The sequence below is a fragment of the Anas acuta genome, chromosome 3 (assembly GCF_963932015.1).
Source record: "Anas acuta chromosome 3, bAnaAcu1.1, whole genome shotgun sequence".
In the NCBI taxonomy this organism is placed as follows: Eukaryota; Metazoa; Chordata; class Aves; order Anseriformes; family Anatidae; genus Anas; species Anas acuta.
The window spans coordinates 101,994,120-102,066,208 of record NC_088981.1 but is presented as its reverse complement, the minus strand read 5'-3'; the positions used below and the strand labels follow the sequence as shown (position 1 = coordinate 102,066,208).

At 40.0% G+C, this 72,089-nt stretch overlaps 1 long non-coding RNA gene across 1 annotated transcript; it reads left to right on the top strand.

Moving 5' to 3' along the window:
• The first annotated feature begins 20,617 nt into the window (after positions 1–20,617).
• Positions 20,618–53,119, top strand: LOC137853087 (uncharacterized). The gene is made up of 8 exons (XR_011094229.1): positions 20,618–20,937; positions 25,474–25,535; positions 31,011–31,128; positions 43,447–43,576; positions 44,369–44,529; positions 44,848–44,953; positions 51,678–51,738; positions 52,454–53,119. It is a non-coding gene; the product is annotated as an uncharacterized lncRNA (long non-coding RNA).
• The last annotated feature ends 18,970 nt before the right edge of the window (positions 53,120–72,089 follow it).

The window sequence follows — 72,089 nt, the reverse complement described above, 5'->3', positions numbered from 1 at the left end:
ATGCAGGAGGGAGGCTGTGTGCTCACACACCGTCTAAATCTGGAGCAAGAGGTGCTGCTCGCTCGGGTAGGATGCAGGTGGCGGGAGTGGGAGTGTGCAGCCGCTGGCGGTGGTGCTGGGTGACAGCTAACCAAGACGACTTCCTCCTCCCACGCGCGGGGCCCAGCTGAGCCGCACTGCGAGCCTCGCACCGCTGGGATCGCTTTTCTGTTCTCACTCGCTGCCGAGACGTGCGGCAGGCTGTCGGTCGGAGCGGGTGGAATGGGGTCACGTCATCCTCTCTACCATGACAGGATGGGGGTGATGGGCAGGGTGTCTCCTGCACACCCAGTTTGCTCAGTAGGTGAGGAGTGTTTGGTGGCACTTGGTGTGTTGTCATCCTATGAGAAGCTGGTTCTCTTCGTTTAGATCCATTTCGTACACTGAACACTGACCAAAGTTACACGCTGCTCTACAGGAGCAGCAAATTTGTCCCCGAGCTTTTTATCTTCCTGTTGTTCAAGCCGTACTCCTATGAATGCTCAATGTGAAGTGGACCATGAAGAAGAAAATTAATTCTATCCCAGTTCAATGTAAGGTATTCTGCATACTTTAAACCATCTGTATATAAAATGTTCAGCCTCTTTCTTCTTCCATGGCAGGCAGGACTTTAGGGCAATTTAAAGCAGTTGATATCAGTCAGTCTGCTCTGTCAGATACCCGGGTACACCGCGGTGAGGAGCAAGATTCAGACTGACACTGCACTCTTCAGATTGCTCATATATCTACAGTTTCTTCTTGACTAGATATGGTCTCTGGCTTAATGCGCGCTGAGGTGGATGAGCAGACCTGGTTATTGTATTTACTTGTGTAGTAATTGGGCTTGATACCCACTGAAATCTCAGCAAGAGCTGAATGAAATTTAATTCCATTGCACTCAGAGGTGCTGCTTTATGGTCCATCACTGGGACTCCTTATTTCACTAGTGATAAAAATAATAAGTAATACAGCTACTCTCAATAATAGTTTAGTGCAGGTGTGTTTGAATTGGGTTGTACAAGAACAGGTACTCACCTCATCTCTTGCATATCTTTTCAAGGAAATCTTTAGGAGCTTTTTTTTAATCCTAATTCTGTGTTTCTATGTTCTTTTTATACCCATGATTCTGTGTGCATAGTGTGTTATGAACATCAAGTATACACCTCCTTTCTGTGCTGCAAGCTTCTACTATGGAGAGAGTACCAGTAGGGATAATAAATAGGAACTAAATTTACATTCTTTTTTTTTTTTTTCCTTTTTTTTTTTTTTTTTGGAAGTAATTTACATGTTATGCTTCTGGATCCTAAAGCAAAAGGAAATGTGCTTGACGCTAAAATTGGCTTCGTGGCTCCAGTTTTCTTAGCTCTGCACCACCTGCCTCTAATCAAACTGTCCAATTACAGGAAACAATTGTTTTCTTGCTTTCTGTTAAGTGCAGAAATTCATCCACTAAAGGACTTTTTACCAAATGTTGCTTTTAACAAAACCACTTTCACAAATTGTTTGAAAAAAAAAGTGTGCTGATGTTTATGTCCAGGATGCATGTTAGAACTCAAACATATGGTCACAAAGATCCACACAAGGTCATTCGCAAAACAGTAATATTTATCTTAACTGATTGTAGGGTTTGGAAATCTCTATTATAGTGGGAGCAACTTAGTGGACATTAATAGAGTTTCATTATTGTGGTGGTAAGCTGAGAATCAGGCCCTGACCTATAATTATCACGTACATGAAGAGTACTGATAATACAGAAGGGAAATTGGTCTCCCTAGATATGCTTCCTTATTGTGAGACAATGACTTCAGGCTGTTTCTGAGCTGCAAATCTCCCATGTGAAGACTTGCTGAAGGAGAATAAAGTAGAATAAAAAGCATATGAATAGAGTAAGAGGATCCAGCTTTGGTTAACAATGCTTTCCTTGCAAAACTATATCCCAAACCAATTTATAGCCTTAACACAGTCAGTCAACCCTACAGAAATACATGAGATCACTTAGAGAAAGTGAATACACAACCTGTCCTCTGCAATCTCAATAGGGATGTATGCTTGTCTGCACCTAACAACTGCCTTTTATCTGTAAAGGAAAAGACTAATAAGGAAAACAGTAACAATAACCTCTATAAATAAAGGTCTTATCAATTATACTGAAAGTATTTGATTGCTTCACAAACTCTGTATGAAATAAAATAGACCAAGTAGGAGTGTAATGATCCTAGTTAAGAGGCCTGTATAGAAAGAGATTTAGAACACTGTAAAATTTCCTTGAGAAGCATAAGACAGTTATTGGAAACTACTGAGTGGAGGAAACATGAGGAGCTACTATTCGCTGTCTCATAATATGAGAAGGTGGGGGGTATTCTATGAAATTGACAGTTGATAAATGCAAAACAGATAAATGAGTAACTCATAGGCATTAACTAGTAAAGCATCAGCATGTGGAATTAATTTCCATAGGAAATCTATATTAAACTGCAGCACAATTGGCAGCATTGCTACAGCCATGTTGAGAAGGATGATGTACCAGAAACAACTTTTTGTTTCCAAAATGTGTTTAATAAGTGTCTGCGTACTTGCATACAACTTGCAGCTATGCTAACTGGATCAATAGGCTGTGATTTCCTCTGTTAGTTGAATCAGTAAGGAGGTCTTTGGTTTACATTGGGAAAGGCTTTGGAAATTGGATTTAATGCAGCACACGAGAATTTCTCTTTGTCCTCATAACTGTACTTGTACAGTGCCTTTTTTTTTTTTTTTCCCTCCCACATTTTCCAATTTTTCTGCCTGTTAAATCAAGATCAAGAAGGGAACAATACTGAAGATTTCTATGTTGGCTGACATGTACTGTTCAGCAAGTTTTTGTTTGTTTGCTGAAGTGGGGGTTGGGGAATATATCACTTTATCCCTGTTATTTCCAAGATTTCTTTAGTCACACTTGAACGGTTAATCTTGTTGCATTTATATGGATACCACAGTGGTATATATGATAAGAATAAAAAATCAGTAACTACAGAACAAATCTCCATTGCTTTAAAAGAGAATAAAAGGGAAGAGTAACCTAACACAAAGCAAATGTTGCTTGCAGTGCACTAAAACCCAGACAAAATCTGAAATGCTCCATAAAAATGAAACCAGCATATTTACCAATTGTTATTGCTATAGCATGGAAGATTATTCCATTGTATTGTGTAACCTGTTATTTATTACAGTGCCCATCGACATGGTAACATCCGTTCTTCATATGGTGAATACAAACGTATTTTGTATATGTTAGCCCAACTGCATGACCAAATGCAGCCTGACTTGTCCCTGCTTAGCTCCAGAGACTGAGAAGGCAAGCTAATACCCTGAATGATGAGTGCTCAGATCTAGTGGAAAATAGGTATGAAGAGGTACAATTCCCAGCACTCTTAATATCGCATTTGGTACCTACATCTATTTCTAGAAGGAGTTACAAGGTTTGGTTCTAAATCTTGTGCAATGCAGAGAAGAGAATTTGGAGAGCAAAGGAGGTTCAGAGCAGTGAACAGTGGACTACATGTTCTTCATATGGGTGAAAATGGACTACATGTTCTTCATATGGGTGAAAAGGAACACAGATATATATGTTCCATGTATGTGCATGTACGTGGAGTTTTTAGTTATAAGAAGCTGGAGTGAAAGAACCGGGGTAACAATAAAGTTAGTGCAGGGATGTGGGGTGTGGGTATAAGAGATGTCACAGCATAGACGCAAAATGTGGGGAGTTGGCAGGAAAAAAAGTATCATACAGAGAAAAATACTGTTATTAAAACACCTTGTTCCCTGTTATAAATTGACCTCATTTTCTCTGGTGAAACAAGGAACGGTTGTCCTCTGATTTCCAAGGTTCCTTTTGTATATACTGCTTGAATTGTTTAATGTTACTTGTCCATTGTTTGTGTCCTGCTTTCCAGGTTGAAACATGGTCATCCTTCCAGGTACGTGTGTACGTGATGGGCATGCACAGAGACTCACCATCAGCCCAGCCCTGCCTGTAGGGCAGCCTGACCTGATGATCTTTGTGTGTTTGAGTGCATGGTCAGGACAAGGAAAAAAAATAAATTGTAAGCTGAAAGACAGAAATCAGGCCAAGGCTGCCACAGTGAACAGCTTAATGTCTTTACCGTGAAAAGTAGCATGGTATTTTATACACGGTGTTTAAAATTAATTGTTTGGCTACTGAATGTAACGTGGATACAGCAAAGGACCATCAGCTGATGTTGCCATCTGCAAGGAATGATTTTACTGCTGGATAAGGCTAAAAAGCAGAATTCTGAAGCATAGACGGCTCTCTGTGTGTCTCCAGAGTGGCACTTCCCTCCTGGAAACAGTGTGCAAATCCTGCATGCCCAGCGGTGATGCAGCCTTCCCTGCTGCATGATGTGTAGTGGCCAGCAGGCAACAGGAGGGCTCGGACAGAGAACGGCAAAAGCCTCAGCCTGCTGTGAGGCCTCCCTGGGGGCAAGGAAGTCTCTGCACTCTTTCATTAATTTCTTCTATTTCCAGTTGTTTCAGGTGCTGATGCTTAAACCTTACAGAGTGCTACACAAATGTCTACCTATGCAGGAGGAATATAGACATTGCTATAGTTTCCCACCCTTCAACTCACTGTAGGATTATTTCTGGGCAAAGATTATTATTATTATTATTATTATTTTTTTTTTTTTTTTCATGGAAGAAAGAGTTACACATCAATAACCAGATACCTTCTTTGCTTGCTGATGTTCATACTCCATTTTAATGCATTTTTCCCACATTTGTTACCAACTGGGAGTGTGTTTTGGTGTGGGGCTTGCAACTCACTTAGCCCTATAGGAATAAAAAGCTCTGAGTTTAAATATGCATGTTTAACTTTTCTTGGGGGAAAAAAAAAAAAAAAGGTGGTGGTGTGGGAGGGACATTCAACATATACATGCCATGTTAGTTGTGGGGGAATGGCCAGAATCCTGCGAACGCTGAGCCAGGGTCCAGCAAGTCCAACAGCCAGCAGGTGCCCCCAGATGGCTTCAGAAGAAGATGCAAGAAACCTGACCTTCGATGCAGCACAGGAAAAGGGCTGAAGTATCACCCTGTTAACAAAGACCTGCTGTGTGATATTCATCGGGTAATTGACACGCCACCACTGCCAATGACACAACTTTGTAAGAGGCTGTCATAGAAACCGGCGACCCTCCTTTGGAACAGAAAGCAAGAGCTACTGGTCAGCCATCCCTATAGAAATTCCCTTGTGGGTCAGGAAGGTATTTGCTTTTGTGTTTAACTGAATTAGTCAAAACCGTAATGAACAAATTTAGCCTTTTTATTCTGGTCACAGTGTAAAGTAGTTTCTAGAAAGAGACATAGCCTGCAAGATTATGATACTGGTCACGTGGCTTTCTGAGTGGGTAGCTGAAACATTTTAAGTCACCAAAAATAATAGTAGGGAACATACGATAGCTTTTTGTTATGATTTTTATTTCGTAGGACTGTCTTTAGATAGTTATTCATGCTGAAATTCATTACTTGCAGGACTCACAAATATATTTTATGACTATCTAACAGCTTGTCTGCATATTGGAACACAACCTCACAAATAGCAGCACAGAAGCATTCGCAAAATTAATTTAATTAGTATTCTACCAGCTCTGGAGCTTAACTACTGTGAATAGGTGTTGCTTAGGCAGTATAGTTTAATGGTTCCTGGGGTATTTTAACTCAGGACTCCACAATCTAGTTTTTCAGGCTTTATGCTTATGGGAAGAAGGTCACAAAATCACCTAGTCTGCCCAGCTGTAAAATCACATGCACGTATTTAGGTAGCTTAACTAAAATTGGTAGTGTGCATTGAAATACTTGGATGAAAGCTGCTTAACAGTGTAAGTGCAAAGTATTATTATTAGAAACATCGTTACATTATCATCAGCATGGCTTACAATGAAAAACCATGAACTTCTGGCTCCAAGAGCAAATTTTTCTTTGTGTTAACATAAGTATTCAAGAAATCAAAAATAGACAAAATAAGAACATAGTTGTAAAACAAATAACAGTGATGTTAACTTTATTAAAAAGCTTCTTTGTGGTATAAGGCAGGAAGTGAAACTGCTTTCAAACTGCAAATATTTCTCAATCATTTCATGCACCAGCAATCTTTGTAATAGGTTTTCTGTTGGTTTTTGCAAAATGTTCAGATGAGCAGATAAAAGTTCAGACACAAGGGGAAAGGCAGTCATTTTTCTTGGATTTCACTAGCTGTATACTTCATTCCGCGATTCAAAGTGACCTTAGAGTCTGCCTCCAAGAACAGATGTGCATACTGAAAGTTTGAGCCCTAACTATTTTTATGGGGTCATTCCTTTTTATAAACTAGCAGCACTGTACACCAGCAGCCAGCTAACTGGCTTTGGGTGTTGACTCATGTTTGGTGACAGAGTTCAATCAGAGATAGCTGAAGGAGAAACGGCTCCCAGCTATCTTCCCCACCCCTCTGCTGGGGATGCTGCCTTGCCACGGGGCTGGCTGAATGTGATGTGTGCCTGCACCCAAGCCAAAGGAGCTTTTATCCTGCTGTACTCATGAGCTGCTGCCGATTTCAGGCTGTAAACCCTGCTGATTCGGGAGGGGATGCTTGTTCTGCTACGCTGTCCCTGGGATGGTAACATCCAACAGAAGGACAGAGGTGACATCTGGCAATGGTAAATGCTTTGTCCATCCCAGTTAAAGCTGCCAGTGAATGTGAATCGACACTTTCAGGTTTTGTGCTACTTGGAACTACTTTTCTGGCTCTAAGTATCATGTTATGTTGATCCCAGAGGGTCAAGTACAAAAGTATTGAGCACTTAGAGATACTAAATGCCTTTACACAGTGAATTAATGGGGCTTGAGAGCACTTGGCAATGGGACTGCTCAAAAAACCTTCCATTAAAACTGCTGTTTGATAGAAAATAGTTTTTTTTTTTTTTTTTTTCATTAAAAACTGAAAGCTAGAAAACTGAAACTTCAGCTACCATATTCACTGCTGCACCTGGGTCAGACTCGGAAAGCACAAGGACTAAATGTTAATTAGATATCTCTTGACTCAGTAATTCTTGCTAAAAATGCTGCATGTGGGGCATCTAGAAGAGCAGCAGGTGTTGTGGTAGATTTTACTTGTCTAATCTTGTAGTTTCTAGACACCACCACCCCAGTCTCTTCATTTATTCAGCCGGTAAAGGCTTGTTCTTGCTGTACAAAATGGAAAAAAGCAAAAGGTAGAAAAAGCACATACAATTCAAAAATTCCAAGGTAATTCCATTTCACAGTGTTCAAAGGAGATCTAGTCTGAGCATTTATTGGGTTAATATTTTTAGTCAAATTCTTGTCTAAATTTTCACAAATTAATCTTTTAGTAAATTGAGAGAAAATGAACCTTTTGAAGACTTTTGCAAACCTTTTCTGAGGACAGAAGACACTTAATTTTTGTATGAAAAGATACATTAACAGTGTATAGACACCATACTGATTTGAGAAACCTGGATTTGGTTCTCTGTTCATTGTATGATTTTCAACATTATCACCTAATTTTCCAGCACCTCACTTCAGCATCTGTAAAACAGGGTGTCGTGTTTACCTTGCGGAGGTGTGGAGATCAGTATACTGAAAAGTACCGTGTTTTTAATTAACATGGTTGTATGGGACGGTAAAAGTGTACATTTGTTTTTCCATGTACATTTGTTTTTCCCTGGATTCCTACCCTTGACATTTTGCTTTGGCAAACAGGGAAAACCACAAAGTTCTCTGAAATCATAGCAATCTGTTGTTCCCACTCTGTTTGTGTGCTCCAAAGCCTGTAAAGTTTTATTAGAATCTTCACAGAGACTTCATATACTTCGTATTGGATTTTAAGGACCTCAGGATCTGTATGGACCAATATATTTATTGTTGTGTGCTGAGCATCATCACATCTGAAGGCTGATGAAAGCTTTTCAAAGTTTTTCAATAGATATTATGCACTTGTTGATATCCATATTATTATTATTATTTTTTTTTTTTTCAAGCATGATATTAACAGGAAGGAAAACATTTAGGGATAACTTCATTTGCTTCACTTGCTCCTGAAAACTTTTTAGTTGGCTAACAATAGCCAGGTAGATGGCAAACAACAGGAAGGTGAAGCCTACCACTGTAATCTGTCACAGAAGGTCAAACAGAGCCTTCAGTACCACAGACAATATTATTTATAGGACACAACAACTAAAAGAAAGGTTGAAGCCTTTCCAAACTTTGCAGGGAGTTGGCGGCAGGGAGTTGGCGGCTGTAGGCTCTGCTCTGGATGTTTGAGGAACCTTGATTCATTATCAGCTGTGCACTGTTTGTGCACCAATGAAGTAAAAGCTGTAGAAATGTATATAAATAAGTGTCAGATAACACAAGAAGTACTTGATAAGCTCTTTGGTCATGCAGATCAAGAGGCACTGATGATGAGGAGAAGCTGAATAGCTGTATGACATTTGCAGGAGATGGAAGGGGATGGTGTGTTTTGCAATTGAGTGAGTCCATCTCCTCCCAGTGGTTTTGTTCTTAGATCTGTGTTTGGTGGAGATGGTTGGGATCATTTAGGTTAGAAAGGACCTCAGAAGGACTCTGAGTTGTTCAGCTCTGCATCCAGTCAGGTCTTGAAAGTCCCTGAAACATGGACTGCATAGCCTCTTTGGGCAACCTATTCTACTGTGTGATTTCTACTGGTTTCATGGTGAAAAAGCTTTTTCTTCATCCAGTCTGAACCCAAGCCATCTTTTCTTCAGGCTGAACAAGTCTACATCCATTAGTCTCTCCTCACAGGGACAGTGCTCCAACCTCCAACCATCTTGAGGGTCTTCTGCTGAATTCACCCCCAGTTTCTTGATATTTTTTTTCTCTGTCATACAGGTTACCAGCAAGAAACATTAAAAAAAAATCACAGGGGAAATATCAGTTTTCCCTAGAGGAAACTGTTTCCAGTTCAATAGTGGTCCACACAATCAGGCAATGGGCTGCCAGGGTTCTGGCCTCGCTGGCTGTGTAGCATTGCAGCCACAGTTGGGCCAGATTGTCAGCTGGCATTGCCAAGAATCTTGTTCAGTTCCAGGGCTGCTGCAATATTACTCAGGAGTTTCCAAAATGAGGTACTGTGCAATTTCAGGGAGGAGAATTTCCAAAACTACAACATTTTCTTCTCTGAATGGACTTCTCCTTCAGTTCCTCTTTTTTCCTCCTCCAATGTAATTCTCTTCAGAAGTGACTTTGTATAAGGCAAAGTCTGAAGCAACAAATCTACAAATCCTTTTATTGTAATTTACACAGAGGATGGTGACAAACATGCAGGAGACCCTGTGATTACTAAGATGTTTGTTTAACAGAACGAAACTATTTCCCTCTTTACTGTAGACTCCAGATTTTGAACAATTATTAACTTGTAGCCTTCCCTCTTCCTTCCTTCCTTTTCTCTTTATACGTGTACCTAAGGTTTTGCATTTCTATCTTATCTGCTGTTTTCAAAATGTTAATAGTGATTTTTTGTGCATTTGCAGGGGTAGAAAGCAGTGTGTGTTCCAGAATGGATGTTAAAGTAATAATAATATAATTAAAAAATGTTTTTATTAACAATTGTTCCACTGTAGATAACAATCCTCATCTTTCCCCTGCAGGCAAACTTATAGTGTCTTGCTTTAAGTGTAGCAATACCTTCCATGTGTAGCAATATTAGTCCAACTTCAACATTGTACTTTGTAAAACGGTATCATGTATGTGAGGCAAGGGCAAATGTGAGATGGAGGTTTCTCTAGCAAAGAGGAACAGCTGCTCCACCTGGAGCCTTGTCCTAGGGACTCTGTGAGCTATTGATAGGAGTGAAAATGCTATTTGGTTGACATTTTTTCACAGGTTGTTTTGACATTGGTTGGTTACTTATAGACTCTTGCTATGATGACCATGCAAATTAACCAGAGACTCAGCCCACAACAACCTTTTTCCTTTGTTAAGAAGACTTTCATTATAAGTTTCATTAACTGGTGAGAGGATGATAAAAATATGAGTAGGGGAAAAGAAGTATCAAGAGAAGGTTCATGTCATTGTTTTTTTGTGTCACCTTGTTTCTGCGCTAAGGCCCTGTCCCATTCACCAGGCCAACAGCTGTGTGGGCTTGGGGGTGACTAGCTGAGGTAGGTGATGTCACCTGAAAAAACATATATTTCTGGCTGGCATGGCTTTGTGTTAAGAAAATGAGGAAAAAAGGGCCATAAATTTCATTCTTTTGCAGAAGGTGCCTCACAGCATGAAGCTGAGCTGGTAGACTCCTGTGCCACAGGAGGTTGTAAATGTGAATGCCATGCCGGATTGAAAAGGGCCTAGAAAATGTTATGAATAGTTGTAACATTTGAAGTAATAAGACAGGCTTAATTAAATCTCATATTTCAGGACATTGGCTAGTCTCTGTAGGGATCAGGAAGGATTTTCCCTTATTCATATACAGCATTTCATAATTGGCCAGGTGCATTATGGGGTTATTGTCTTTAAATCAGAGGCAGTGATTAAATGCCTCTGCTAGGAGTGGGATACTGGACTTGAGCAGTTGGCCTGATTTGGCATGGCAGATTCTAGGTTCTTTTAGATTGTTGCCTACCCTCCCTTGTGATTTGTATTGTGAGTCTCACAATATTTGACATTTTTCTAGCTTCTGGATGAAGGTGGTGGCATTGAGAATCTCAGCTCCCACCAGAATACATTTTTTTAGCCCTTATATCAATACAGTAAGGTTTGTAAACATGACCAAAACCTCTGAAATAAAAGAAAATCCAGGCCATATTTTATTGCATTGTATGTTACAGTGACTGTTAATACCATCTTTGCATGTCCCAACTCAGAGCTACTATATAATCCATACCTTGTCCTGTAATCAAAATGAATAAATAAAGCGTGATAAGTCTCCTGACCTTTGAAGTACTCTGAGATGGCTAAAATGTCATTTTTTATGCCTGCCTATTCTTAGTGGCTGCACTAGTTGTGACTGTAAAACTATTTCTACCTTAACTTTCTGTGTTTGTGTACCTGGAAGTCTGGAAAACTTTACACTATTGGAATGGTGGAAAGGAGGAATCTAGGCCCAAAGCTAACTGTTTATGTATGCCTGCTTAACTTCTACTTGCTATATGGCTGACCTTCCTTGTGTTGAGACTTATGAGACTTATGTATGAGACTTATGTTGGTGCATAGATCTCCCAGGTTCTTGAACTCCTAACGTAGTCATGCAAAGGGGCAGATGTCTGAAACGGTGGCTCACTCAAGGCAGAGCAGACGTGAGGTGTTGGTTCTTTGCTAGGAGGCAGTTTTAGTTGTGTTGTGTTATCCCAGGGGGAAATGCCAGAGACACCAGTTGGGAGTTTATCTGCCAATGCATCTAAAAGGCTTCCAGCAGGCACACCATGTGTTTCTGACTGCTGTGTAGAGATACACAACCTTTTTGAGTATTGTACTGAGGGCAGCTGCCAGTTATGTCCATCAGCCAGCTGCTCATGGTGCTGCAGAATGGGAAAGGTCATTTTACTGGAGCAGGGAAATGTGGAAGGGGTCAGAGGATGCTTGACTACCTTGTTGTATCTTGCCTGGTTGAATGAGACACATAAAAATCAATCCAATTCCTTCGCCTGTTTCTGCAGAAAGGCCAAGACAGCTTTAATTAAAAGACCTTTTGTTAAAAGACCGCTCTCTAAAATCCTTTGTAAAGGAGCATTTACAGATCATTGAGATTGCTACTAATTGTCACTGATCGTTGTTCGTAGTGAACTATGAGTAAAAATATATACTGGCCATTTCTTGAACAAAGAAGGGCCAGCCCCTGCCCTGAAGGGCTTACAGTGATTGCCCAGCATATCTGTCTTGTGATTCAGGGAACATGAAAGTGGCTCCCAATTAGTGTAGTGTGTAAGCTTCTGATAATTTTTGAATAATATGTACTTTAAGCAAAAAAAATAGCTTTATTCTGAATAATTAATGCTTGTGAAAGGTTTAATGTGTATTCATTGACTTAGTGATACTGGCACGTGAACATAATAGTAAGGTATGGGTACGCATGAAAGGGTTTTCACTTGCATGTTGACTTTTGACATATTTTTCAATGCTGAATAATAAAGTTTATTCAAAATTCCTCCAGAGTGATGGTGGTAAAGAATTGAACGTGTTCTATTAAATTTCCTCTCAACTGTTTGCAGGACAGTGCCATGATGAAATGTTCAGGTTGTGTGGAGAAATCAAACTGACTACTCAGTCAGTACCTGCAGATCTTTATGAAGTGTATTCACAGTACATGGAAAGACTCTTTGCAGAATTTGCAGTCTTGTCTGTTGTATGTATGCATCTGTGTATTAGTCAAATGATCTGCTTTTAAATGAAAGTAAGCAAAGAAAAAATACTAATGACATCTAGAGCCAGTGAAAAGTGGTTTCAGTTTCTTGAACAGGGCACTTAGATGTGAATCACCAAACTTTCACTGTTAGAAAAACCGGAGTGTTTTTTCCTCAGAGTGACGGAGGTACATGTCAACTGCCTGAATGGGAAAGCTCAGTGAAGGTAACACACTATTAGTTTTACCATGAGGTAAACTCCCTCAGGTCAACCCTGGGCAGGGGCACAACAATCATCTTGGCAAGTCACCTCGTGGTAAAACTTGTAGTGCCTCATCTTCACTGTTGTTTTAACCTTAAGATAGCTGACGTGTGTGTTAGATACCCTGAGGTAAAAATGCCGCCTCTTTATCAGCAAGCACCTGCCTTTAGATGCATACGTGCAGATCAACACCATGCTCCTTGACTGTCCCTGGGTGTGACATTCGGCCTGTACTATGGCCTACCCTGTCTTTTTGCCTCTCTAGCACCCTTCAGTACACAGAGTAAGTCCGGCATCCCTCATGACTTCATTTCAACCCACTTCTTTCAACAAACCTGGCTCATAAAAAGTTCAAAGGTTGTCAGAGGGGCTGTTGTTACTACTTTTGGAAAGATATAATATTGGAAATCACCATGTTGTTTGTTTTCTGTAACCATGAATGTACTGTAGGCACCCAGGGTTCATTTCATCATGCTTTTCTCCCCATGGTTTCTTTCCAAGCTACCCTCCCATCTACTGCTTCTTCAGGCATTCCTGCTGGCCACCATTTTGTGCTTTTATGTTTAGAGTATTCCCATTTTAATCTCTACCAAGAAACAGGGTGTTCCCCTGTCCCCATCCCCCATTCCTACCCTCCTTCTCCCATTTGCTGAAGGTCCCTTATTTGTTCCTGTGCTAGGATCTGGAAACATGCTTTTCATTCGCAGCAGTCTTATCTCCCAGGCAGAGCAAAAAGAAGTAAATTATTCAGTTGCCCACATTTTAACTATAATGGGGTGAGAAGCAGATGGTTAATAGCAACTGTTATTTTTCTTTTCCGTGTATAAGCAATTGTAGGGGGAAATAAAGTTATTGGTTTGGCTAGGGAGAGGCGAGGGATTGCATGCATTCTGCACTTTTCTCTTTGGGTGAACGGGTTGTCATCAAAATCATATGGTCTGTGCTTTGATTTGTAGAACTTCTCCTGAACATTGGGCTTGCCTGGATATGACATTCAAAAGTTCCCGTGTTACAGGCAAACAGATGAATGCCCTTGAGCTGAAAGAAAGACCTTGCTTGACTCAGAAAACTAATGTCATTTTCCTGGTGTTGTTACTGAAGGTAGTGTTATACTTCTGTGTATCTGAACATGACAGCAGTTACAGCATGGGTAAGTGCTTATAATCAGCTGTGATAGTGTTTATTTTAGAAGTTGAGTGAATCACTAGAAAGCTTCTTGCTGAATGATTTTATCGGGAAAAACTGTTGCCTTGCAGCTATGTAAACTTTCAGAATACCAGAAAATGATGTGGTATTAAGGCATCATTACGCCTTACATATGTTCTGTCTTCTAGGTATTGAGAAAGTCTCAATTTAACAGGTATTATCTGAGTGTCCTGTTTGCTTGTCAACTCCTCTTTTTCACTTCCTTCCTAATTTTCCTTCCTCTGGTGAGAAATTGTGTTTTCCCATCTCCTCTTTACCTACAACTCAAAAGTATTCTAGTATTCCTTTGTACCTCTGCAACCAACCTACATTCACAGCATTTTGTTATTCTCCAATATTGATCTGTGTCTTCTTCTATCATAAAGCTTTGGTTGCAAAGAGCCAGAGCCTCCCGTTTGACTCATTTGATGTGACTCTGAGCCCTGCTAAACCTGCCCAAGATCAAACTCTTGATTTGTTTGTGAGTTCAGATTTCTTATCCCAGGTCCTGTGAGTGATCTCTTCATGTGGGTGGCCTGTGTGCTAAAAGGTTGGGCCTTGCATTTTTCTAGCCAAGTCACGTGTGTGCCTCTGGAATCTCAGAAATTTTCCACTTGATAGAAGAAGGGGACTTCAGAAGCAATGGTATAAGTGCTTAGAATTAGAGGGCGAGAAAACATTTCAGTGTGCTGATATCCTTCTCTCCTGCCCACTTTTAGAAAATTGTGGCTTTTTTTTTCTGAAATTGCAGGTTGTCATACTGATGGGTATAGGCTTCCTTCTACTGGCAGGGATTACTCTTCTGCCAGTAGAAATGGCACAAGGGCCTGGAAAGCTAGATGTTACAGCTTTAAATTTGTGAGAGTTACATCTGAACGCTTTGTTGAATTTTGAACTGGTCCTTCTGTCGTGATGAAAACTTCCTGAGTTTCATGTTGCTGTGAAGGGAGCTCTGCCCCAAGAAATCAGTATGCTAAAAGTTAATAGATGTATTGAATGAAACCTTTTGGATTCCTGGGTTGAAGATCCAAATCACTGTTTTTGACAAAAATACGGGCTTATATTATCAGAGAATGGCCTCTACAAAGGCAAAACACCATTCACAGATGAGCGAAATGCAAGCTCATTTGCCTTTAAGAACACTTTCAGATTTTTCACAAGCAGATATGAGCTTACAGTTCTTGAGCACAAATGATGTGAAGTGAAGGCTTCTGCAAGTAATATGGTGGGTCAGTAGAGGTCTGCACAGGAGGCACTAAGTGGTGACAAATATCTGCAGGTGAAAGCCAAGTAGATAAATATAAGGCACTTTAGCACCTGTTTTCTTATCTAACCTTTTAAGATTGTCATTAACAGTTTCCTGTTTGTCCTTTGGTTAGGATCTCAGTTCACCTTGAAGAAGCCGATTGTTCTGTGGGAAGACTCATTATGAACTGTGTCTCACTCCGCCTCAGCAATTGGGCAGTCAGCCCTGAGATTTTATTCCCAGGTCTGGATTGAATGACTGCTTCACATAACAAAATGTTGCTGAAGCCTGCTATCTTTGATATCAGAACTTTAGCTTTAAAGCTAAAGGCTGTGTGATTCCCCACCCCTACCCCTTCATTTTTTCTTCTCCCTTCCTTGTCCTCTGTGTCTTTGTTAGGCCCATTTTAAGATTAAAACCAAGAGGTATCTCAGGGGTTTTATGGTTAGCTCACGGTATACAAAATTACATACAGTAAGAAATCTGGGGACTTCTCTCTCTTGCTTCAGTGACTCCAGCAGCTTGCCTAGCAATCCTTCAGTGACATGCTGTAAGGGTCATGAGTTTGGAGCAGAGCCAGCAGTGGTGTTAAGCAAAATTCCTTATGACTCCCATCATCATCTTCCTTTTTTTTTTTTTTCTCCTTTTTTTTTTTTTTTTTTCATCTTTCTTTCTTTATTTGCTTTTGGCCCAGTGCAGGTAGCAAAAGCAACATGTCTGAACCTGTTTCCTCATCTGTTCTCTTGGCTGCCCACTTTCTTCTCCCCCAGTTCAGGGAAAGTGAGGAAGAATGGTTTGGCTGTGCCCAGCAGCACTGCAGGTGTCTGTCCCTCAGAAAGAGTCCCAGTGGTGTGGGCGTGCTGGAAAGAAAAATCCCCAGTGACTTCACCCAGCTTGGCTTGTGGTGGTTACTCACAATGAGGTCATTTTTTTTTTTTTTTTTTTTTTTTTTAGCTCTGCATGTTTAATGCTACATCTGGGTTTTTGCATATGAGTGAAACTGCAGCTCTGGGACTGATTCAGGGAGTTTTCTCTGAAGAGTAGTTTTGGTGAGTAAACACAGATAAGAGGAAGCTGGGTTAATCCAATAACTCCTCCCTCAAGGGCAGGTGCAGCAACGTGGCTCAAGGTACAGAACAGAGGAAATGCCTTGTTGACACAGGTGATCAGAGCAAAGTGGCCAAAATTGATATAATGATATTAGTTTGCAAGGCAAAGCCCTGCTTTCTCAAGGCTGCTGCTTTCAGTTCTCTGTAGCTTGTCTCTGTTCTTTAACCTCCACTTGGTCTGGTGTCTTGCCGTGGGTGATTTTCCAGCTCCTCTTCACCATCTCTCAGTAGCTGCATCAGTTCAGTGCAGCTTGGACTGTGCTGTGTTCACCTATAAGGATTATTAAAATAAACTTTGAGTCATATTAGAGCTGTATGTGGGATAAGATGGTTATCAAGGTTTATTTTTTCTCATAATTAGGTCTCTTAAACATTGCCTCATTAGACATCTTCTGTGACTGTTGGAAAAGTCCTCGGGGGGCTAGTGGTTGTTTTCAAGGGAAGTTCAGATGATAAATAACATACAGAAACTTGCTGCTCTGTGAAGAGGTTTTTATTAATGATAGTTAACCAGGCATTTTTCTTAAATACTTGATTCTTGTCCTGAATTCTCTCCAGACTTTTCACTGTTATTACAGCTCTGGTAACCTACAGCAAGTAAGAACATAACTTTACAACTGCCTATTCACATATGGGAGATGGGGGAACTGCAGTAAGAGCCCATCAGATAGGAGGCTGAGAGGATGCTTAGGTATGAATGAAGCCACTTCCAAGTTTGGCAAGCCGGAGTGCCTTGGCCTGGCCTGAACTCTTATTCTTACCAGCACTACTGGATTTGCAATGGCTGTAAGCAACTCCTTTCCATCATGCCCTTGACTGTTTAACACACAGGGTTTCAGGCCCATCTTTGTCTCCCAACTCTTTCCCTACTCTTTCCATGCTTAAGGGGCTGCATAGACACCATATATTTTATGTTGTTCTGTAAGCTTGAGCTTTTGCTGTTGCCTGTCCCCTGTCCTCACATAATGGGCCCTGGCTCACTTCCATTTCTCAATACCTCCATCTGATAAGTCCAGTGCTGCTTAGATATCTCTGGGAGGTGTCAGAAAATATGTTAGGAGACTACTACTTTCTTCAGTCATGTTTTCTTCTAACCTCAATCAGGAAATCTTGCTCTTCATATTCTGCTTCTTCAGTGGTCACCATGGTCCTCTCCTTCTCTGCCCTCACTTCTGCTTCAAAAACAGGAATAGCTGGCTTGCTGCTCCCACTCAGAGCTCGTGGTCCACTGGGTGTGTGGGACACCACATGTGAAGCAGGAACTGTTCTGAAATAAGAAAAAAAAAAAAAAAAAAAGGATGTTGCTAGTCCTCTGAGGCTTACCTCTGCTTTTCTGCTTGCCACTGTCTACTTATCTTTAACTGCCACAAGTTTTAGGTGAGGTGGTTAGATAGAGCTAACTGCACAATGCAGTCTTTCCAGTGATTGTTTTAATAGTCAAATGTTGCAAAGTTTTTTCCACGAATTTCTTAATTATTATTTTTTCTCTAATATTTTTCTTGCAATAGTGGGATATCTGAGGAGGTATTTTAGAAAATTGGTGAATCCAGAATACTCACAAATTTTGTGCTTACAAAAAATGCTCACAAATGCCTTTTTTTTTTTCCTGCAAAGTTGTGCCAAAGGTATATATATTATTTAATATTTGTCAGTATTCTCTTCAATTCAAGAGTTCTGGCCATATAGACTGGGACAAGGAGGAAAAAAGCATGGTATAACTGATCAGCGAGTAGTGAACAGAGACCACGAGGCTGGGACTTGTTTCTGTGCATGATTTGATGGATTGATCCATGATTAATATGCAAACAGGAAGAAAAAGGGGATAATTAACAACAAACATGAAATTTGGAATGAATAAATTGACTAGTTGAAGCCACAGATTAGCTGTATTTTCAGATTCAGAGACTATTTGGAAAGGTTAAAGCTAGGAGGAGTTCTGGAATAGACTGCATCAGCAAACTGGTACATTATTTACTCTGGCAAGGTTTTCAGTGGTAGGGAAAGCTATTCCAGGAGGTGTTAGTCTGGGCATGGTCAGCACTGGCTCAGAGTTTGTATAAAATGCAGATTCAGGAGATTATTGGGCATAGAAGCAGACTTTAAGAATTTTAAGGCACCTCAGAATGTCAGTGCATTTGATTATTTGATCTGCTGAGACATTCTGTTCTCCTCTCTGGAAAAGAGGAATTGGCCTGTGCTGTGGAATGACTAACAAATTGTCCCCGAGGAGTGGCGAGTTAGGTAGGAAAATGTTATTTACCTTAAAAAAAAAAAAGGGGGGGGGGGGGGGGGGGGGATTTACGCATATTCAAGATACTAATAATAAACCATCAGTGGAGTTCTGCTGTCTGCCCATAACTGTGGTCATCTCTTCTCCACAATGTGACTGAGTGTTAGCATTTGTCATTTCACCCAAACTACTCATGCACTAAAACTAACAATTTGGCCATCAGAGCTCTCCTGGGAGGTTTGGACGTGAATCATGGAAGAGGTTTTGGGCCCATGCCACAAGTCATGGGAATTGTGGAAGGAAATTATTATATGCTAGATTTGTTTTATAGTAAACCACATACTGTCCTAGAATTAGGCCTCTACTTTACATTCTCAGGAGCCAAACTGAGGAGTCCTAACTCGGATGAAATTCTTCTTGCAATTGGAAAGCTTGGCTGTCCCAGTCATAATCTAGGCTTTCACTTGGCATCTTTTTTTTTTTATATATATATTTTTTTCTTTCTCGTATATTCTTTCTCTTCAGCTTCAAGCTTGTTATTTCACAAGGAAAAGCTGCCTTGATTCTTTGAGTGTCTGGTTAGTACTTCTCTTTTAGTACTTATTTCTCTTATCTTTCATATAACTGAAGATACTTGGCTGAGTATCCTTGCTTCACGTTTTGGCCCATACATTTCCCCTGCTGTTAATGCCCGGTGATAGAAGCAGGAGGATCCTAAAGTCTCACAGGCAAGGGTTTTGAACATGTTTCTGGAGATAGTAAATACCTGGGGTAAGCCCCACACTGTATGTGGTTGTTCATGGTTTGCTGTAGGTTCTGTCTGTCCATGCCCTCACCTACTTGACACAGACAAGAATTAAGGACATTTCTAAAACAAAAAAGGAAACTGTGGAGTCTGTGATGGCAGTGGCATATAGTAAGTCTTATTGATATGCGTCCTGAAATGGGAAGATAATTTCAATATTCCGATTAAAAAAAATAAAAAATTGACAATAAGAATTAGACAGTTGTTTCCTTCACTATACTCGTGAGCAATGGAATGGTTCCTTACTGTAATGCAACCGGCATCGTTTTTATTTTGGAACAGTGTATTTATTCTCCTGGTCTTAGACATGACAACATTCATTTAAGGCTAGTTTTTCATATGCATTCCCCTAGGAGCTGAGGTCATGTAGTCACACAGATAAACCAGCTGAAGAGCCAGTGAACTCAGCTGCAGCAGAACCCATTTGCTATGTGATTGTCCACTCTAAGTAGCTTACTGGTGGAAAAAGTAGACTGACAAACCTTGCGCATTCATTTTCAAACTGCTGTAATTTTACAAGCATGCCTTAAAAATTAAACAAACACCCTTCCCTCTTCCTCCTCCTCCTCCTCCCCCCCCCCCAAAAAAAAAAACCCAAAACCCACCACAACCAAAAATATCTCCCACCCAGAAGAAAAAATCTTCCACTACTCAGAAAGGAGATTGAATATTTCAGGGAGATACTAGGTTAATTTTGCCCAAAATGTATTGTTTGCAATATCTCAGGTACCTTCTGTAGGAAATTAAAATAGTTTGTGGGAAGAACTCTTAAGCCAGCCTTGTAGAATCAACATGGCATATATTTCTTTGTAGAACTTGCTTATATATATATATATGTAATTAAAAGGGGAATACAATTAAGCTGAAATTATCTAGGACTACATGCATTCACCATAGGAAGTGATATCTTGGGCTTAACAAAAAACAATCTGTCATGCTCATCCAAAAGGTATTTTGGGATATGTACTGAGCTTAGAAAAGCTAATTCTCTATTTGAAAAGAATAAAAGATACTATTTTGGATTTTATTCTTTGCAAAAGCACAGCTGAATGGTAAAACCAAGTTTTTCCATGCAGATATATTAGACAGAATTCATACTCCACCAAATGAGACCTTTACGCTTCCACCTGCATATTATGGCTCTAATAAACACGTTATCAGCTCATGAAAATGATGGCAAACAGGTGACTCGAGGATTTGATAAGTCAGCAGCAAAGATTAACAGATTTTTCTCAGGGAAAAGCTATGAGAGATTCCCTTATTTAAAACAATTGCAGCATGTGAATTTACTGCACTTAAATCATTACTGGCAATTAGTATGTGTCAGAAAGGTTGCAGCTGGCTCCAATTACAGGTAGGGCTTTTAGAAGCTGAACTTAATTGTATGTGTGATAGTGAGAGGCTGAGCAATGCATACCAGCATAATGGTACTCCTGGTGCAGAAAGGAGGGCAAGATGTTGTGATCTGGGACCTGATTATTTTAACTAGGCCTGGTCCCTGCCTCCTGGGAAATAGACATTGTAGGAGAAAATTGCTGGCAATGCAGCCGTTCACCTTACTGAGCTTCTTTGGGTGGGGAAGAACTTAGAAACTATGCAATATATGCAATACTTCCCCTCCTTTTTGCCTCTGTAGTAGGTTTGCACAATTTAAGGTCTTACAAGTTATATCCAGACCTGGCATTAATTCATCCAGCTCAAGACCTGCTTCCTCAAAGTCCCTGGAGCTGTAAGGCAGGGAGTGATTTGCAGGCTGCCCATTTATTTATTTTTTTGGTGGGACACTCCTTGTTGTCCAATTGTCACGTGTGATGGCTTCTCTTGTATGAATGTTGGACTCTGTGATGTGAGGGCTCATGAACTTGGAACCACATGCTTGGGATGCTTCTGCTCTAGTCACGTATTAGGATCACTCTCAGTTGTGTGATGGACACACCTCCAACCCAGTCATGGGCTGAGGTGACTCTTGTCATTGCAGTTTCCTCTCTGGTTGTGTGGGTTTCTTGTCACGCAACAAAACAGAGATATTTTGAACAAAAGAGTAGGATGTGCTTGATCATATAGTAGGAATGGGGATCACAGTATGTTGGCTGCCTTTCCATAACTCTATAAGATGTAATGTGATCTGTCTTGCTGGGGAAATTTATCTTTAGTGCTCTTGAAGTTCTAGTTATATCAGAGATTAGCATCTCATGATCTGTGTTGCTCCAGCTAACTCCTGTGTCCTGTTAGCAGGAGTCTTATAGTATGAAGGATAAGTATTAATATTCCCTTCTAAGGGTTTCAGTGCTGCATGTGAATATGGTGTGTTGCTGTGTCAAGATGATGCCCTCAGGTGGATCCTAAGCTTACTGCTGGCTTATAGAGGACCTTGCATGTGTTTAGTAGAAGAAGGGAGAGTGCAGAAGACATGCTACCATATTTTCCTTTCCACTTCCTCCCTAGTTCCTCCACCATTGTATGCTACTACTTCAGCTCAACTTACTCGTGAGCTGTAGTATGACTATATTTGTGTCTCCTTGCTCATTAGCCTGCAAATAATGCTGTGTGGGCATGAGGCAGGCGTTCTGCAGTGTGCTTGTACTTGGGCTGATGCATGGAGTGCAAGCATCCTATTGATTCTTTGTATTGCTCATAAACCCATGTATGATCAGCAGGACATCTACCATGAAACTCATTTAGAGCTGCTATTTTGGGAAAGCAGGGTGAAGTTTCATATACCATGTGCTAATGTGCAAAGGATGCCATGCTTGTAAAACCAAACCGAAACTTAGCTGGAGAAGCATTAAGCATTCCAGCAGTGCACACAGACCAACTTTCCAGTAATTCCTCCAAAGTCTTCCTTCTTACAACTTTTCTGCTTAGATCCAAGTTCCATAAATGTTGCTATAATGTTGATAATCTGTTTTAAATCCCTAGCTCCTTCTCTGGGATTTAAAGATGGTGGTGATAATAAAGTAACAACTGGGGCCTGGGAAAAGGGAATTTGTGATTTGCAAACTATTCCTATATTAAAGCACTGCTCTTTTTATTTGCAGTAATAGAGGTGCTTGCTGCTGTGTGGTCAGCTAGGGCAGTTATTTGGAAATGGTGTTAGTTTGTTGTGTGAGGCTTGTGAAAACATAAACACTGCTGTATCTTTCCTTGTGATTTGTTTGATAGAAGCACAACCATTTGAAACACACATATGCTGCTTCTACAAGACATGATCTGTCATAAGTCCAGAAACAGATCTGTTCTTCCCCACTTATTGCAGTTCAGAGTATCCTTGGTACTTTGGGGACTACGGCTGGAGTTCCTACACAGCAGCACCACATTGCAAATTCATAGTTTTAATTCTATAATAGTCATTTAGGTTGGAAAAGGCCTTTAAGATCATCAAGTCCAACGAACGGCCCACCTAATGTCAAATCAGCTGGACTGTTCACTGTTTGTTGCTGTGAGTTCATGAGCATGGATGTGCCAGCACAGGAGACAGGGGTCCAAGAGAAGCTATGAGTATGTTAAAGCAGCATGTTAAAACAGCAGCATGTTAAAACACCTCTTTCCCAGCTTTATCTTGGTGTCTCAAGCTAGAGGTCTGTAGTATGTGCATCTCAGAGAGCTGTGAGTTTCCTCAGCCTTCCTGAGGTAGGTTCGTTGCGGCCAGCTCCATGTAGTTCCTGCAGCTCTCTGTGCACACCAGAACTACACAGCTCCTTTTATTTATTTATTTTGAAATGAAGGCAGAGTTGCTTGTCTTGTAAAGTAATTGCTGGGATGATTTCGTCTTCTAAGAATTAAAGCATTGCTGTTCTTAATGCAAATTTAAACAAATGCAATACTGCTCTTAATGGAAACTGCCATGGGGTGTACATGAAAGTTTGTCATGAGAAAACCAGGCTGCTAATGGGCTGTCCCAGGTCTTGCTAGCCACATCTTCTCTTTGAGGATTCCAAGAACTGTACAGATGTCTTTTAATTATACTTCCACAGCTAATACCCTGCCTATTTTGTAGGAACAACCTTTATCATAGACAATTCACTGTGAAGGATGGAGGTTGCAAATAGATTCCTCTCCCTGAGTGTATTTATTTCATGGAAAGAGGTTCTGGGGGAATAAAATTCTGGGGAAATAAATCCAACTTCACACATGGGAAATATTCTTTCATGTGGAGGACTCCAGCAATTTGTTCTGCTCTTCTGCAATTCATGCATTAGAAGAACTTAGGAACGGTATACAAGAGACTTGGAGCATTGCAGTGCTAAATAAGGAAACTCCTTGTCTTCCTTTAGTGTTTAATCTTCCTTCAATGTTTCTGTTTTTCATTGGTCGTTATATTCATATCACTTAACAGCATTGACTATACAGATCTATTCAGTGAGAGGTCTGGGAGGAGGACTTTTGTGATCCTGGTAGCTGCTATGACTTTGTGTCCTTGCACGGCATTTTAACTTTCAGCGTTTCTATATGCTATGCCATGACACAGCTATAGGTGTAACAACATAGAGAGGTGTAATGGCATATCAGAATTGCAGGTGTGTAAAATTACCTATAAGTTCCTCAAAGAAAGGCACTCTCTAATGTAAATTATTATGATTATTGCCCTCTATTTCAATCCTTTTATGGCTCTGGACAATGTATAATAACAATGAGAGCTTTTCTTCTCTGCATCAATCCTAGCTCTGTGAAGCTACTCTGAGCTACTCTACAGAGCCAAAGCTCCTTATGTGTCCCTTCTTCCTTTCCCTTGCCCACCCCTGCCTGAGACTGCCTAAAACTTACTTCTAACAGTTTACAGCACACCTGTGATTGTAGATTGCGTGTGAAAAGAAAAGACTTTAAAACATGACTTGGTTGGACTTCAATCCTTTTTGGAAAATGGGACCACTGCTGACAAGGCCCTAGGATCCTAGGGTTCTGGGAACAACCTTGGCTATTGCAAAACCTATGATGAAAACGGGAAGATAGAAATACTCAGGTCACTCTTTGTGTGTGTCCATCAATGATGGCAGCAACTGAAATGATTCTTCCTTGCAAGGAAGGCTCCTTGTACTTATGTTTTCTTTTTAAGAACCCACAGTCTTCACAGTTTTCTCCTCCATGCCTCAAGCAGAAGTAGCATGGGGTGACCCTAATTGCCCAGGTGGTGTTTTGAACACCACGGGACATGTCTTTCTTCCTGAAAACTGTTGAGCGAAAAAGTAGTTTCTTTCTTTCCCAAGTTTGTTGTCCCCCCGTGTGGGACATGGTCCTGATTTTGTTTCCTCCACTGCCATTCTCATCCCCCATGTTTCCTTTACAATGTCTTCTCTGTGTTTGGGCATCAATAGCTGGGCTTCACCCTCCTCAGGGCTCCAACTGGTGGGGATTTGCCTTAACAGCCAGTCCTTTCGCAGCAGGGCTTTTTCTAAGACCTCTCGCTCCCCTGGGAGCAGCTGTCAGCCCACACAGCTTGTCCTGAACAAGGGAATATTTGAAGGTTTTACTTAACTCACTTTCACACTTTTTCACAGATTAGTATTTTTTTAAACCCCGTTATGTTGTTTTAATTGAGTCTTGCCACCAAAACAAATGAACATTGTGTCACCACATCTCAGTTCCTTTCATACAACCACAGCTAAGAGAATTGGGAGGCTGTGCTACCTGCAGAAATGTTGAAACCAATGCTATGTATAATCTTGATGGATTACATTCAAGCTACTCTGTACATAAATCTGGTCACACCAGAACAAGAACCGTGGAAAGTATATAACATTAATGTATACTCATTACATTCCTCCTTTCACAGCCTCCAAGCCTGTCAGGCAAGCAGGGGGGTGGGGGACTACAAGTAATGAGGAGTTAGGTTTAAACATTTTACTTAAAATCATTGCAGCTCTTCATCAAACAGGGAGTGCACTTTAAAAAAAAAAAACATAGTGCTTCTGTCATGTACAATGGGTGCTAAGAAGTAATGAGTTCTACATTTGTTTTCATTAGTTGCAAAGAAGCTGTTCACATTTTGTAACTTTCTGGAAGAAGGCAAGATTAAAAAAAATACCTTGCAAACTCTATTTAAAATTTATAGTACAGCTTCTACTCCCTTTGAAACCAAAGACAAATTTCCTACTGATTTTATCAGGAGCAATATAAAGTTCTAAAAAGATAAGTGTTATTCTTTCTACTTCATGTAGAAATATGTCACTCAGTTCCTCCCAGGATGGTACTGGCTCTATCTCTACAAGTGTATACCACAGACTGAATTTGGCCCTGCAGTTAACGTTTTTTTTCATTTGATTCACAGAACCTCTTCTCAAAAAGAAGGTCCATGTGGCCCACAAAGTCTGGACGAAGCAGCCATGCAAGGTAGGGTACCTCCCTCCATGACTATGGGGTGGCTAGACCAGGAGATCAGTACATGGAGTGACACTTTCAAGCTGCTGTGCCTCATGTTGGCACTTTCTCTTTCATACTTCTCAACTTTCAAAGCCCCCGAGTGCCTTTTTCCAGGAGAGTAAGTGTGGATTTAATAATCTAACTGAAGTCCCAAATTTGAAACTTTTGCTGAGAAGCCTGGCTGTTTCAGGAGGACAATGCCATGTTATGTCACACATTTTTGGAGGAGAGTGGCACATTAGCAGCCAGCTCAAAAGGAGGGAATTTCCTTTCCAGGCAGAATGAACAGGCAGGTCTGTTGCTGATCACCAAGTCTGTGGTTTATTTAACTGCCTTTTTTTTTTTTTTTTCTTTTTTTTTTCTTTCTGTTCCTTCAGGCCCTAGCTGGTGATAGGGTTACCAGGCTCCATTGTCAGCAGTGTACTGATGACACTAGAGTTTATATCTTATTTCCTACAGCTGCAAACACTGCCAGCACTAAGATTTCACAATGCCTGGGACACCAGCACTGGGATGAAGTAGAGTAGCTTCTAACTGAATTCAGGTGGTGTGAGAGGCTGCAAGGCGGGTGGCTTTCTGGATAAGGGGAAACCACCCATCAGAGATCTGCCCTAATGCCTCTCATCTCCAAAGACCCCTGGCCTTGCTGGGCTTTCTGTTGGCTTCCTATGCCCTGATATTCCTCCTTTTCAACCCTAGATTTTACTTGGCATCTTTCACTTGGGTGTGAGTTGGCATGATGATTCATTTATCTGTTACCTTCAGACTGAATTACTGCAATGGAGGATGAAGATGGGGCAAGCCAGATATTCAGTTTATGCAAATATCACACGTTTGTATCCTTGGGAAAATGATGCACTATCACCCCAAGCCTTGACCTTCCTTCTTGTTCCTGGGCTGTCTCTGTGGTTTTGCTCATCAGAGCCATGTGTTAGTCACTACCATCCCTGGTTTGCTATGGCCAAGCCTGCAAGGCCAGATCCTGCTCACAAAAGCTACTCTTTAGTCACCTTTGTCCTGTGATTCACATGCCTGCACTGGCATGCAGTTATGTTCCTTCCTCTGTGCTTAGCTATGGTTTGCCAGTTGGCATGCTGTTGTTACGCTAATAGTAGACACAAGGTCCCTCCATGCTCCCCATTGCTCTGTTGGGGTTGTTTTGAGAAATTCTAGCCACCCTTTAGCTAAAGCCAAGGGCACCACTGCATGCAAGTAAAGAGAATTTCATAGTCCCTTACAGACCTCCATATATAGAAATAAATAATACTTATAATCATGGAACATTCTGGCATATTTATAAGCATCATCTGTTACGTTCCTTGACATTCAAGTTTTGTCTCCAATCAATAATAAGTATTTTCTTTGAGACATCGAAGGTCTGTGCTTTCTGGTCTCTCAGTGATTCACTTCTCTGGGTTCCTAAGAAGCTGGTTTGCTCAAGGTGTTGTAGCTGTTGTTATCCTTGAGAGTAACACACAGGTCACAGCTGATAGAGATAACAGAGCAGACACTGTTAAAAAACAAACAATCAAACCAACCCCTCTGTTCTAAAACCTGATGTTGTTAATAGTCCTTGATCTTCACTGGATAATTGCAAACTTGACTGTGTGCTTCAAGGGTAGACTCCTTGTATTTGCAGTTTTAACTAACAGGCATCCATGCTGTGGGATGCACGTTGAGGTAGTGTTAGGATCAGAATTACTGAACCGTGTTATAATCCAGCCTGGCATCACCTCTGAGATTACCCAGTCAGCATCAGACTCCCTCAGATCAGGTGGCTGTTGAAGCTCAAGTTGGCAGTCACAGAAAACAAGAAGAATTTGAAATTGTGGGATCAGAGTTGGTGACATGACTGTCTCGAATGATCATAGTTATGTCAGTGATTTGCTGAATTCTTACCCTTCTTTTTAAAAATGGGCCTGTATATGAATACTATTTCTGAGTTCTTCTGGTTCTTTACAGTAACTGTATTCATTTTGATTCTACAAAGCTAAATCAGGATGGGTTAACCCAGAAATCACAGCAACATAATTAATACAAGGCAAATAGATGTCACGTTACAAGATAATATGGGCAGAACCAGCTCTATTAAATGTGGCGGCCGCATTCTCACAGAGCCTATGTCACATCCCATTGAGTGAATGCTGCTGTATGCCCAAGGTGGGGAGAGAAAAAAGTCCCCTGTAAAACTACATTAGTAGGATTGACTGTATTTATTATGTGCTTGTAGGAAGAATGATGTAAAGAAAGAGAGAGGTTATAAACACAGAGAAATGCATACATTTGTTTTCAGCACAGCATGCTATGTGTAACACTGTCAGGCTAATTGGTAGTGGACTGCATGACTCCAGACTCAATTTAAATCCTGAAATTCCAAGACAGGAGTTTCGTTTGAACTCCCTGAGTGAGTGAGACTGAATTTTGGATGTGGGGTGTCTGAAGCTGACTTCAGACCCTTGCAATAAAAACACGTATGATATGATGGACATCTGATTTGTGATATGTCTCTGGGTACCTCTTGCTGTGACATAGACTGATAGTAGGCCCAGTAGGCATGCACAATGCTTCTTGTGCCAAAATCAGAACAGATACACAAGGATGGGAATGGCACTTAAGTGTGGAATAATCGAACGCAGCCTCAGGTTTTTGCCCATAGGCATGAACAAATCCATTGAAGACGCTTCCCTTCTAATTTTAGCCACAGAGACAGTGCTTTTGGATAAATTTATAACTGTTGTTGATTTCTTTTCTTACAACTTGCACGACTTGTTTAAACAGCGTTGCTGATTTGGAGTTCTTTTGCAACATCTTTGGAGGGCATTAAAGACAGGCTATGCCTGACCCCAGGGGAGTAGAGACGTGGTTTCAACAAGTCTTATTTACTCATTCTTTTTGCAACCCAAGAACAGCCATCATGTTTTTCACCTGGAGTACTAGTTTGTCCAAGGCACAACTTGTCCCCACATACTGCTTTCTGTCTTCATACTGAAGAGGAACCACAGGGGTTAAGCACAACCTTTTTCTGAAAGGCTGCCTTTGTGTTTCCTATCATTGCCCTTATTACTTCCCTGTGAGTCCTGGATATAAGAAAGAATTGTACCTCTGGAATTGAAATGTCTGTATACTTCCCTTGCAGGAGATGAGGTTAAAGATAACATGATGTTAATTGCCTGTTGCTGTAATGTGCTCTGTAATGTCCTTGTGGAAAAGCCCATGTACTTCTGGAATAGAAGCAAACTACAGAAACTCGGTTCAAATTTAATTCCCTGGTCTGACACAGACTCTGTGTGCCCTTAAGCAACTTAGTTGGTCTCTTGTGTGACTCAATTTCTTATGAATGCAATTGAAATAAGGACATTTCCCTATTGTTTTTGTATGCTGGGGTGAAAGTGCATTAAGGACTGTAAAACACTTGCAGTCTACGATGGCCACACCATATAAACAGGTAAGGCAGTTTTTCTTCTTCAAAACCTGAACAAATAACCTGGTCAGAGAAGACTGGGTTATCTATGAGGTATTTCAACTCTCGCTGAGCTTGCCTGTGCCAGCATGCTGTACTGCCTTCTGTGTCACTGGTAATCAACATTTCTCTTCTGGAAAGGATTCATTGAAGGAGCACTGTTTACTCCATCTCAGACAATGCAGGTTGGCTAAAATCTCTGGGAATGCTCATCGCAGGCAGTAAGCTTTGAGGTGATGCTAACACCTCATCATGGGCTGCTACCCAGAGTATTCTGCTGGTGCTGTGGCAGCTACTGGAGATGGTCAGGGCTTCTCTTCTGTCCTGCATCAACCCACAGTAGTTCATTGCACACAGCATCTCGCATCAGATCTGTCCCGTTAAATCAGTGGAATTATTTAAATAAATTACTTTTATTAATTTATTATATGAAAAATTTTAGAGCAAATTCCTTTGATGTGTGATATCCTAATCACACCCGCAGGGCATTAGCAGGCACAAGGCACATCTGAGTGTCTCTAATTCCCTAGTGGTGTGATTATATCTCATAATATTCACAACCCCCTGGAGCTTCTTTACTGGTATAAATAAATCAATTATTTAAGTCAAATACTTTGATCATTAGAAGCTGCCAGTGAGTGCTCAAATGCCTGAGCTGTGCAAGTCACCGGGAATGATCTTGCCTCTCAAAATGCTGAGCAGCCGAGCTGAGTGCTACCAGCACTTCATTTCAATCTGCTTTATAAATTAGATTAGAAGTCAGTTCCCAATACTTCATCCTGGATAGCAAGGAAGGGAGAACTTTACAGGGGTGGAATTATGAGATATTGCTGCCAGCAGATCCTTTTATCATTTAACACTGCTGTCATAGGTTAAATATGAGCTACTGTTCATATTAACTAATAGCTATTATACAGAAAACTGACACAGGGATTCCGGCTAATGCACCATGAACCTGATTCACACACACTGCATCATATTAACTATTATTTGCACATATGGATGGAAAGGAGTTTTGAGTCACTTGGGATGTATGGCAAATTAGCATTTTATATCATATTAATGAAGTGCTAATTGCTCCTTGCAACCTTTTTTTGTGCAAATTGAATGGGTCCTATTTGCATTGTCATGTAACTGCTGTATTACCTTGCAGCACTTTCATAATGAAGAGGCAGCACAGAGTTCATCAAGGCAAAATATTAGCAATTGTGAGATAATTAGTTATGAAACTAATAATGTTTAAAGTTGAGCAAAAATACTGCCGTTGACTTTGGTTTAGCTTGGGAATATTTTTTATTAACAGGCTTTATAGAGTATCTTTCATTTTGCATACATTAAACTGACAAGAAGACTTTATAAACACAGCTCCCTGCTCCAATATTTTCTTTTGCAGTTCTTGTTCATAAGTGTTTTGCATTTCTCCTATGAAACATAACAAAAAGGTACTTTTTTTTTGTGACTTTTTTTTTTTCTAAAATGAATCACAAATCTGGAAGTTTGCGAAAGTGTGGGACAGGAGACTATCTCTGAGTATACTGAATTTACAGGTGTCTATGAGCATAACCAAACAGCAACAAAGTCTGTAAAACAATTTAAGAAATGTCAAAGATATAACAGTTTTAAAAATCATTTGCAGAATCTTGTTAACTGTCACAGATAAAATCCTCTGCAAGAGTAAAATACGATATGTGGTATTTTCAGCCAGGACAGGTATTTGTGGGAAGTGGGAAAAGGTAGAAAAATTGAGGAGAAAAACTGAAAAGTAATTCCATGCTAAATCAGTGATGTTTCCATGATTGCAGAGAAAGCGTGATTAATTTCTGAAGCTTCTGTGGGTAAGGCACCTGGATACAACGGTGTAAGTCTATATTGGAGGATTTAAATGCATTTGCCAAGGAAAAAAAGGAAGCTGAACTTGAGGTAGCACAGCCCCTTGCCAGTCAATTCATCCAGATTGAGGGCCTGTCTGTACCTTTTCTTTTCAGTGGAGTATTGGATACGGACAGATTGCAAGTTACAGCCAAAGGCGGTATGACAGCTTTATTGCTGCTGCATGAGCAACATTGTCTTTGATTGGGAAACAGGCCGAGGACTTGCAGAAAGGTATGTACAAATAAGCACTTTCTGATATTTGTTTTATTAAAAGAAAAACTCTTAATAGAGACTGACCAGTATTTTCATCCTCTTTTACTATTACATTGTATAATTGTAGACCTACGCATTTATCAAAATCTCAGCTTCAGAGAAAACTGAATGAAGAAACTGTGTATAATACAGCCTGTCAGAAAATATATTCTCAAGTGACTGAGAGGAGGGGAATTAGGACTTGCGTCTCAAACAGACATCCTGAATGCTCTATCCAGCTGTACAAACAATTGCACAGGACCTTGTCCCAGGTAGGGATGAAGCAATGCAGCAAGTAGAGACCTTCTTGCTGACTTAAGAGTGTTTCCAAACAAGCACAAGCAGCTCAGCATATTTTTCAGACCTGCAGCCTAGATAGGGACATTTGCAAATTGCTTTGTTTTGCCCTGTATGTGATCTTGGCTTACCTGATGTAAAAAATGTGGCTCATCTGGATTTCAGCTATACTCTGTCCACCCAGGGTCCAAACCAGAAAAACTTGATTATGGTGCTACTTGCATCTGATCCATTCTGAACCAAAGGAATAGGTGAGCTGGACAAAACTGGCTTTGTAGCAATATCTTTTTCTTTTTTTTTTTTCTTTGTGAAAAGCTTTCCACCCTGTCTAAATAAAGTTAAACTTGCTGAAGTTTCTATAGGGGAAAAAAAATAATAATAATAAAAAAAAATATATATATTTCCTTAAAAGTACTTCATAGCTCTTGCTATGGCTCTCTTGGAGATTTCAGTAAATGATTGTGAGAATACAAATATTATTTTATTGGTAAAGTCTGAATGCCTCAGCACAGTCTTACCTGACATCAGGGCACTGAAGGCTGCTGTATAAAATGTGTGTCAGAGCTGAAGTTTTAATGGACTTGTTAGTTATCACAGTAAATGTGGACCCCGCAGGGAGTTGTTTATTGGATGTAAGAAGATGAGAGGAGGTTCTGGGTGTGGACAGGAGAAAAGGGAGATGTGGTAACCTCAGGAATTTTATGGGTTTATGTTAAACAAACAGCTGTGGTAACATCAGGGGTTATCAGGAGCCTGAGGAGATCCAAGAGCCAAGCTCTGGTAGAGATAGAACAGCGAGATGCACAAACATGCTTCTCTGCTGACAGGTAGGGTTGCACTGTTATATTCCCTGGCTAGTTGAAATGGGTCCAGGAGAGGGGTCAAGCAGAAAAGGGAACTGTTGGTAAATGAGGAAGGCTGCTTCTTGCTTCACAAGCCACTTCCTGTGTTACAGGCTCATCTCTTCTCCAGCCATTGCTGACAGGAATCCTTGCTGAGCTTTGGAGACTGACACTGGGCTGTGGGGTTTTTAATCTCTAGTTAGGAGCATAGCTTAAGCTGGTGGCTACCAGAAGTCAGTGATGGGCAACACAGTGTTTGGTGAGAAATCAGCTCCACAACCATTTTCTGCAGTTACTTCACCTGTCGGAAAAGCTACCCTAGATTTCCTTGACTGGCACAGTTTTTTTTTTCTTTTTTTTTTTTCTTTTTTCTTCATTCCCCAGAAAAATGGGGCTCTGAGTGAAAATGAGGCTCAAAGCAAAGCCAACAATTGCGTGCCAAGCAGGGAACAGCAAATGGGGTTTGGGGACACCTTGTTGTGATGGCATGAAGGAAATCTCATTTCTGCTGCTGAGATACGTATCTCTTTGTCTTTAAAAGAAAAAAAAAAAGGGGGTGGGGGCTGGGGGGTTGGAAGGAACACTTCCTTCTACGGGCTGATGAGTAAGAAGCTTTTCAGACACCTAAAATGAGTAATGTGAAAAATAGTTTGGAGTCCAAAGCAAAGTTTGTGTGACCTCGGAGGGGGGGGAGAGGGAGGAGAAGGCAAGAGAGAGTCTTTAAGGGAATGAGAAGAATCCAAAAATATTGATTTCAATTTGTCATGGGAGAGAGCAGGAGAAACAAGCCATTGGAACAAGTTCTTGAAACTTCCCACTAGCTGGAATGTCTTACAGCAGAATGAAAACAAACAATCCTATAAGGTTTGCCTTCCCAGAAAAGATTAAGTCCAGTCCCTCTAGCCTTGCTCACTGGCAGCATCTGGTCCTGTTTGAAAAAGCAAAGAATGCAGAATTTTGGGAGCATTGGTCTGGTATTGGTGGTTTGTGGGGGGGGGGGGGGGGGGGAAAAGGGAAAAAACTATGCAGGACATCTTACTCCTCCAGTAGAAGAAATGGGGAGAAACAGAAAAAGGGGAAGTGAGGAGAAACCATCAGCAGCACCCTGAGCTCTCCTAGGGTCCTTGCTTCAGGCAGCCTCTCTGCCTTTCCCCAGACATGGAGTCCTCATTGCAGATTTCCCAGTGGGTCCTGAGCATGTGAATGTGATGGAGGTGAAGGAGCTGTATTTTGAGCTGTTGTGTATTTTGGATGATTCAGATCACTGTCGCATGAAATCGGGCTCCTGGTTTAGGAGCCCAAATAAACCCTCCCTGAAATAGCCAAGCTTTACACTGATAAAGAAGGGGACAGTGTATATGCACATGTCCGTCCCCAGCAGGCCAGGCAAGAAGGAAGCTTTCATATTTGACTTGACTTTTTCCTCTTTAATACAGAGTCCAAGCAAAATCACAGTCCCTGCAACTTGGCATCTTTGAGAATAATGAAGTGTCTGAAACAGGATGGTAAATTTAAATTTGGAAATGGAAATGGATTAAAATCAATGCATCCTAAGGTGACTGGGCTATTAACATGAGATGAACTTTCTTGTGACCTATAAGCATGCAAAGATTGACACCTATACAGGATCAAAGGAGCTTATGAAAGGCTAAGGAGTACATGAGAGGAAATTGAAAATGTGTAGGTTGTCGATCTTGAGAGCGGCTTTTATTAGTTATTGTACATAATAACTATTGTGTCAGAAATGAAAGGGATTAACTCTCACCCAAGGTACTGCACCTGAGCAAATATTGTCTTGCCTGGGTGAAATTTGTGCCAACACAAAGAGGACCCGGTACGAGGCTATGTACTGCTTAAGTCTCACTTAAGTCTTCAAAATGAGGATTATGCAGGATTTTAGTGGTGAAAAATATCAGGACAAATTTCATCCCTTATATTACTGCAGTGTGTGTCTCCACGGCTTTTGGAGTAATGTAGAGTTTCACCAGAACACATCAAAGCAGTTGGAAAGTACTTTCTCTGCAGACTGACCACTTCCCAGATTTGGGAGTTTCTCATGTCACTGAACTGAAGTTCTGCAAGGCTGTTAGAGAGAAGGACAGACAAGCTAGCTGGATGTGTGGGCTTTAACAGCTGAATGTTTTGTTCTCTGCTGTATTTTCCAATGGCTCAAATGCTTTGGTCTATGTGAGCAAGCAGGGGAACATTTTTGCTGTGGTCAGGAGTTTTTCAGAGAAATACTGTAAATATGGGACTGCAGATGATAGTTTGTTATTGGAAGTGTGAATAGAAAACATTTGAAATTTCAGAATAAAAGTAACAATCATTTTAGGCCAATGGAAGAAAATTCTCAGTCTGGAGGAAAAAGGGAATATTTTTCATGCTGAATCTTTATGTCTAGATCTGCTGTCAGCAGATGACATCCACCTTTCAATCACACTCTTGCATCTGTACCCAGTTTGCACACCTCTTGCTAAATATTTTCCTGTTTGTGGAAGAATGGTGAAATGGTTTCACAAGAACACAGACCATTTGCTTGACAGCCGTTCCCATATTTAATTGTCTGTTTTCAGTGATAAGGTGTGCCTATGTAATCTGGACTCTAACCACCAGAGGGGAAAGAAATGGGAAACAATCTTGTGTACATGGCATTTTCAAAAAAGCCTGTCTTAGTTTTTTTGGGGGAATCCTGTATTTATTATAACTGCCCTTCCTCTTGCCATGACGCAGGGAGGGGGAAGAAATGGGGAACCTCATAGGGTATTTCTGAAAAGCCCCTTCTTTGTGTTTGTCCTTTTCAAGAAACTGTGAGGATACCTTGTAGAAATGTCTATTTTTTTCCATGTATATTCCAAGACATTAATATCAGTAGAGGGGAGTGAGAAGCTTGGGGGCACTGTCATATAAAACTGTTACTTCTGAGAGGATGTTTGAAACTGCTTTGAAAATATCAATATTTCTGAGGAGTTTGTGGTACCTACTACCCTCCTAATACTTTCCACATCATAAAAATACTTCCCTTTGCTATAAAGCTTGAACAGAGCACTGAGTCCTTGCTCTGTGGCTGGCATACTAGAGTTATTGGTTAGTTTGAGGAATCATTTTACAGTTTCTTTCTCCTGGATTTTCTTCTGAAATCGTTTGTAATCCAAATGTGTTCTGATCTGCTTTTATTAGATCCATTTGCCCTGTACTCCCTTCTTCCCCTTCCCATATTTAATTTAGACTTGCACATAGAACTGTAAGCATGGTATTTTTATGTCTTGCATTAATATAGTGGCTATGTTCTGATCTGAAGGTGATAAGTGATCTGAGGAAGCCAGATCAGTTTTGACTTGGGTTAAAAAAATAAGGAAAGATCTGTGATTATTGGCTTGTATGGTTCCCTACTTTCCTCGCAATCCAGAGTAGAGCAGCAGAGCAAAGATTGTTCTTCTTGGTGAAAGGAAATCTAATTTACTATGTATAAATAATATTATAATCAGCCTGTTTGTGGGTAGTGACAATTGTATGAAGTTTGTTGGCTGATAAAATTGATCCCATCCTAGTCCTTCCTATGTGTCTTGGGATACTGTGTTTCTTGTATTGCCCTTGCCAGTATCTAGTGATCCCAGAATTTCTTACGTGGCCTTTGCTGGAAAAATTGTTGGCTTGTTGTTTGCTCCTTTTGAATAGCTGGTAATCAGTAACAACAGTATTTTAGAAATGAGAGTGATTTGCATGCCAGGAGCCCCGTATGCTTCTCTGATATATGAGGAGGCCATAGGGTGGTGATGGGCTGCCTTACCCTTCATTTAATATTTGCCTGGTGTAGGAGCACTGCAAATCAGTTCATTGTCCTCACAGGAGCCCTGTGAGGTTGGCAGTACTACTGTCACCATTTTATAGTTTAGGACATCTTTGGCAGAACAAAATCAAATGACATAATCAGCCTTCCTCTACTATATATCACATAGTGATATGTACAATATGGGAATTCTGCCTTGCAGAACCTTAAACCTCCTTTCCAAATTTGGCTGAAGGCTGAATTCAACTTGATTTGTATCCTAGTCAAAATGGCTCTGTCTCCAGCTCCAGCTTAATTTCTAATTCCCTAATTTCCCAAATAAAAATATTGCAGTAATTCTCGTGTCATGTTTACAAAGTACATGGAGGTAAAGGGGAAGTCTCAGAGGGAGTCAGATCACAGATGTTAAAACTTGCACCTGTGTGGCTGTGACTGAGATGTGAGTAAGTACAGGGCAAGGCAAGAACATTTTAGTGCTAGTTAAGTTTCTAGGGAATGTTTCCTCTCACAGTGTCACAGAATCAGACTGATTGAGATTGGAAGGAACCTCTGGAGATCATCTAGTCCAACATACCTGCTCAAGCAGTGTTACATAGGGCAGGTTGCAAAGCATCACATGCAGGCAGGTTTTGAATATCTCCAGAGAAGGAGATTCCACCACCTCTCCAGGCAGTCTGTTCCAGCACTCTCCCATCTTCAGAGTAAAAAAGTTTTTCCTCATATTGAGATGGAACTTGCTAGTTTTCAGTTTATGCCCATTGCTTCTTATCTTGTCACCTGACACCAGTGAAAAGAGTCTGGCCCCATCCTCTCAACACCCTCCCTATACATATTTAGAATCACAGAATCATTTAGTTTGGAAAAGACCTCCAAAACCATCAAGCCCAATTGTTAACATAGCACTATCAGGTCTACCACTAAACCATATCCCTAAGTATCACATCTACACGGCTTTTTAAATAACCGTAGGTATATACCCTCATCTACTTCCCTGGACAGCCTCTTCCAACATCTCACAACCCTTTCAGTAAATAATTTGTTCCTAATATTCAGCCTGAACCTCCCCTGGTACAACTTGAGACCATTTCTTCTTGTCCTATCCCTTGTTGCTTGGGAGAAGAAACTGGCCCCCACATCTCTACATCTTCCTTTGAGGTAGTTGTAGAGAGCGGTAAGGTCTTCCCTGATCCTCCTTTTCTCTAGGCTAAACAACTCCAGTTCCTTCAGCTATTCCTTATAAGACTTGTTCTCTAGACCCTTCACCAGCTTCATGCCCTTCTCTGGACATGCTCCAAGGCCTCAACATCCTTCTTGTAGTGAGGGGCCCAAAACTGAACACAGTACTTGGGGTGCGGCCTCACCAGAGCTTTACTAAAGTCTGGTTAACAACATCTACAGCCTTTCCCTCATCTACTAAGCAGGTCATATTGTCATAGAAGGAGATTAGGATAGTTAAGGAGGACCTGTCTTTCATAAACCCACGTACTGGTGCATAGGGTTATTCCTTCTGAGGTGCAGGAACTTGCTCTTGCCTTTGTTAAACTTCATGAGGTTCCTCTCTGCCCAACTCTCCAGCATGCCCAGGTCTCTCTGAATGGCAGCACAGCCTTCTGGTGTATCAGACACTCCTCCCAGTTTCATCAGCAAACCTGCTGAGGGTGCACTCTGTTCCATCTCCAGGACATTGACAAATAAATTGAACAGGACCGGACCCAGTACTGACCATTGGGAGACACCATTAGCTACAGGTCTCAAATTAGACTGCACCGCTCACTGTCCACTCATTTAACCTACACTTCCTGAGCTTACCTAAGAGGATGTTGTAGGAGACAGTGTTGAAAGCCTTGCTGAGGTCAAAGTAGACAACATCCACTGCTCTCCCTTCATCTATCCAACCAGTCATTCCATCATAGAAGGCTATCAGATTGATTAAGCTTGATTTCTCCTTGGTAATCCACCTTCTTTTCCTTCACATACTTAGAGATGACCTTCAGGATGAGCTGTTCCATCACCTTTCCAGGGATGGAGGTGAGGCTGACTGGCCTGTAATTTCCTGAGTCTTCCTTGCCCTTTTGGAAGACTGGAGTGACTTTGGCTTTCCTCCAGTCCTCAGGCACCTCTTCTGTTCTCCATGACCTTTCAAAGATGTTGGAGAGTGGCCTAGCAGTAGCATCTGCTCACTCCTTCAGCACTCATGGGGACCTTCATCCTCACTCCTTCATCCCATTGGGGACCATGGATTTGTGGGTGTCGAGTTTGCCTAAATGATCTCTAAGCTGATCCTCAACTGAGGGAAAGTTTTCCCTTCTACAGACTTTCTCTTTTCTCCAAGGTCTGGGATTCCTGAGGGCTAGTGTTAGCAGTAAAGACTGAAGAAAAGAAGACTTGCAGTAATTGTCTTTCCTGTATTCTTCATCATGAGGGCACCCACCCCAGTCTGCAGTAGGCTCACATTTTCCCTGGTCTTTATTTATATATATTTTTTTGTTATGGATGTATTTGGAGAAGCCGTTCTTGTTGTCCTTGATGTTCCTTGCCAGATTTAATTCCAAATGGACTTTAGCCTTCCTCATTGCATCTCTGCATACTCTGACAAAATTCCTATATTCCTTCCAAGAGGCCTGTCATTTATCCCACATTCTGTGTACTTTCTTCTGATTGAGTTTTGCCAGGGGCTTCTTGCTCATCCATGCAGGTCTCCTGCCCCATTTTCTTGTCTTCTTACTCATAGGGATACACTGATCAATGGTCACATCAAGTTTTGGAAAGCAGGATGGTTTTCCTTCAGTATGTTTTGATACACCAAGGCAAAAGTAAGGGAATATCCATTACTTTATTATTAGGAGGGAAAAAATGTGTTTAGATTTTTGTTTTGACCAACTTCCTCATACTATGATGAAGAACAGAGCAGAAGGGGAGTGGGGGGTGGGGAGGGAGAAAAAAAGGGGAGACAGAGGGTCAGAAGTTTTTTGCCCTATTTATTTCTAGAAAAATATAATGAGTGTATTAGTATGGCATTTTCAATGGAAATACAGTATTTCTGCTGGACAAAATGCAAGAATGTTTTATCTCATGGAATTTCCCACTCAAGAATGGAAAAGTTCTTCTTACTGCAGTGGCTGCCTCAGCTCCTAATATGGATTTAGAAAGTAGCTCAAAAATACCCATAAGGACCCAAAGACACAGCTGTCATGATTGCAAACCCTTAAAGGGACGAACAAAAAAAAGTGTCCAGAGAAAACTATGTGATAGAAATTGTCATTTACTAAATAGAAAGAATCCTACGCTTTGCTGCTGAGTTGCTAGCCATTTGGATTTCTATCACAGCAGGTTCTCCCTAGAATACACTATGAAATTTGTTTTGTTTCATGTGCACTGAGCCCAAGCAAAGGCCTTCTGTGAGGATGTCAGTGCCATTTTGCTCTTAGAGATTGTAGCTTTCACCTTGATGCAGTCTTATAACAACAATACTCTTGTTCATCCTTGTTTTGATGTTCTTTTGATGTAAAATACATTTTCTGATTGAACAGGTTTGCCCCTTGTTTATAATTCATATTGCTAAAGCCTATTGTTGCTGACTTTTTAATTATGCAGCATTTAAGTCCAGAGTTCATTTTCTTTCATAAGAATCCTGAGGGCTGTTGAATACCCAAATCCCACTTTTGGTTCAGGAAGTCTACGAATCACTGGCTGCTGCAGGGCAGTGTACTGAGGAAATATGTCGTGCTTACCCTGATCTCGTGCTTTTCCTAAGTTTGTCTCATTGGCAAGTGCTGTGGCCTCACCTGGTACAGCTCCTTTATGTTCCTGTGCACCCAAAATGTATGTGTATCTTAATTCCTCATGCCTTTTTTTGGACCTCACTATATTTCCTATTATGCAACTGAAAGTCACTTACGAGAAAGTAAACATCTTTTAGAGTAATATTATAGCAGAAGTCATGGAGTGTATATGTGTTAGTAAACTAGGAGCAGTAACATTAGTGATCTGTGGTGTTTAACTGTTAGCATTCTCCTTAGCATGATGCTAGTGCCAGCCAGTGCTCTCCCTGATGGCACACGGGTATGGCTTAGGACAGCAGCACGAGCCAGGGACTATTCCAAGCAGGCAGATATGGATGAGGACAACTCTTTGGGGAGCGAGCAGAAGGAGAGAGTTTAGCCATATGGACACGAGCTATGCCATCAAACTCATGCTCAGGGGCAGGGAATTGGCCCTGGATTGTTTTCTTTTCTATTCCAAGGCAGGCCTGTTGATTTCTGTGCTGTGGTGCCAGCCCCTAAGACAGAATGCATGTACAGCTCTCTGCATACAGGAGGTAATGCTAATGACTGGCTCCCACTGCAAAATATGTCACAGCGAACTTCAAGAGGATTGTTTATGTCCCTAGAACTCTGAGCTGGAATAATGGCTCTAATTTATTTATGCACATTTTGACAGCTTGTTATGTTTTATTCCGTAAAGCTAAATGTGGTCTCAGAATCTTGGAGTTACTACTACTAGGTAATACTAGGGAGGGATTTTTGTTTCTGAGCAGAACTTTTCCCCTTTGTAAAGACTTGAAATCACTGTCCTTTTGCCTATGTATCTGTTTGAGAAGGGACAGTGAAACTGAGGAATGATGTGGCCTCGCTGCACAACTGTGCAGGAACAGATTGACTTTGCATCAGCAGTGAATGCTTGAATAACCCAGTAAGCAGGGACCTTAGAGTAGGACCTGTCACACTCAGACAAGGACTGTGGCACTCTGTCCTGTAAATGCTTCTGTGCTCTCTAACATGACTCAATTTCTGGTTTAAATCTGCTATATGGTTTTAGGCCACTGAGCCTTAGGAGAGGCTCAGTCTCTTTTCCTACATGAAGGACTTAAAGGCAGTTGGTTTGAGTGCATTGCATCATTTCTGGAAGTGATTGTATAATTTACATACCTGTAGTGTTCCCTGGGTCTAATATAATGAGTTAGCTTTGATAATACATTTACAGCTAATCAGGTTGTTCATAGGAGTGTAGAATAATTTTGTAAATCAGTAGGATATGATTTTGGAAAGTTGTAAGGTGATTTTGACCAAAGAACTGGCTGATAGGAACATTGGTGAGGAGGGATCTGGCTCTTTGCTAGTATGCTTTGGTATTTCTTATTTTAGTGTGCAAGATATGTGAATGTGATTCTACAAGAGCATGTCAGGAAAGAAGAGAACAGATATGATTGCAAAGAAACATTTATTATGGGATTTGACAGGTTCTGTTCTATATGCTCACATGCTTCCTGTACCTCATATGCTTTCTAGACTGTATGAGAAAAAAAAAAAGGGGGAGTTCAAATGAAAACAAAAGACAGCACAAGTGTAAAACTAAAGCACCAGACTTTGGATTCTTTACGAATTTGAGATTCTTTTCTGTTCTCCATAACAATGTATATTCCATTAAAAAAAAAATAAAAAAATCAGGAAACATTCCCAAACACTGTATTGTCTACACTTAACGTGTTAGAAGAGACCCTGGCTGGGTTTTGGTCAGGTCCAGCTAAGATTCTCCCAAATAATTTATGGGTACCATTCAGGCATTAGCTCTGACCAGGACCCCATCCTGCATAGGCACATGACCATCTTGTTTTGGAGGCTAAGAGGGTTAAATAGAATGGACAGGGATTGTCTGTAACCAGTAGCTGTAATCCCCCAACACGGTCCTAGGCTTGTTCAATTTTCTAGTACAGATGTAGATAATGCAAACTTACTTCTACACCATATATGCTTGGAAACAGCTGAAGCAGGCAAGGGGGAAAAAAAAGTATGTTTAACCTAATCCAGGATATAGGGGGATGACAGAAATCACATTAACACAGACTCTTAATTCCTTGCTGAATATCTTCTATTGGCTCTACGCAGTAGTAGCACAAGAAAATAACATTCATGATAGGCCAGTGTGGATCCCTAGAGTCTCACTAGAGACTGCTGAGAGACAAAGCTGTAAATATGTCATGATAGACTGAAAAGAAAGAGGTACCACTCCAGGGGAGAATTCAGTGCATAAGCATTGGCTAACACTCGCTAACCTGAGTGACAGTCTGTGAGACAGGCTGATCATTGCCTTTGGGCTTCCATTCGACTTGTAATTAATGTATTAGTCTTATATTTTTTTTTTAAGCTTCCTCTTTCCCACTACTCCAACAGCACAATTTCCATGGCCAAGCTTATTTACAAATCACAATCACATGAAGAATGCCAGTTACTGCTTCAGACACAATGGGAAGCTTTTACTCTGCTGCTGTTACAGAAACACTGATAAGAATGATCAGGTTACCATTCATTTATTAACTTCTTAGTCAAAGGTTTAACTAGGGTTATAATCCAAGAGAGAGAGCTGCTGCCACAGTAGCATTCATGTGCAAGGTGTTTTACCATCAAATTCTGGAGGTAATGATTTGGTTTTCTTGCTCTTGTCCTGAGGGACTGCTGTTAATGACCAAAGCCAAGGTGACAACTGACTGCTGTGGTAGCCCAAGAAGGAAGATTTGTACTAACACAGAGTTAATCAAATTCCATCCTTTTTTGGGTTGTTCATTCATATCAGGATATGAGTCTCGTATTACACATATCTCATAGGGATATTATTCTCCAGGTTTATCAGGATGGCACCCTCATTTAGTTCTGTAATCAACGTGACAGTTACCTGCTCACTAAAGTAACTTCCTGGAAAAACAGTGTGAAAATCATGTGCGTTAATCAGTGATTTATGGCTTTTTAATGTAATCAAATGCAGCTGAAAATGTTGATATATAACAACTTAGGCCAAGTTGTGGCTATAACCTTATCTCAGAACTGCCTACGAGCATTGCATGCTCCTCTGTCCTTTTCGTAATTAGGCAGAAATTTGTTCCATTTCCTGAAACATTTGCTGTTCCTGTTAGTGCAGACAGAACTTGAAGGTCATTGAAGAAATGAGCCATTGGGGGGTCTAATGTAAGTTAAGTACACCATCAGTGCACTCTGCTGTTGTCTTTCCCAGGCTTTTCCTAGTCTTACCCTAAAGTACCTAGTTTCTTTTCAGAAATGGCTGGTCCTGACACGTTGTACAGCCTATCTTTTTTAGGACTTGCCTTGAACTCCGTTCCATCTTGTAAAATATATGTAGCTCATCCCTAGCTGTGTCCTCTTCTCAGGCAGCAGACACTGGCAGCAAGAAGTAGCTGGTGGAGTTCCTGCCAGCAGGTTTTTCATTTTATTTGGCTGCTGTAAGGTTTTTTGATACACTACCGTGATTTTTTTTTTTCTTGTCTGTGAATTCATGTGAAAATGAATTATGAAGCTGAGGCCTGGCCTGCATTAGGAAGTTGTTTTAAATTAATTTGCTTTAAATTAATTTTCTCTACAGTCAAATGGGGCCTGTGGGTGTTTGGAAAGGCCAGCTAGCAAACAGTTTCCTATTATCATACACTATGGGAAGGAGTTCTCATCTTCATACCCCTGCTCCAGAGAGGTTTGCCCTTCAGGACAATAGGGTGGTAAGTTTTCTGGCAAATAAGCAAATACATCATGGCAAGCTTGAAAACTCATTTTCTTTTCTATCCTTTCAGTTCATTTTGTTTTACCCTCAAGACCCACAGTTTCTGTGCCATCAGATACACTAGCATATATATCTCCAAAATGTCCTCTCCTGATATTTATTAGCCCTTTCAAACCAATCACACACCATACATAAGTTACCATGCTTAGTCCTTCAGCTAACAAACGACTGTCTAGCTAGGTAAAGATAAGCTGGTGTGTGAAGACTCTAATCTCCAGCCCATAAGTGTACCTGGGCACAGGGAACTGCAGCCCACAGCAATTTTTTGCATTTTGCAGTGTATGAGCATATGTGAAAAGGAGATTGTGACTTTGTGTGACCTTTATAAGGAGTTGGCACAAGGTTTTGTAGTTTACTTTGGGCTATATTTTGCCAGCTTTTGCACATATGGAATAGCATCTTCGTCTGCAATAATCTCACCTATATAATGGTGTCAGAATCTGGCCTACCAGCTGGAGTGAGCTATTTCACACTGTATCTGATATTGTTTCCTTTTCATCTGTTGAGATAGAGTGCTTTGCTGTGTATCCTGATATCCCATGGCTCTCTTTTTGGAGCTATGTTCACACATCTTGATTCCATCTGTACTCTTGAAGAGGCCCGTTAGGTGGAAGATGTATCTGTCAAACACATGTAGATTCTGGACAGCAACCCTTTACGGGTCATGCCTTGAAACATTACTAATTTGATTTCAAAGGGAGCTATTACAAACTGTCTTTTGTGTTGTTAGGCCTCAGGAGAAGGACCTCAGCTGGACACAGTGAAATGCTGCATTTGCAATAGCCATGGAGCCCCTTGTTGGAACAGATATAAGAATCAGTCATGTCTTTGTCTTGGAGCTCGGCACCTCTTCTGGAGGAGTCCCCTGATGTGAGAGGGAGACGGCTGAATGTATGTTAAAAGGTCCAGGGGACAGAAACTTAGTGATCCACAGCATTCATCTGATGCTGTCCAAAGTTGTTGAGCAACCTCAGGAAATGAGTGGAAATTTGATTCTTGTTTGGCTATTTTGGGTCCTGAAAGTGGGGTGGTGGGTGCAAGAGGGTTGATGTACACATCTGTGCACACTGTGGCAGTGCTTTGAAGCTCTGTGTTGTAGCCTGTGTTTTTTTTATGATGCAGTCATGTGCATTTTTAAGAACAAGAATTGGACACCTTTGTGCTTAAAGTTAAGCATGACCGTGACTCATTCAGCTGTCACTCTTACAGACGTAGTGTGAGAACCAAATGGATGGGAAGAAGTAACCTAGACCCAACATGCAAGTTCAGGGATTGCAAGACAGGAGGCCAAACGCTGAAACAACATCTGACAAAAGTGAGTAAATGGTCAATGCTTCCACTTCTATTTGGTCAGATTTTCAACATAAATTAATCAATTTTCTTAAAGTAGTGGATCTTACCCCACAGTTACTTCAGTATTTGCAGTTAGCTACAGTTGTTCATAGGCTGCACAATCTCTGAGCGCATTAGAGCCATGGTAGTAGCCTGACTGGCATTCATAAACAGGCAGCACTTGGGACTCAGTAATACCCTAACTCAGTGAAGAAGTGTGCCAAAATAAAGGTCATTTTAATTTCATGTTATGTCACGCAGTTTTGAAGTGACATGTGTTTAACGAGTTTTCTCCAGTAAATGAACGATAGCAAGTATTACACTAATAGGCTTTGATGATATGCCCACAAAAAGAAGAAAAAAAAAAAGGCAAAATCTTTCCAAAAACATTAAACTGACATTTTAACAGAGGAAAAAAAAAATAAATAACAGAACAAAGATTCAAACTTCTGCCCCTAAGCTTCCATAATGACAAAAATTAGGCTTTTTGGCCCTTTCGAGATGACAGTTTGCAGAAGTTTCACAGTAATTTATTTATAGTGTGCCCATCACAAAAGACATTGAGGCTGATCTCCTGATATGGCTAGGAGAGTGTGAAGGGAGCAAGTTGAGCTTGTCACAAAACCAGTCTCTATCGCAAAGCTCATGACAGGATCATTAACGGAGTGAAAAACTGTTCCCTAGGCGTATGGACCCTATGATTATGCAGAGAAAGGTGTGGAGTAGTTTCTGTTTTCTCATATAGCAATGCCTGCTTGTCTTGCCACCTGGCCTAGTATGCAAGCTGGTTGTTTCCTGTCATCTTTTTGTCTGGCTACAGACTCAAACAGGCACAAACACAGGAGGAAGAACATCAGGAGGAACTTTTCTGCTGCATGAGTGGACTGAGCACTGGCACAGGTTGCCCAGAGAAGCTGTGGAGTCTCCTTCCTTGGAGATATTCAGGAAACATCTGGACATGGTCCTGGGCAACCTGCTCTAGATGTCCCTGCTGGAGCAAGGGCGTTGGGCCAGATGTCTCCAGAGGGTCTGCAAATCTCAGTCACTCTGTGACCCTGTGGCTCTGTGATCAGGCATCTTGTCCTTCAGTGACTTAAAGGCACAACAAAAAATGTGTTATCCTGTCTCGTTCTTGAGAAAGTTGTTTTCAGTGACAAAAAGCATGACACTATTAAAAAATAATTAGTTCCTTCAGTGCAGATTAAGAGGGAGAACGGTTTTAATTCCTGGTAGTATAGCTTTTGAATGTGCAGGATGAACCCTACTCCAAGCAGGATGTAGGGGATGGGTTAGCCTCCCACCCATAGGAGGCTGGGTGAACGCTGCTAACTGGCTAGGTAGTGCACAGTTTTCAACAACTTGCAACAAAGCCTGTGCTGTCAGGCTTTGCAAAAGTTGGTTGTTAATATCCTGTGTAATGTTTAGTACTCAGAGGATGAACTGTCATTTGTGCATTTGAACTCTAATTTTTGGTCACTACTTCCACTGAAGTCAAACTTATGGTAAACTGGGAACTGTGAATTAAGTGAAGTGTTAAGCAAAGTAAAGTGTTCACCCCCCTGCACCTCCTGTTCACCCCCAGTAAACAATGGGAATAGGAAGAAATCAGGTTTGGTTTCCTGGCACAATTTGGTTTAGGCTTCAGTTCCAGAATGAGGCAGCCTGTCATTCCAATTAATTTCCTTTGGAGGTGTGTTTTCTGAATTTTCACTGCTGGTGTACTACAACACTGGATCTTATGTCCACAAACTGCAAAAAGGATGCTGTGTTGTGCCAAACCACCAATACCAAAACCACCAAACCACCAAAACCAAACCTTTCTATGTTTAGATGATCAATTGCTTTTTGGGTCAAGGGCTGCATGAGATTATTTGACAGAGGACAGCTAAGTCCATATAAATAATAACAATCATTTAAAAATTAGAATTAGATGCTGTATTTTGTCTTAAACAATATGAAGATATTTAGTAATACAGCCATTCAGTACAACTCTAAATTGTTCTTGCAACCAGTTTTACACTGTTTAAATGCCAATTGATAATCATGCCAAATATAATGTGACATGCATGTTTTTCAAGTACATATGCATGATCATTTGCATGAGCTTCCATGGTTACAATACTTGGCTTATAAACTATTTTAACAAATTTTGAAGTGTTTCTAGTCATATCAAATTCAATGCTAGAAGATAAACAAAATGGTTTCAGAAATATTTATGATGCTGTGCTCACTATTAAACATAGCTTAATGCATTCATAATAATAGGAACCTGAAGTTGTTATCTTTTGAATGCATATGTCACACAACTGTGAAATCTCCTAAGACCACAAAATACTGTGTCTTTGCTACTCTTTGACTGATACAATGCCCCACGAAGTCAGTAGAAATTCTCTTCTGAGCTGAGATAGCAGGATAACACTGCTCTTCTGTTCCTTTGTCATAGATTTCTGTAGAACTGCACATGCATCGTGTCACTGCTTTTAATTGGCTCTGTTATCTGTCAAAGTTATTCTTCAGACCTCTTTTGCATCCTTGGTATGCGCTGTTATCACGGTGCCTCCACACTGGGTGTTGTGGGTGGTCAGCCCCCGGCACAGGGATGCATGTGTAAGGAAGGGGTGCTGGGATGCAGGGAACTGTGGAAGGGCTGAAGCTGAGGATGTCAGAGCCAGGAATCAGCCTGGTGTTAAGGGCCTGGGGGAAGGAAACCCCTGGGACTGCAGCTGTGCTCCAAGACTGAAGACAGGCTGGATTGCAGACATATAGCAATGCTGAAAGGCTGGCTGCACTGTCAGAGCATGATGTCTCTTGTTTCACAAGAGAATTGTGTGCAATCTTCCGGCCTTTCATGTCTTGCATTTTATCCCAAGACCCATCTCCCTTTGAAAAGGCATTAGAAGGGGGTCTAGCATGTCTGTAGGAAGGGTTTTATTTTTCTAGCAGGAGAAGAATTTTCAGACATTGCATGCAAATTGTTGGAAGGAGGGGTCACACGTATAAACTTGGAGTATGTGAAATGTGAGAGAAATGTGTTCTGTAAACGATGTATTTATTTGAATGACTGATCATGCTCAAACAATGCATCTTAATTGTTTTCTTTTCTTTAGAATTATCTTGCAGTCCAAGAAAAAAATAATATAAACTCCACAAAAACAGTCTCCAAACTTTATTGTTGTAGTGTAAGATTTTAGATGAGATTATATGCAGACAATTGTTGGAAAAATCAAAGATACTGCTTCCATAATAACTGTGGCTCTGCCAAGACTGAATTTGCACTGCATTCTCAGAGATCCTATGTCTATACAAATGAGTTACAAGACCAACGATAGGGAATTCTTTTACATAGTTGCCTATCAATCACTGATGAAAAAAGTGTAAATTTTCTCTGAAGTTACTTTTGACTCATGTTGTTATATAGATCTGCTATAACGTTGGCACTTTATTTTAGAACTTAATAATTATTTTTTTAGGACTCCAACACTTTCTGGCTTGCATAAAATCTCTACTGTTCTCTCTGTTGAATCCTTTCTTCATTAGAGTTTCTTTTAAATTTCAAGATGCTCTGTGCTGCCCCTGACACGAATGTGCATCTCCTAGTGGAACTTCCTATGCTGGTCAGATAAAAGGCAGTGCACAATCTTTTTAGATTGATCTACATCTAACAATGGGAATAATTGTGGTGTTAATATGCATATCTTAGAAAGCAAGTCAGGTGGTATTGAAGTGCTGGAGGTGTTTTGATCTACAGACACAGTTTTGGTACATTGTAAGAGGAAAAGGCTCTACTTAGTATTCAAGGAGGGATGAACAGATTGAAAGTTATGTTTGGGATGGGCTCTTGTCACTACTGAAAATATCTGGAGTCTCCAGGGAGTCTATTCAACTCTGCCACATCTATGTTAAAAGGAAACAGCGTCAATTGTGCTGAAGAACTTGGATGAGTTTCAGAAAGCCACTTCAGTGCAACTTACTGTTCTATCAGTTTTAAAGAGTGTTGTACCCTTTTCAGACAGGATAGGATATGAAAAGTAAACAAACCATTCCTGTATCCAGGATGAAGAAAAACAGTGGATGAGGAGGAGCATGGAAAAACATACTGTAAATGTAGGCTTTACTGCAAGTAATGGCACAAGAACTGCTGCGTTGGCACTGTGGACCTGCTCCGTGGGGTGCAAAGTAGCTGTAAAAGTCTGCACAGAGTGACCAAGTTTCATGCTCTTTGCACAGATTTAAATAGCCAATAAGTGAAACAGCAACGAGTCAGACCCAGGTATGGGTTATTTGTGAATACTCAGTAGACTGTTCGAGATGAAGGAGGTTTTCTTGCCCACTGTAAACAGTATCTGCTGCCCACTCAACAGCTGTTTCATGTAATTGTTACTTTTTTTTTTTTTTGGCCAAAATATTTTTATTTGTGTCTGAAAGAGCACCTTTAAGATTAACTTTGAAAAATAATTTTTAAGATGTCTTATTTGCCCTTGACAGAAAAATTCTCTGTTGGGGGACTGTGTCACAAAATGGAAGCTGGGGTTCAGGCGTGGTCATGCTGCTCCTACCCTTACCCCACATGACTACACAGTAGCTTGAATTGATCACAGCAAGTAAATTGAAGCTGTTAGTTCATTTAATTGTCAGTTCTGTGTCTGTGTACTAAGTCAGTCAATGATTTTTCTGAAGTGACTTCTACTACATCACAGAGCTGCTTTCATGGTCATCAGATGTGTATTGATGGTGCTAATGGAGTCACTGAGCCAAGCTCTCATCTAGCAATGTCATAGCTCTCCAGATATTGATCATGATGGCGATTTGTTCTGCAGCAGTGTCCTGAAAGCCCAGGCAGTATCAGAATCCAATGTACTAGTTAGTTGATAGGATGACATAGCCTCAGGCCTGAAGAGGCTACATGTAACTTGAAAGAAGACAATAAAAAGCAAAACCAATGGTGTTGATGGTGATATAGAATACACAGGTTAGCTCTATAATCATTGAGATTCAGTGACACTTGGAGTAACTTCAAAATAATGAACATAGCAATGACATTTTAAGTATTGAATTTAATAGTCATATTTTAATTAAAAAAGACTTAATAATGAACCTTGCCAGCCATTCTGAACCTAGCTACCATAGATGATTAATTTTTTATGGATTGTGTGACAGAGAAGCTTTGATGAATATTTGAAAGAAGGACAGCAGCAATCTTCTAAGTTAGTCTAGGGAAAATTTTCAGTTGACCTGAGTGCAGCAATAGTCATATTAGATCTGAAAGCATCTTGTAGAAAACAGCTGTTAGGTCACTAGTCCACCTCACCCTGAAGATAGGATTTCTCTTAACTGTATTCTATCTAGAGATGTGTCTTCATGTAATTTTGAAAGCTAACATTAATTTCTCCTTATTTTCCCTCCACTCAGTCTCCTGTGCTGCTGTAAATAATTTGCCTCTTGGATATTTGCAGCCTATCAGTATCTAAGCCTAGACTTACCACTTCTGATGACTGACAACCTCAGCTATATCTGAACTAGCCACCTAGGAGTGCAAAGCTGTGCATTCCATTACTGAGCCTTTGAGAAATACATTACCCTTCTCTACCTCCTTTGCATTTAAGGAAAATTCTTTTTCTCTATAAGCTCTTTTTCTTCAAAGATTGCTCTCTCTTTGTCAAAGTGCTTTCCTTAAAAAAGTCTCAAGACCTGTTCTGGGGAGCATACCAATCGTTTTCATGAAGGATCAAGAAAGCAGAATAACCTGTGGCATCGAGAGAATTATTCCACATGTGCAATTAGATAAGATGAGATTGATGTTACATCTGAGAATAAGTAATTTCTTTTGCAGCAGAAACATTTGATTGTTATTTGCATTGGCTGTCACTTCTGTCATTCTAAGAATTCTTCTAAAAAAACAGGATTTTCTGTATAAACCAAAAATATCACATTTCTAGAGGCAGGTCAGTGATGATGCATAAATTTTGCATAAATGATCTAGGATGATGATTAGTAGTTTGCAACCACTTGACCCATCCAGAGAAAGGTGGCTAGGGTTTACAGGGGAGAAATAGTAAAGTTGTGTACGTATTTTTGCAAAGTGCTGACATCAATTGTAGGGCCACGAACAAGAATTATTTTTTTCTCAGAATGAAAAAGAAAAAAAAAGGTATCCAACTGAGCACCAGTGGAGGAACACTTAGTTAATGAAAGTGCTAAGCCTATTGAAATGTTGAGAGCAAGTCCTGTTTCCCTCCTGCTTACTGTACTGAAGCAAGACCATTACTGGGAATGTATAGCTCAGCTTTAAAATTTGAAGCTCTTAAGAAAGCAAAATATTTTTTTTTCCTTTCCCTTTTTTAAAAATTGTTTTCTAAGAAGTATTTGCAGAACTCTTTAACAAATGATCTAGAAATAGTACTTTATTAATGTACCTAAGAAACAGTAAGTATGTTATGGTACTTGCATAGGATATTACTTTAATGAGTAAATCTGGCTCTCACAAATCAGGATTACATTGTTAGAATAAGGACTGATAATGTGAATAAGTGCTTTCAGAATCATATTGCACCCTATGTTTTAAAATTTCTTGAAGTTAATGGTTCCTCCAGCTAGTAGTTTACTGCCAGGAAAGCCATCCGTATTGACTATTATTGCATATTAATGGCTCTATCAGGTATTTATTTTGCAAGTTGCTTGGTTGATTTTTTTATTTTTTTTAAATATAGATTTCTCCCAGGGGTGAACAGGCTGCAGGAGAAGTGGAAATTGCCACTCCTATTTTGCTAGGTCTGGATATTTCAATGTATTTTCAAACTATCAGATCTATTACAGAAGCATTTGGTGCTGGCGTTTGGATTCCAATAACGTAATGGATTGCAAGACTTTTTGTGATATAAATGTGAACTCAGAAACCAGCTGGCTGGACCATGTCCAAAATACTAGCATGTAAGGAATCACAGGGGGCCAACTTTCCAGTAGAGTTGTAGATACTAGTCTTCAGTGCAGTCCATGAAGGAGTCAAAGCTTTGTATGCAAATCAAACTGCAAATTTCCAGCTGTTACAGTTGTGTGAGCAAATGTAAATTTAGTGTGCATAAATTTAGAAGTCCTCTTTAAATTGGTTGTGCCAGTATCCAAGAAGTGATGAGTTTATCAGTGTTCCACATATAGCATGTAGTTGCTGCAACACATTATAAACAAAACAATTAACTAAAACATATCTACATTTACTAAAATAATTTACATTCATGGTAGACTGTGGGGCACATTTAATGTCTTTTTGCTTTGTGTAAAGACAACAAAGAATCTTGCAGATTTGTTAATATTTAAATCAAGCTTCAAAGTTAACACAAATGACTCCTTTGATGGAAAAGTAGATTTTACATATTGAACTAAAAGTCTTTTTTTTTTTGTTGTTACATGACATACAACATAGACTTCACATATTCAACCAAAAATCTTTTTTTACATAACATACAGCATTTTTTTTTTTTTATTGCAGATTTATTTTTGAGAAGACCTTATACACAGGCACTGCCTTCAAGAAGAAACTTTGGAATTTTAGGGCTATTTGAAACCAGTGTATAAGCATATGTTGTATGTCATGACTATGATGCCTAACATGCAGTTGGATGAAAAGCACTTGAAGTACCTTTGGACTGAGCCCACAATAAAGTTCTCTAATACTTCAGTGGATGTAGCGCATGTGAAGCTACTTCAGAATGAAGCCCATAATCCTAGACCTCTTTTCATGGGAGGCTGAATATATGACGGTACTTACAAAAAAACAAATCACAATGGAGGACTTGCAACAGTCCATGGAGTTACACACTTTGCAGGGTTGCTTTTGGGGCATCACAAGACTAGACAGTAAGACTTAATTTAGCCTTATGCATGTGTACCAGGATTTGCATAATTGAACTTTGCCACAGTTAAATTCCAAAGTAAAACTAACTTGTTAAAGAATAATTCCAAAGAGTGAGGAGGTTCATGCATTCTGCTGTTTTACTACTTTGTCCCACAACAAGTTGAAATATCAGATGGACAATGGATTTGCAGAGTTACCGTCTCTTCTCGTGTCTCTCTCAAATTTGGATTACAAATCCAAGAAACTGAAACTTGAGGTAACAAATGTTGGCATTAAAAAGTGGTATTTGCTTCTCAGTAATTATGAGTTAATTTATAGATGCCTTTTTTTTTTTTTTTTTTTTTTTTTTTTTTTTTTTTTTTTTTTGCTTGGAAGAAAATCTGGTTTTGAACTACTGGAAAATTAAAACAGTTGTTCAGAACATTTGAATTTGCTGAATTCTTTTTTGGAAGCAGTTATTGGAATCAATAGTTCTTATACATCAGACACAGTAAATCCAAAATAGGTTCTAAAAATTAGGCTAGTCATTACCTAGCAAGAACTGTTACAACTGATTATTTTTATGCCCACACTATGAACTTGAGAAGACCACTTTTCATAAAAATGCTTTTATATGAGTTTACAGACAATGGACTCAGTAATTCAAGGCGTTCGGCCTTTATTTGAAAGTTAATTTGGATGAAAGTAAGGCTTGCATTTCAAGTGCAGAAGCTCTTCCTGCTTAAGTCCATGTGTGGACACTTCTAATTCGGGAATCAAAATGTCTTCTTGTTTCACTTAATCTACTTTGAAAATAGAAGTGTTTAACTTAATCCTTCATTGAACTGGAACAGGTCCACTTATTCCAGTCCACCTGTGAGTTATGTTGGAAAAGGAGTAGTTTTTCTGAATAACGACTATTCATTTCAGAAATGTTTTTCCAGCTACTTTAGGTCTGAGTCTGATCTCAGCTGACACACATTACAGTCATCCAAATCTTAAGTCTAAATTTTGCAACCATCTCATCAAATAACAGACTCCATTTTAAAAGTTCGTAAGGCTGGACTCAAAACGGAACCAAAGCTGTATAGAATATCCGTGACAGAAACATAACTTTGATTTTGTGGCTTTTAACAACCTCAGACTATAATTAACTCTTTGTTGGCTGTAGGTATGATAGCAGCAGTATTCTGTAACCATAAAAATGACAGTAATGATGGTCATTAATTGAACAAATTAAGTCATTTGTTGTTTTGGTACAGGGGAAATCAAGTGCACAGATTCCATCAATCTCAGTTAAATGATGCCATGACTTAGAAATGATTCCCTGAATGAAGACTTCAGACTGCCAGCTTCAAGGAGCAAGTCTTGTATCTCCCAGTTTCTGAACTGTGCTTAACCAACTAGAACTGCAATATGATTGAAAAGTAGAGACATAATTGCAAAATATTATATAAGTATATTTTGGGCACTTAATCTTTGGGCACTCATAGATTCTGAGATTTAAGTAGAAAATCCTTGGACTTTAGTCACCTTGGGAGGGGGGGGGGTGTCAAAATATTATTTTTGATTTTTTTTTTTTTTTAAAGTGAGAATTCAAGGTCCTTATGCAGTCTGTGCAGTGGCTGATGTATGTACTTGGGTTACCCTGAAGGTCAAATACTCAGTGTGTTGGACATTTCAAGCTACTGTCCTGCTTAAGTTCCAAATCATTAGCCTAGCAAATGGGAACTTAAATATAAGCGTAGTCAATGGGGAGGAAAGAAGTCACTGCACAGTATATCTAGTGATAGAAAATGCTACGGAATGTGAACATAAATTTATAACTTGATGTTCCTTAATTAAAAAAAAGAACACACCACGAAGAATCCCCTCCCCCCCGACAAGCTTGCAAAAACTAGGACTGAATTCCCAGTGGGAATAATGAGCAACAGCAAGAGTGAATGCTGGGAGAAAAGAATGCAATTGTATTAGACTCCATCACAATGGGAGGTAAACCCAAATCATTTATAAAAGGTAAATGCTGGCAGAACACAGGGAGCTCAGAGCACCACACTGCAGGTGTGATTTATGAGGCTGGGGACTGGCTATAAATCAAATCCTTTTGTTTTAAATAGTACTGCTTCAATGCAAGAGATCAGTTTACATGTAGAGGAAATGATGAAAAAAATGCAGTGTATTGCATCCCAAGAATATTAGAGAATCAGATTTACAATGTGACTATCAGTACCACATTCAGACAATAGGTATCTGATGCGCAATTTAACGAATGCTCCCACTGCTTGAGCAGAGTGCCCTAATCTAGCAACTCAAGTTTGCCTTAAATGTATTAATTTGGGAATCTATTTTATGAGACCAGCTGTTAAAATCATTGCACTTATGATCAGGAATGCATTGGCTATTGTTAACTAGCTAGAGGTGTCCTTTTATGCCACCAAAGGCTGTGCCTGTTTCTATGCTAGCCGTATTTTTTCTTTAATTATGAAGGTTTATGGGTCTCATTATTTAGCAGCCTTGTCCTGTGTAAATAGGTGGATAAAATAATTAATTCCTGAGCATTCAAACAGGCACTAGGCATCCTGGAAAGTTATATATGATTACAGGATAATATCTCTAAGTAAAAAAAAATAAAAAAAATTCTCCCTCTGTTAGTGGTATAATTACCAAATAGATGAGATTTTAAAGGTAATGATCTACCAGCAAAATGATCTCTTTTGCTCTGCTTTCCAGATCTGCCAGGGCTTATCTTGGCTGCATGTTTTGCATTCATTTTGCATACATACCACTGGAGCAAACTATATGCCTGAAACCACACTGTGTGTCCTGCAATGTGGGCCAGAGAAGCACTTAGAAAAGCTGGGAGAGGACAAAAGGCCTATATAAAGGGAGGTACAGCAGTTTTATCGCTGTTCAAAGAATTTTATAATGAAACAAAAGCTGAGTGTGTTGCACATATCCTAGCCGTTTTATGCAATGGTAATATATCAGCAATGATTTATCCATGCGGATGTAAAAAGTTGCCTTTAATTCACTGATAAGCAGAGTGCCTTCATGTCAGCAAGGAACCAAGAGACATCTTGTATTGCAATGCTTTATCACAATTCAATTACTTTCCAAGAGTCCAAAAATGCAAACACTGTAGAAACACATGAGCACAATTTCCAGGATCTTTCTGAGACTCTGATATTGATAGCCAGCATCAGCTATTGCTGGAGGCATTAATATCAATTGCTAGTGTGAGGAAAGTATCATTTCACTGAATCATTGATTTTTTTTTTCTTACTTATTATTATAAAAACACATTTAGTGCCATTAATTTATGGGGCATTCTATACATGTAAAAGTATATTTCTGCTCAGTAGAGCTTGCAGTCTAAATTAGACCAATATATGAAAAAAGATATATTGATGATTAAAAGAGAAAAAAAGAAGTGAATGAAATTGCATTTACCTATTCCTTGAATCTGACCATGTTTCCAGTTGCTAATGGGCCCAAATTTTAAAAGTATTTGAGCTTCTATTTTCTGAATATTGGGGTGCTTAAATATCTTTCAAAATATGGTAATTTTACGAGTGGAACCTTATGGTTTTATAAATGGCACCAGAAAAAACACATCTAACAGGAGATGAGCAAAGATGCCTTTGTGCCTTATGAATCTTATATTGTCCTGGACACTAGAGGCAATTTAGATAGTCTTGAAAGGGGTCTGCCATGTTGTGAAGCCCTCTCAGGTTGCAGAGCCATCTGTAATCTTCATAACACTTTGAGTTTTAACTAGATCCCTGAAAACTCTTTCCCTTTTAGGCTTTTTTTCCTAGGCAAACACTGTATTGTTTCTCTGTCTATTGTGTCCTGTGAGAGAAATACTTTTGTGGGCCAGGGTAGTGTTTTAAAACCCATTTTTGCAAACTCTTTTGCCTTTTACACAAATAAAGATGTCACTCAAGAGACCTTATTACAACAGTCAAGAAGAAATATAATTAAAGCAGATTTAAAGATTGAATTTCTTTGCCATTATAAAGGTTAAATACACGGAAAAGCAAAAGAACATTTGTATAGCAGCAACAATAATGAAGGGTTTACATCTGCAGCCTCCATGAACAGAAGAGGTTGTGGGTTTCCCTATGTACAGTCATCAGGAGTAACTGGTAATTACCAAGTTCAAAGCCCATTGTCTCCTCTAAAAAGCCGACTTGTTTTTTGGGGTTGTTTCAGCATGACGTGATGTCTGACGGCTCTATTCCTTTTATAGGCCTTCTTGATATGCATCGAATCCTGACCTGGGATGGAAAGCAATCTTTGTGAACATTTTTACAGAATGATGTGTAATAGATCCAGCAAAGGCTGAAGGCTGGTAATAGTGACTGATGTAGTACCATGGAGAAAAGAAATCTGAACACTGCTCTCCAAGGAGGCTGAGTGAGGAGGGAGGTAATAACAAGTTTCATTGCCTAGTTGGAGTTGACAGAAAGAGAAGTGATTTTGCTCCTCAAATTGTGCTCAGAGGACGGGAGGCAGCATGTATTTTATAATATAGGTGGTAGGTGATAGGAAAGGCTGTTCAATAATCTAGGAGGCATTGTACTATGTACAAAGGTCTCCTGCAAAGCTGATGCATATTTATTTCCTACTGCGGGGATGGTATGTTGACTGCCTCCCTGCAAATCTTGAATTCAGCCTTGCCATGATTTGCTGTCTATAATTTCATTAAGCCAATGGGAATTGCACTGAGGTAAAATCACAAGAGAACTTTTTGTATTCTGTAGCTGACAGGGAATGTCCTGAATTTATTCTAATGGTGTGGTTTTACTTTCAGGTAGATACTGGCATGCACAAACCCTTTCAAGACGTCCGCTGAAATGATCCATAGGAGTTTCATGGGCACTGCTGTCTGCAGGCTGCATGAGGAGGGGAATTCACAAACTTAGCTTCTTAAACCATAACCTTCCACACAGGCAGCTCAAGTAGGTCACTTACTGAGGGGAGCCAGGAAATGCACATGCGTGTCTGATACAAATCTGTTAGCCTGTCTAGTAACCGGGAGTGGCCAACAAACGTGCATCCTGGTTTGTCAGATGTGTTCATACGTTTTCTGAGATGTTACAGATAGAGAGTGAATATCAGGCCTTAGAATCTGACCTTAAAAAGTAGATGTCTTCTAAGATTGTATTCAACTTCCTTGTGATAAGAGTTAGTTTTCCATCTTAATCAGCATTTGTGACTTGATTCAGCAAAGCATTGAAGATGTGCTTAAGGCAACCTCTAATCAGCAAAACTTTTAACTTTCAATACCTTCTCCAGGAACAGAGATTAAAATTAAAAGTAGGTTTATGTGCTTAGCAAAACTAGGTTTCAACTTGGGGGAAATCAGTCATGATGACTTGGTTCATAGCGCAAGATTTCTCCATTTTTACTGAGGAGGGGACTGGCACAGAAGGTGTCATTGGAAACCATGACTACTTGTGAACAGTTAGCAGGAGATTTTAGAACCCTTTGTTAAATAATAACTAGGGATGCGACTAGATATAAATTAAGCAAAAATATTAGCTTTTAACATTTGGATATATAAAAAGATTTATTTTTTGAAATACTAATATTTCAGCGTCAAAAATATTGAAACATTGAAATATTTGTAATTCAGAAAAAGACTGCAGTCCTTTGTAGCCCTCAGGGTCTGTCTTATGCCTATATGCCTGCAGATAGATATTCCCTTTCTATGTCATTTTTTACAAGATTCTGTTTCTGTAAAAAATAGTAATAATAAAAAAAGAGCAAATAAATACACTGAGTTTTTGTGCTGTGCTCCACTATTCCTCTGGTATTGTGCTGCAGGATACAATAAAGACATAAGAAGTCAGAATAAAGGGATCAGGAATAAAGACATTCCTTTATTCCTTGTCAGGAAAAGAGATGTAAGAAATCAGGGCTGTGGAGGTTGCCCTGTTAGCCAACCCTAATATGTATAAGAAATACCATCTTCGGCTGAGCTGTTACTGGAGTTGTGCAAGGTCTGTTCCACAAAGATGCTTGCAGTCTGAACATGGGACACGTTTCACTTCAACATGCCATTGACAGCAGCAGTATCTCTCTTCCTCCCCTGCCATCTGCAGACCAGAAACATCGCTATCTTCTAGCCACTGCAAACTGAAGAACCCAATCATCCTTATCTACTCTCCAAAATGTGCACTATGAGGAATGTCCCACAAATGGTAACTTCCTCATGTGACTCAATGCTCCATATTAATGTCAGTCAGGATGGCTCCTGAAATGTATACATGCTTTTTTTAGCATTGACGTGAACACGTTCTATTACAAAACAAGTTCATTAGTTGAATGGAGCATTGTAGAAATTAGTATTCCAGATAAGAACAGTTTCTGGTCTGGTGCCTATCTTCAGATTTGCCAGGGGCAATACTGTAAGAGTCTGGCAACAGGAAAGATTATTTGAAAGCCTTGATTAGGCCTTAATACAGGTGATATTTGCTGCCTTTAATATATCTCTGATACGTTATTATCATAGTCCAGTGATTTATAAGGTTTAAGGTGGGCTGTCCAGTTGCAATGTGGAGGATCCTGTGGCACTAAGGGGCATGGTTTTGTGATGGGACTCAGTAGGTCAGTTTGATTGTTGGACCTCGTGATCTCGAAAGTCTTTTTCAACCTAGATGATTCTATGATCCTTTTGGACAGTCCACCTGAAACCTTCTAAATCCCTGGAAGCATGACTTCAGAACAAGAGTCTGGATATGTTTGTAATAATGTATACTCCTATTTTTTTGTTTAATACATATAAAAGGTATGAAACAGGGTAAGCAAACTATTGCTTCAAAGGAACATATATGAAAAAAAAAGATTTGAGAACACAAGTCATAATTATTGCATATGGCATTCATTTTAATTTCTAATTAAGCTGTGAGCTAGAGAACGTCTTATAGACATGTCTTCTACTGGTCAGTTGCACTTAATGGAAAAGAGCAAGTTTTACTATATTTAAATGACTTATTTAATGTCCTTGCAAAGTTTCTCCATAGTTCTAACCCTGGTAAGAATTTATTTTTTAAACCTCATAAATTAGAGATTTTTTCTATTAATTCATCTGGCATATCCATTGATAGCAATGTTAGATGATTTTCATGGTGTGTTGAGCAACTGGTGATTGGTCCAATTTAGTTCTCAGTGTCAAGGAAGCAGGAAGCCCCTACTTTCCAGAACTTGCTCCAAAACTTTGTATACTGTATATATTCCAGTCACAATCTCTATCTGTGCAAAATTTGGAATAAATGTATTGAAGTCAACAAAGCTGTTTTAGTTTAACATAATGTAATAATAGACTCTGTCCTCAAACTCCATCTATCATTCCAGCACTCGTTAGGCATTCTGGTTTTGTTCATAGTAGGAGCCATCATAAAGAAATTGATTTTCCTCTGTTCACTCATCCAATTTATTGTAAGAGAGCTCCATGTTCATTTGCCCATTTTTCAGCATTTTGTGGGGTGAGAAAGAAACAAGCCAAAAGAAATCATCAGCAGAAGTAGTTATCATGTTGGGTAAGACTCTGCTCTCATTTATATTGGTGTAAATGCAGAACAGCTCTACTTCTCTCAGAGGAGTTAATTTGTGTTAATTGGGTGTGACTAACTGAAGATTATGCCCCGAACCCCTATGCCCACCTTCTCTACTCCTATTTGCTGCATTTTCCTCAGTTACAGAAGAGACTTTTCATGGCTCTGTAACCTACATGTTGTTATGATTTCCATTACCTCTGCTGTTCCTTCCCCTCCTTCCCTTCCAGCTACGTTCTCCAAGTTGGACAGTCAAATACTGTGTCCTCCAGGGTTGTTAATGTCACACTATAAATAGGCTGGGAAGCAACGTTGTTGGTACAAATTAATTGGCTCCATCCTCTTTCCTGTCCCCAGTGGCAAAATTGTTCAAGACCACAATGAATCTGGTCTCTGCTATCTGAAGAACAGGACCCTGGGGTTGTTTTTGCATCTGGGTCCCTCACAGGGCTGCACAAAGCATGGTGCATTTCGGTAAGGATGCCACCCTCAGCGTGTTGAATGTCATGCAAAGGCAGTGACAGAAAACGAGAGCTCTCTCCTCCGGCATTTCTCTGCTCTGTGAACAAAACGGCGTTATTGGTAGAGCCAAACTGAAAACTTTCTGCACAGTTGGCTCAGTTAGAAATCTGCAGTCAGGAATGTGCTAGCTGGTAAATCTGTAAGCTGTGAATTGAATAGAGACTTGACATGACAGTAGATGAGGTGATCCAGTAGTAGTTTTGCTTTCCCTTTATGCCACTCATTGGCTTCCCATTTAGCTACATCAAACAAAAGCTTCCCAAGCTCAACTTCAGGGCCTTTCAGAAGTTGCCTTTATTGCCATGGCACCTTCCTGTACCAATTTATCAGTTTGATGTCCATCCCCTGCCTCTGGGGCTTTGTGTTTTCTATCATGTACTTTCTGTTTCTGGCATTGTTTTTCACTAGAAAACCAACCTATATATATCAGTATATCAATATTTTTTTTCCTGCCTACCATTTTTTCTTGCCTTCTGCATTTAGCAACATTAGGCCTTTAAGTCACGGAATAGCTTGTTTTGTTTTGCCGTAGATGCTGTATATTTATGTATGTTGGGTGGGCTAAGATCAGTACTATTCTGGTGGTGCTGCATTTTTGAAAGCTGCGTATACAGAATCTCTGTAGACCATAATAAAATCTCTGAATATATGTTAATTTCGATGATCTGAGGACAGTGGCTGGATACAGTACTTCATGGTGTTATCCACAGCTAAAATAATTATAGCAGTCCCTTGCAGCTAAACACATAGATTTTGTAGATGAAGTGTTTATACACTTGTGCAGTTCTGGGAGGGAAAAAAAAATCTGTTTGGAAATTCTGAATAACGTTTTTGATTATTAAATTAATAATGCAGAGACTTTCCCTTTGGACCAATGATTTTCCTGCCAGTTAGAATGAATCAAGTATTTTATACAAATATCAAGCTATTATTTCAAAAGTGTCACAGCATTGGTAGGGCACCCCTGGCTAAGCTAAGCTATGCTTTCACACTTGTGGTGCACTCCCAAGCTCCATTTTGAATGAGTGGTTTGTGGCATGGTCTCTTTCCTTGGCTTCTCTGGTGGTTTTCCAATAAACAGCCTGTCTGCCTGTTATGCTTTCACAGCTGTATTAGCCCCTTTGGCCTCCCCACCAAGCTCCTGACTAACGTCATCTCATCTTTTCTGAGAACGTCAGTCCTACTGGAAAAGTGAGTTTACAATTTATTCTTCGGGGATGTGGCAGCTGATAGCAAACAGGCAAACACTCTTTGCGCTCTTTGCGCACCAGTCAGATTGCTACTGAAATAGCACAAGAAATATCACATCCATGCACTTGCATGGATGCATATATATGTATGGTATGCAAATTTATGAACGCTAAATGTGTGCTTATGTACAAAAATCTGTATGTGTGTATATGCATCTTTCTCTGTCTCAAAAGAAGAAATCATATGTACACTCTCTGCCTTTTGTCTCCCCATGCTCAGGGGTTCCTCATGTCTATATCAGAACCTCCTCAGGAGCCCACAGTCCTCATGTGGTGTACAGCTTCTCTGATTCACAGGCTTGGTTTCATTTGGTTCCTACTTCCTTCCCTGGCCCACTGCCTTCTCCATCTCTTTGTCTTGATTTCTTTGTTGCTTAAGTTGCCCTCCCCAGCTTCTTAATCTGTGTGATTTTATCAAGGGAAAGTATGTGCTTCTGTAGGATTGTATCAATGCTCTGTTTCATTCTTCTGCCTCTAGGAAAATTCCCAGGCTCCAGCTCTAGCACTCAGTGCAGACAGTCTGACTTTTCCTAGATTTTAGCCTTCTCTTTGCCCTGCTGTGGTGCCCAGACACTAACCCTCAGAGGAAACATTTTCAAAGATGGATTTTTCCTGCTTATTAACACAAACTGTATTGAAGCAAGTTGTGGTGAAAACAGCCTGATGTGAAAGTACAAATGATTCCCACACAGAAACTAGGATTTGGTAAGGTGAATAGGCATGTACTGGATGACTCCTAAAAATTTTTTTGAAAAAAGACTGACCTAGGGGGAATTCAAGGCCCAAAACTTAATTAGTAACTCAAAAATAAGTGTTGAGCTCTCCAGAATTAAAAAAAAAAAAAAAAAAAAAAAAAAAAAAGACAACTTTTTAAACAATGCAGCATAGGAACAGTTTTCACTTTCATGCAGCAAGCAGGAGTTTCAGGAGTAACTCAGTTTCAAATGAGCCGTATTTGACAGGCAAGCTCAGACTGAAACCCGAGTGGAGTGTTTGTGAATGCACTTGGGCTGAAACTGAAGAAAAGCTTTCCATGAATTGCTGCAAACGGAAACCACTGTGATAACCTAGATGGGTGCCCTACTTCCCGGCTGAGATACCTCCTTCTGCTCGTTCCCTGGGGACCAGAAGAAAGCCCTAGGAGGTGACCTTGAGCAAAGTCCACTGTCCTAGATACAATGCCAGGAAGGAATGGTTGTTCAACTACAAGCCCTGCTTTGCTCCTCTCCTGCGTGGGGTGTAAGGTGGGAGGTGTAAATCCCTCTGAGCTGAGCCCTTCTCCCTGCCAGCTGCTCTTGGCATAGTCTTGTCCCTGTCGTGCCAATGCTGTTGGGGTGTCCAGCCTCTGCGGGCAGCTTGTTCCCCTGCAAACCTTGGGCTGCAGCCCTCGCTCACATGTTCTGTGCCTGCCTTTCCAGGGACTGCCTGGGTGGCAGCTTTATAAGGGTGTTTCAGTCTCATTTAATTTTTTTTTTTTTTTTTTAATATAGAAAAGTAGAAAAAATATAGAATGTTCCTCTCCTCCCTCTCCCTGGTTTCTTGTAGCCATTCCCCAAGGTATAGCCTCTGCTGGGTTGAAAAGTACATTATTTAATGATACACAAAAGCCTGACACTGTATTTATTGACACTGTGCTAAGGAAAATGTTACTTTTAGTGCTGCAGATTTATGACAGAGCAAATGATTTTTTTTTTCTAAACTTGTGGCAAGTTTTTATTTTTAGATCACTTTCCAAAGCTGCTGAAATATTAGATAACTAGATAGATGCTTAATATTTTCCATTGTTGGATTGCTAATTCTTTCTCGTAGAGAATATAGATATTTTTCTTTATGAAACTTTGGGAACTTTGAGACCTTCCAAGTGATTTCACTATTAGTTTAAATCTGAGCAGAGTCCAGTATACGTCAGTAGTTCTAATTTGTGCTAGTTTTTGTGCACCAACATTGGTGTTGACTGAATGAAATGGAAAAAGTGCAAAGACTGAAGTCAGTGCTAAGATGTGTGGCTGCTTTATTGTTACTCCTCTCGCTCCCATCAAATCCCGCCTGACTGTAGGAAATCAGCTGTCTAACCTGCTGTTGGTCAGGCTTCACCCAGGTGGTGCTGGGGAAATTTATATTGGTATCATGGGTGTCTCCATGCAGTTGACAGCAACAGCCTGCCACACAGGGAGAAACTAGGAAAAAAAAAAAAAAAGGGAAAGTCAAAGAACACTTAATTTCCACAGGATAACAGAATGAATTAAATAGGTTGGAAGGGCCCCCTGGAGATTGCCTACTCCGATCTCCCTGTGCAGAGCAGGGTCAGCAGCAGAGCTGGCTGCCTGTGACTGCGTGTAGCCCAGCTTTGGATATCTCCAGGGATGGAGGTTCCACAACATTTCTGGCAACCTATTCTAGTGCTCAACCACATGCACAGTAAAAAAAAAAAAAAAAAAAAAAAAAATATATATATATATATATATAAATTATGTTTGAATGGAATTTCTTGTATTTCAGTTTGTGGCTGTTTCTCCAGCCTGTCGAGGTCCCCTCTGGATCATCTCTATGTCACAAGTACCTGGTGTACCAACTACTCCTCCCAATTGTGTATCATCTGCAGACTTGCTGAGGGTGAGCTCTGTCCCGTGTTCCAGGTCCCTGGTGAAAAAGTTAAGCAGCACTGGCCCCAGTATCAGCCTCTGTGGTACTGCCAACTGGTCTCCATCTGGACTTGGTGCTACTAATTACAATCCTTTGAGCCCAAAAGTTCAGCCAGTTTTCAGTCCACCTCACTGTCCATTTATCCACTCTGTACTTCTTTAGTTTGTCTATGAGGCTGCTCTAGAAGACAGTGTTGAAAGCCTTGCTAAAATTAAGATAAAACCGTACTAAGATCAAGACTTTCAGTTCTGATCCTGCAAGGATGATCTTTTCTTTTCTGAGTTATACCACAGTTGGGGTCTTCTGTACTGGACAAGTCACTGAGTTTCTTCCTGTGCAGTGTTTTACAAGGCTGGACCTGAGTTTTACACTTTTATAGAAAGATAGAAAGAAGGGAGGAATGATCTTTCATAGAAAGTATTTTAATACTGTCAAGTATGAGCAGTTTACATAAGATTCAGAAGTGAGAGGTAGGCACAGACCACTGATACTAAATATTTAAAATATAAAAATATAAAAAAAGTATTTATAAAAACAGAGCAGTTTGTTAAAGCTTTTGAAATTTATTGAACTTAGCATCCACGAATGTTAAACATGTACAGTTTACCTTTAAGAGGAAAGGCTCTGCAGTGGGCATTTAGCTAGATTTGTACACCTACACACTGCAGATGGTTTAGTTTTATAAGAGATGAAACTGCATTTGGTGGAACTGATTAAATATAAAAACACCACCATCTGCCATTTATTCTAATATAAAATGGTTTGGGCAGATGCTGACATCTTTTGAGATGATTGATTCATCTCTGACAAGTGAAGATTCTCGGAGGGTTCCAGCTGCCCACTGCTTACACAATGCCCGCTTACAAGAGCAAACGCCAATCACCGCGCTGTGATTTGGATGTAGCAGGTGAACGAAGGGCACTTTAATAACCAGCAGCCTGGAATTCCTAACTACATTGCTGTTTTTTTTTTCTTTCTTTCTTTTTTTTTTTTTCTTTCTCTCCTACACTTCTGGCCCACATTTAACTGCGAGAATATTTTATGCACACTGTATACTGTATTGGAGCACAGCTACCCTAGCACGGTGATGACTGGAAGAGTGTCAATTTCTGGCACAAATAGCTCTCTTTCAGTTTTCAGAGTGGAAAACCATCAGATACTCTCCACATATGCTATTCATTTTAAAATTATTCTTTGCTAACTGTCCATCAGGGTAACATTTAAACTTCCTGGAGTATTATTTATTGAGTATGACACCAAATGCTTTGTAATAACTTAAATAACAGATGTATGTCTTGTTTTATTTGATAACACTGACACACTCTCTACTGTGGTATTCTTTGCAGTAGCTTGCTGTAGCATCATCTTTTCTGAAGGTTTTACTCAAACTTTTCTGAACACGCATGAAAAGTTATGGGAAGAATGCATTTAAAAATACTCAGGACCAGATTGTGACATCCATAGCCACACTGAATAGCAGTTTCCACCAGCAGTAAATCCTGCTGCAGACAGACCATTTCTTATGAAATGAGGTCTTGACCCAAAGCTGGAGCTGTGGTAAAGTCAGTGGACTTTTGGTCCCTCTCCAAGTGGGAGAAAGTGCAGAACAATTAGACCGTCATGCAGTAAGGAGGCAGATCGAGTCAGACATCATGTTGTGAGTAGATAAACCACAGGACTTCTTTGAAATATCTTAAAATAGGATGCTCTCATTGTATAAGTAAAATGCAATCTCTGACTGTGTCCCCCACTCAAAAGTATCAATTTAAACAACTTCTTCACTATAAAAAATCAGTTAAAAAAGGAAAAGGGTCTGTTTATATGGAATGACATGAAAATGTGACAGTTAGCGTTGTGCTGGCAGAGGAGTGTATGGTATGTATATATAAGTTTGGTCAGAGGGATACTGAATGATTGCACTGTCATTTGCGGTTGAATGTGTTTGGAGTAATTCCAGCAGTCTGGAATATCCCTGTTGTAAATGGAAGAAGTTTGTCCTATGGCGCGGGTAAGAAAACACTCAATGGGGCATTTTAAAACTAAAAGCTATTTAGGAAAGGATGGATTCTTGTCATTGTTAGAGAATGCTGTCTGCTCACCTGTTGCTGAAGGTAGGGCTATAGATACTGTCATGTAATTGTTTTAATGAATTAAGGGGGGAAAAATAAGTCAGCCAGATCTTTATCTGGCGTAAATTGTGGTTTGAAGTCAGTGAAGCTAATCTTATTTATATCAGTTATACATCTGGGCCAGAGGATTCAGGAACAGTTTCTCTTATGCTTGAATTCATATTAACTCTTTATTTTCATATAAGAAAATGTGTCGTTTTCTTTATTTAAAACCTAGGACTCTTCACATGTACCTCTGCCCCCTTTTTCTCCAGGTACCTTTTCCCCAGGAAAAGACAATCTGGCATCTTGCCTGAGAACAACCTTACTGGCCCTTTCTGGACACTGGCTTGTAGAAGGCACTGATGAACGCGTTCCCCTGCAAGACAGGGACACTCCCATCAGAGAGTGCAACTGTGTTATTTCATCTAATGATCTGGGAAGCTGAATTCTTGGAATTGCCTCTGAGGCTAGGTTTCTGCTGTGAAAGAGCAATGTTGATGTTAAACTCAAAATGCAACACCTTAATCTGAATGTTCTAAAGCTTTGTTTTAAGCAATGAAACAGAATACGGAAAATAAGTGTTTTTTGGAAAGTGGAAAGGAAAAATCAGAAAGCTAATGAATATACAGTACTTAATATATGGAATGCATATCTGACTTTGGGGAAAAGACTTTTTTACTTCATTTCAGCTCCCATTTCTTCTGACATAGAAACATAATACAAATCTAAAGTGTCTAATCCAAGAAACAGCCACCAGAACCTTTGTAATGCAAATGGTCTTGCTGTTCTATAGTGTCTTTCTTCCAGAAGGGTCCCAAAGTGCTATACAAATTACATGTGGCTACATGAATCAGTTCCCACACCGCTGAATTGCCAGCAGCTCTGGGGAGCAGAGTGCCTTTCTACCAGCGCACAGCAGTATTACCCAACATTTTGGGACAGGAAGCAGAAAATACAAAGGGAACAAGATAAGAAAAGATGAAACAGATCAAAATTCAGATTCAAAGAGGACTGAGGAGAAGGATAAAATCAGCTCCATGTTTTTATTTGGCAGTGTCATCAGAGCTGGTGGTGCATATTTTTATTGATAGCCATAGCTGACCTTCACAATATTTGTCAGGAAAGTTCCCAGGATTGGAACAAGGATGTGTGGGCAGGAAACATCGCTACTCTGGGTTTCTGGATCAGAAACCAGTTCTCCCTGCAGCCATTCCTGTTGTGTGCTGGAGTTAGGAAGGCACTGGGCACAAGGCTACACCCTGGCCAGATGCAATACTTTCAAGGAATGCTTTTAGCAGGCCTGGAAAGGGGGCTGAGTTTGGCTCCTGTGCCACCTACACCCTGTAGGTGTGCTCTCCTGGCTGTCACTGATGCCTCCCAAGCCAGATGGAGGAAGGAGAGGAGGCAGTGAGCAGAAAGAGAATTTCCCATCAAAGCAGCACAACAAAAATGAACAGACCTCCACAACTTTATTTTTTTCCTTCAAATGGAATGGTTTGGGTTTCTCATACAAGGCTAGAAATGGGTAGTTATTTGTCCTCAGGCTCCTCAGGATGGAAAGTCGAAACATGAAAAAATCCCTGCCTCACTCTGTCTGATTTTTATGTCAGCTGAATATTTTGACTGACAAAGCTAAAACATGCCGTAGAGCTGAGTTTTGAATCTGGAGTTTTATGTGATAAGCACCAGAATAATGTCATTACAACTGTAGTTGTACCATCTAACGTCTGCTAAATTCCCATTTCTCTGTTGAAAAGAGGTGTTTTTCTTCAGTGTCTAGCCTGCAATTCAGTCTTGTAAGAAATCACATCGGGCTAATCATTTCCAGTGTCTGGCTGAATACAGGGAAGGTGACAGTGCTGCTTATTGTGTGAATCAGTCCCCGCGCTCGTGGGAGCCACGCTCGGTAATTAAAAGCTTGTACACAAAAGCTGGGGTGCAGCTCCTCAGCAGAGTGATACAGAGTGACATTGAGGTACATGATGAGTCTTCCTGGGAGCAAAATCAATGAAAGCAGCAGTAGCCAGATGTCTCCTGGCATAATTTTGCCTATGTGCAGGCAAAGTGTTTTATGGGAGTCTTAGGAGCTGAAGCTAGTGTCACAATGCTCTACTTGCTCTACAGGCAACATTTACAAAAGTGTCTGATGGATTTGTATGTGCTTCTGCAGATAAAAGCTGCACATAGGAAAGGGGCAAAAAAGCTCCAAGTTTCTTCCCCACAAGCTCTTGCTGAAACTTCCCTGGTTTCTTCTTTTTTTGCTGCCCACTCCTTCTTCCCCCTCTGTGCTGTTATCTGGGGGAAGAATCACGGGTGGAATTTGTAAATTCTTCTCTGTTGTGCAAAGGAGCTTTGATAGCATGAAATGAATAGCAGGTAACATAATAAGAAAAAGTATCTGGCTCTAGCTTTGGAAATGTAAATTCTTTTATCAGTCCCCCTGCTAATTGGAATTGCTGTTTGTTGTTTCACATTTAGTGGATTTCATTATATTTTCTTTGGTAATTAGATATTTTAGCTATAAATTAAAAATACCAGACTAAAAAAAAAAAAAAAAAAAGCCCTTCATTAAGATGCAGTCAAAGTTGTATATAGATACGACTCTAATTAAAATAATCTTGTTAGAATGTGCTGTTAAGGAAAACAAAGCAAACAAATGGACCACAAAAATGTGAAAGTTGGGATGTACTCCATGCAGTCCTTCCAAGTCACAGCAAGGATGCTTACAGTCTGCACTGTGCTTTGTACACGAGACTCAGAGCTTAAACTGAGGGGCAATTCCATGAGGATGCTGAGATTTTTGCCCCTCTCCCTTAGTAGCCTCTTTCAGACTCTCCTCCTCTTACCCCATATTCAGCTCTACTGGCTCCCAGCCTGGTGAGAGCTACCAGATACTTCCTGTCTTATGGATACAATAGGGGAGGTGTCAGGAGAGGATTCTTGCATCATTTATCTTTTGTCCATACGGAAAAGTCCTTCCCAAAATGACATTGTTCCAGGTAGGTGCACTTTGTAGACCTGAGGAATTTTTAAATGGGAGGGCTTGTGAATGTTTAATGTTTTCTGGATTTTTTTTTTTTTTTTAATACACAGGATAGTAGAAATGTGAAGAATTTCTTGTGTTCATCTAAATTTTTTTTTTGAATGGAAAAATGAGTGAGATGCCTCATGCTCCTTTGCAGATAGTGAAGAGGACGCCACAACCCTGCTGCTTACCCTTTTATTGACACTGCAGAACTAAGTGCTACCCCAGAATGCATTTTGGAAGACAAATGACCCTTTCTGCATTTGAAACTACACTTTTAGAGCTGAGCTCAGACATGGCAGAAGTAAAACTGTTGCACAAGATTTTCATTCTTTCTGAGGCTGATTTGTATCTTATTAGCTCAAGGAAAGGACTACTCAAGAAGTATCTTAGATTTGGGTCCAAACTTGTTAGCCAAATTAGCTTCTGCTCTGTGAAGGAGGCCTGGCAGATATAGACAGTGTTATCTGAGAGATTCTGAGATCTGGAGACTAGTGTATGAGGACAGCTTGTCTTTGAACAGGAGGGGAAAAAAAATGTTTCTTACTCATTTACTTCTTTGTCTTGTGTGAACTCCCACATTTATTAAGCTTTCAAACCAAGCTTGTTTTTGAGATTAGTTGCCTTGTACCTAAAACACTAGATAAATGTGAAAAATATCCAAATCCAAATGAATGAAAAGGAATGACATTTTCCTCTGGCTGAAGGTCAACACGAGCACTGAATGCATTGCCATGCTCCCACAATTGGCTTCTTAATTTCAAGTGTCTCCCTGCAACTCAACCTCCTCCCTTTTGTATCACCCCTTCTATTAGTTTAGTAATATGCTGTCATCCTGATTTTTCTTAATTTTGCTTGTGATATTACTTCTCCTTTTCCTCCTCCTATGGGAACAGATTTCTTCTGCCATATGCCCATTTAAACCTAATTGTAGTATCTGAACATCTTGTGTGCTTAGCCACAGCATCCCTTGGGGTTCAATTGAGGCAGAGTATGTATGTGACCTTTAAAGCCATGTCAATGTGAGACTCTCTCAGCACATGGGTCTTTAAAGCCTGGATGTCTATGCTTCATACTAACAAATTTGACCAGCCTGCCTTTTTATGAGGATATCATCATTTTGGGCAAATTCCAGGTTCCATATTTTAAATCAGCATGTCGAGCACTTTCAAAATCTCAATTTCCCAAGGATCAAGTTGCAGAAGATTAAAAAACGAGAAAATCAAAGCTGTTGTTATTTTATTCATTTATTCCAGCAAATTTGTAGTGGTAACTACTTGAACATGACTAATTGGCAATTTGTAAAATGGACTGCTCTCAGTAGCAAAGTTTTAAGTACATCAATGCTGTAAGTGTTTCCTTATTATGACAGATCTTAGAAAATGTGATAAGGTTGTTATAGGAAACAGCGAAAGTTCCCTAAATTGCTGAGCATTATAGCTTTTGTATTTGTAACCTAAGTAGTCTTCTACTTTCACACTTTTTTTTTTTTTTTTTTCATACACCGGGAATATGATTGTGCTGTGTAAACTGAGCTGCCCTAATAGTTTTGCCATAATAATGCTATACTGAATGGATTCACATAAAATCTCTTTGGCTCATTGAAAGTCTTTTACAAACATCCTCAGTTTGGATCTTTCTGTCATGCTACAGCATCACTGCTCAGTTTTTGCCTTCCCAGAGTCTCCCTGGCAGTCCAGCATATCAATTGTTAAGGTTTCAGAGCTTCTCTAAAGTAGAAATCCTTCAATATCAAAACTTGGGTTTGTCTAAATACACATAACACAAAACAAAGTATGGTAGCACTTATGTTATAAATGTTTACACCAATATTTGGGGTCTTAGGAGTAATTTGTGATGGAGCAGACTGGAGATGCTGGGAGGAAACAGTATGGATTTGTACTCTGAAGTAGAAAAAATGTTAAAATTTAGTTAAAATTGATGGTAATTTCTGGTAACACATATATTGAAATTAACCCTAGAACAAGTATCTGAGACAGGAAATTTATTGCTAGAATGACACATCAATGAAATCAAAACATTTTAGGTTCTGAAAATGCAGTTATTATACCCATCCAAAGAATATTAACTTTACTAAGTAGTGTTATTTATCATGTAATTAATTTTTAACTATTAGGCATTTTAGTTCACTAACATAAATTAAGCATCCAAATATTC